Source organism: Larimichthys crocea, chromosome I (genome assembly GCF_000972845.2).
Source record: "Larimichthys crocea isolate SSNF chromosome I, L_crocea_2.0, whole genome shotgun sequence".
In the NCBI taxonomy this organism is placed as follows: Eukaryota; Metazoa; Chordata; class Actinopteri; family Sciaenidae; genus Larimichthys; species Larimichthys crocea.
Genome location: NC_040011.1, coordinates 23190502 through 23262590, shown reverse-complemented (window position 1 = coordinate 23262590; position 72089 = coordinate 23190502). Strand labels below are relative to the sequence as shown.

General features: G+C 39.7%; 3 protein-coding genes across 5 annotated transcripts; all 3 read right to left on the bottom strand.

The window, feature by feature from the left end:
* Window positions 1-4094: 4094 nt before the first annotated feature.
* fgf24 (fibroblast growth factor 24) lies at window positions 4095-17219 on the bottom strand. The gene is made up of 5 exons (XM_010731430.3): window positions 15635-17219; window positions 15411-15447; window positions 10476-10659; window positions 7282-7388; window positions 4095-5959 (listed from the first exon to the last, which is right to left on the bottom strand). The coding sequence occupies exons 1-5, from the start codon at window positions 15664-15666 to the stop codon at window positions 5681-5683; spliced, it is 639 nt and encodes a 212-aa protein (XP_010729732.1). The 5' UTR covers window positions 15667-17219; the 3' UTR covers window positions 4095-5680.
* Window positions 17220-34047: 16828 nt separating this feature from the next.
* npm1b (nucleophosmin 1b) lies at window positions 34048-49895 on the bottom strand. The gene is made up of 11 exons (XM_010731431.3): window positions 49807-49895; window positions 49439-49521; window positions 48629-48748; window positions 48418-48511; window positions 48181-48272; window positions 48041-48099; window positions 47785-47845; window positions 42724-42822; window positions 38460-38555; window positions 38294-38368; window positions 34048-37105 (listed from the first exon to the last, which is right to left on the bottom strand). Exons 1-11 carry the CDS (start codon window positions 49853-49855, stop codon window positions 37052-37054), a joined length of 882 nt encoding a protein of 293 aa, XP_010729733.2. The 5' UTR covers window positions 49856-49895; the 3' UTR covers window positions 34048-37051.
* A 6932-nt stretch (window positions 49896-56827) lies between these two features.
* tlx2 (T cell leukemia homeobox 2) lies at window positions 56828-69126 on the bottom strand. 3 transcript variants are annotated; one of them, XM_027282561.1, is made up of 5 exons: window positions 67899-69126; window positions 61725-61937; window positions 60777-61014; window positions 57694-57874; window positions 56828-57201 (listed from the first exon to the last, which is right to left on the bottom strand). In XM_027282561.1, exons 1-5 carry the CDS (start codon window positions 68401-68403, stop codon window positions 57190-57192), a joined length of 1149 nt encoding a protein of 382 aa, XP_027138362.1. In that variant the 5' UTR covers window positions 68404-69126; the 3' UTR covers window positions 56828-57189. The 3 variants fall into 3 exon arrangements, with proteins under 3 accessions (XP_027138362.1, XP_027138326.1, XP_010729734.1); XM_027282525.1 differs by having other exon boundaries at window positions 56828-57874; XM_010731432.3 differs by lacking the exon at window positions 61725-61937 and having other exon boundaries at window positions 56828-57874.
* Window positions 69127-72089: the final 2963 nt, after the last annotated feature.

Sequence of the window (72089 nt, the reverse complement as noted above, 5' to 3'; positions counted from 1 at the left end):
GTTGTAATTCCCTCAGTGGCTTTTAAATACACTTTTCATACAAAATGTGCTGGCAAAATCACTTGGTTGGTTAACTAATTGAAGTGGTATGCTTTATAATCTACAACTATCCACATCATCCTTATCTTTCTGTCTCTGTCTGTCTGTCTGTCTGTCTGTCTGTCTGTCTGTCTGTCTGTCTCTCTCTCTCTCTCTCCTTGTTTACTTACATACATACACACACTCAATACTTTGTGTATTCACTGTTCATCTGTTTGGTGCTATTTTACATAACAAAATCATTAAAAGTTCTGTTTTGAAAGAGTCGTGACAGCCCTGCGACGCTGATAATAACCAACTAAAGGTCGCGGATTTAAGAAGATAAACAACCTGATCATTAAAGAGGATGATGCAGTGTGAGATGAAGGGAAACATAATGAGAAAGCGGAGAGCATAAAACTATTTATCGACTAACAGAATCATAGCGTAAAGTCAAATAGTGCCATCAGTTTGATGTCAACAAAAAACCCTTAATTAGAAGACAAATCAAACTAAGCTCTTCATACGTCACTTACACATCTGAGCCAAGAAGCATTTACAAATACTTCTTAGTATTTGTGATGCTCCAGATGGGTGGAGCTTGCCAGATCAGGACTGCTCAGGTGTCAGGTAAGTTGCTGCTTGCTGAACTAATGTGATTTTTAAAAACATTTGCTACTCAAATTAAAAATCTGGCACTAACTTAGACTTCAAAAAATTGAAGTAGTTCCAAATAAATCTCTGACTTTACCTAAAAGGATTAAATAGTGGAATGCATCCAAATGTACCATCTGTTCTTAAGAATCATTGTTGCGTCCTGACATGTCCATTACTGGTAGAAGGCATCACAACTTGAAAATTTGGCCTTGATAGAATCAAGCGGCTTCTGCCCATTGGTGGGAAAGTGCTGATTAATTGTGTCATAGCCCTGTGAGAAAGTACGCCCCGCGCAAAGCACTAATTATGGGCCCTGCCTGGCCGAGAAAAAAGGGGGCAAAACTCTCAACAAAGGCTCATCTCATATCTCAAGACAATGAGGAGCCAAAAGAATAGGAGAAAGGAGAAGTTAATGAGCTGTGTCACCTGGCATCTGTTGATGCTGGGCAAGGCCTGACTGGAGTGTCTGTGTGTGTTTGTGTACATGTGAAAGAGAGATGAAGGTTTTATGTATGTTTACATGTGGTTTCTATGGTTCATCACTGTGTGCCCTCTTTTCCCCCTGCAGAATTACCCAACAGACCGGAAAGTCATAATTCAAAGGTGTGAATAAAAATGACTGGACGAAAACATATTTTATTGTGTCATCTTTGGTGTCCTGTGATCAGTGCATTTATGCAAATCTGTTAATTAATCAAACATCATGTGGTATGAAGCGTTCTCAATATTTCTGCTTGGCTTTTCTTTGTTTCTTCAGCCATATTGGCTGCCAATGCTCAGACTAAACACCCTATTTATTCAATTTATTTATTTATTAACTGGCAATATTTTAAAATTAGAAGCACACGGATAAACAGATGTGAATGTTCCTTTTAAGTTTTATTTTTGGTTTTATACAAGGCACAATGTGCGATCCAACTGTAAATGGGAGTCACCCCCAAAAAGCTGTAGATAATTCGATTAACACTGAAAAACTAAATTTGAAAAAAAATTTCTGATAATGTAAATACATTACATTAGGCTTTAACCATTAGATCCAGGTTGGATTTGAAAATATAAATATTTCACAGTGAGTTGGATGAAATAAGGCTGACACTTTACACCTACTGACCTTTATTTTGACCCTTATTCATAACACGCTCGCCACATGTTGTTATGGGGAGAACACAGAAGAGGTCTGGCTTTCCAGAAACTGTATGTACAGTAAGCACATTTGTAATCCTGTAAAAACATAACTCAGCCATGTGTTCAAAAATACTTTGAGAATCACAGTGTTTCCCCTGTGGATTTCACAGTCATAAAAGGCAACCAGTCGACTGTGGTTTTGCATTTAGCATGAGTTACAAGGGCGGCAGTCCTGTTTTGACAGTAAATGACGTGACGTGAAACTGCATTTAATGGCACAAGGTATATTATAGCTTGATTTCTATTTTGTTTGGCATTGGAGTTTTGTTTTTCACTGACCTTGAGGGACAATTTCAGTAATATTCAGAGAGACAAAACTTGTTTTATGTCTCAAACAGAACACATTTCTGTTGACAGGGCTAATTGTTAAGTGTGTGGTTGCTGATCTCGAGGCCAAAGAACCACTTTTGGTTGTTCCACTAAAATTTGTATAACTTATGCAGAACCACAAAGTTTTTCTCTCAATTGACACTGCTTTCTGGTCATACTGTATCCATTGTGCACAGTTTCAGTGTGCTGAGATTTTCTAATAATAGAATATAAACTACTTGGCAAGCAGGACTGTATTTAAAGATTCCACCTCCTTTGAAAAGGGGCTGGGCTTTGCAAAAGGGAATTCTATGTTTCATTTTGAAGTTATTGGTCCAGTTCCAAGACCATCTAGCCTCCAATGATCAAAGGTTGAGTCAGAGAAAAGCCTAGCGGGAGGCTTATGCAAAAATGTCGTCTCCTTATTGCAATTCGGCCCGACACGTTGGAAACCATCGGTGCTCGTTTAAATGTCAATATACCCAGATGCAGTTTGGCTGTGCTTGGTCAAGTTTGAAGTATGTGGATAGCAAAAAAAGCTTCTTGCTCGCATAAATAGAATTTGATGGGTTTCGAACATGTACAAGGTTAATTTTTACTCCCAAACCTTCAGGACACCTAATATCTGTACACAATGATGCACAGGACAATCTTTTGTCAATTTAGATGTAAAACACTGCCCTAATGTATTTATTTGTGCAATTTGTATCTTTTCAATGGCTTACCTTGTTGCTAGCACACATTTCTTACATATTCTTGCCTGTGGATGTTGTAGGAAATTGTTTTCTTCCTCTCAATAGTATCATCATTCTTGGACGGAGGAGATAATAAGCAGTTGAAAGAGATGATGACAAGATGTAGGGACGTAAAGCATTCCTTGAAATCCTGCAGTCATCTCAGCTACTTCTCCTACTGCTCCCCCTCCCCAGACAAGCAGGATCTTCAGCGCTGATCCATTATGTTAATGGTGAATTTCTGGGTCACACATCAAGTACTGAGTACTGAGTACCTTTAAAAGCAGACCAGACGTCCAAAATCCCATGACGGAACGGGGGACTTCTGGGTCCGTTGGAGGTAACTAGCAGAGTGGAGTAGGGGGTAGGGTGGTGGAGGGGGGCTGATAGCATCACTAGGAATTTAAACAAAAGTATTTTTTCTTCTTTAAAGCTGCCATCTTTCAGTCTGACGGTTACTGTAAACATCATTCCAGTGCACAGCATTATAAGACATGCTACTCCACATTCCTTCAGCATTTTAAAAAGACAAGAAAAAAAAATTGAAAATATATGTATGTTTACTGGTCTGGAGAATGAAGCATTTACATCAAAGTAAAGTTGTATTTTTGAAGTGCTTAAAGGTCAGCGAGGTACACGTCACACCGTCTTCTACACTCTCAACAAATAACATCAATTTATTTGGATTCTTTTTTTTTTTTACTTCTATGCCACTCACTCCAGCTGTGATGTTGGTAATGATGCAACATTTAATCCCATTTCATCAATACACTGAAAAAAGAACACATACAAAGATAAAATGTCACTTTCTTTGCCAAAAATACTTTTTATAATTATGTAATGATATCAGTTTTTTTTTTTTTAAACACCAACTGTAAACTCTCAGTGATATAAAAAGCCTTCAGAGATGTTGCAACAGACCTTTCTCAATTTAAAAAACACTGACCTTAAAAGCAGTCCTCACACTTTGGGTTTGTATATAAAAATGCATACCTTGGCAGTATGCAGAGAAGGGAATGTACTCTATGTCCAACCAATCGCTACCTGCAGCATTTCTCTTTTAGGCAGTATAATATTGAACATGCACATCATAAAATCCCAGTCTAAACCAGGATATAAAGGTGCTTTTAACTTTATCCACAGTGCAATAAAGACATAAAATAGATATTTTTTTAAAATATAGTCCTCATTTTATTAACAGAGGCCAAATAAAACTCATCACATTTTATTTACAAAGGGAGGCAATAAATATCTTAATAATAGTCATAAAATTATTTTTGCTTACATTTTGTTTAAAAAAATCATAAATGTGTCATGTTGTTAGTAGCAACTCATACAAAAACCTGCCAGCAGACAGGTGAATACACACTACTGGTGAAAAGGGGCTGGAGTTTGTCGTCAGTGAGAGAAGAGAGGACAGAAGCACAGACTTTTCCATTTCAGATTCACACACAAACTCTGAAAATGTTCCCAGAATCCTGGATGAGTTGGTCATCTGAGGAAAAGTCTTAATTGTCAAATGTGGATTTATGAAGTGATCAGGATTGGTCGGAGCTACAGTACTCCCGTCTGTGGATCACTGATCTAACAAACAAGCACGGGGATTAGCTTTTCCCAAAAGCATCTTTGAGACTTTCATTCAGTGCGAGTTAAAGGAGTGAAGATGAGCTCACAGTCAAAAGATGATTTTGGAAGGGGAAAAACTGAAGGTCTGAAAGGTTCTTGAGATTAACTGAACACAGACATCCAGACTAGGTAAGGATAAACAAAAAGAACAAGGAGGCAGAGGAAGTCTTCATCACCAACCCCCAAATATTAGCTAGCTCACACTGAAGGAATCAAGGCATCCTTTTCTGGAAAAACTTTAACACATGTAAGAAAGAGCTGTTAAAAAAACGAGTCCAAGAGGAGACGAAAGGGATTAACATCCATCTCCCAAATGGGATGAAGTTGGAAGACTTCGCGGAATTATGAATCACATCAACTGTAATATTTTTGTTTGTATTCTCTGTGTTTTTTAGTGTTTTAACAAGACTAAAGCCATGGCTGGTGCCTGACTAGTCAAAGCATGTCGTGTTTTAGCTGAATCACAGGCTGCATGGAAATGTCAAGGAAATCACACGTAGCACTCAGAGGTTCAGCGCATTCCAGGAGCCACGAGTGAAGCTGAGGTTGAGAGACGTATGGAAAAAAAAGAGGAAGAGAAAGAGAGAGACCTGTAAAATATTGCACTCAAAGCTACACAGTTATCCCGGCAGCACAGTGTCACCTGCGACTGCCACCTCTCTTCGTTTCATCTCCATGGTGTCTGATTCCAGTGGAAAGTATGGGATCCGCGTTGTCAGGGGAAACACAAACAAAAACTGACAGGTATTCCAATGAATCTCTAGTTGGCTGATTTTTATAACATTGCGTCAGCTCCTGCTTCAGACCCCATTGTCAAAAAAGAAAGCATGCCTTCAGCTTGCAGTTCAAAAGTAGCTGAGGACGACGGCGACAGGAATTCTCTCAGAGGTCCTTTAGTTTATCCAGTATAAATAACATGACAGACACGTTAGCACAATGACATCAACCCAGAAGAATCCAAGAGTTAGGAAATATTCAGTCATCCTGAAATACAAAAATAAAACATCTTTGACTTTTTTTTGTTCTTTTTGTCTCTTTCTTTTACAGAAGTGGCGTCTTTAAGGTGATTCTTTTAAGACAAGAAGCTTGAGATTTTCAGATACAGTTTTTTTTTTTCCCTGAGGAAAATTAGTGCTGTCCCATTGGTCCTATCAGTTCCTCTTGGAGTTGGGTTTTAATCGCCGAGCCCTTCGTGTCCGCTTAGTTACTGTGGTGAAACGAAACTCCTCCAGAGGGTCCAACCTGCCCTTTGGCGGGCGCTTCATGAAGTGGGCTTCCTGTTGCCTCTGCGTGGTCTTCGAGCCTTTCTTGGGCCGACCCTTACTGTTGAAGCCGAGGTACCATTCTTTGTACTTGGCCGACACAAGAGCCGTGTAATTGTTCTCTAGGAATTCCTCGACAAAGACGCACTCCTGCTTCCTTCCATCGGGCTGAAAAAAGGTAAAAAGGAATTCATTCATTATTAACATGGCAGCATGACCTCTTTTTCAACTCTGGCTTATTTCCATTGCATCTATGTTTTCAGGCTCAGAAAGCTTTTCTGTTGCGGTTTTATATTTTCCAGTTTCTTGAAAAGTAGCATAAAGTCTAAAATGCTGATTATTTGTTGAGACACTTTCTGGGCACAGACCACATTACAGTAGTTGTATTTAAAAGGAATAGTTTGACATAGTGTGTAATTCACCTCCTTGCTCAGTTAGAGAAATCCCATATCAATTCCATATCTGCAGGCTACATATTTAGTGAGAACCAAGAGACAGTTAGCTTAGCATAAAGACTTCAAAATTAATATTAATATAGTCATGAAAAGATCTGGCAAAAGTTGTTTATGATATATTAAAGTGGTTTAAATATACTGATTTGGATACTGCAGTGTAATGTATGGTAAGGATGTAGTGTTTCTAGAAAAAGACAGTGCTACTGACTTTTTAAAATTGAAGACTGAATTGAATTGCAGTAAAAAATCTCAGATATCTCAAAAGCCCAGCCCATAAAAGCAGAGCTATCAGCATATCTACATAGCAATGGCTATATTACTGTGATTCAAAGTATGACTTATTTTTTTAGCATTAAGCAAGCTGAAACCCAAACACAATCAATTATTTAAATGTAATTTTATCTGATCTTTAAAATAATCCAACAGTGGTTTAAAGAAGGAAGTCAAAGAACATTTTTTAAACAAAAGAGGCCCCAGCAACTACAACTGAAAATGCATGTTTCTAACAGATGACTATGATGAGAGAGTGAAAACTTGTGTGAATTACTGCAGCCCCACCGACGCTGACAGCATGAGTTATTAATGCAACAAAATCACACGTGTGCCTCTGCAGTGTACGTTTTCAAATATTAACTTCTTTTCCATATCGAAGTGGTCGTCCGCAGAGTCACAATGCAGTCATCCCGCACTTGTGGCCACCTGGTGTGACTAAGTGATATAATTGCAATGGCATTCCTCCTAAGTGACCATTAGTCTCTCAATGCATTGTGGTGATTGCAGTCCGTAATTGACTGATCGAGTGTCAAAGGAGTAGGCCGATTACGTAATGGAAGAAGGGCTGTGAGTTATCAAAGGGGTTTTGTTAGGGTGTACAAAAACAGCAGGAAAAAGTAGATCTGAGGCTGCGTTCAATTCAGCCTGGATTAAGAGCTCTCTTTAAAATATTCATTTTGATATTCCAAAGTATTGAGCGTTTGCTAAAAGATCAATCGTTTTTTATAATGTCCACAGGAAATAAAACAAAAAGATACTCACCCTTCCAACTATTTTGCCTTTCTCAGTCATACAAATGTAATGTTCGCTCTCTTTTCCTTTTATTCGAATGTGGCTCCCGAAGGTTTCTGTCTCGACGACAAGAAGAGCTGGGAAAGAAAAAAAAAATAGACTCTGTTAAGGGCAAGTCCTTCCACTCCCATCAACATGGTCAACAACACAGTTTAAACTCACTTAGATTCATATAAAAAAATTCTGCTATGTTTTTCTCACTGATGGTTGACAAGGTCTGAGCTTCTTTACTTTTTTTTTGTTTGTTTTTTGAAAAATAATGTATTAATGTATTAACATTTGTGGGGCTAACACAGAGATGTGTCAAGCACTCATAAAGAAAACTAAAGAAAAAGAAATGAGACATGCTCTACAGTATGTGCTAATTAGACTGTTTACAGTATTTTTGGCTGATGAATGTATTGTTATTTTTTCGCATATAAACCAATGAAATATATATAAATGTTAGTTATGTTCCCTCTAATCTCAATAGTTAAATCACAAACCAATCCACAACATATATGTCTGTGAATGTGGATGAATATGATTGTAAACAAAAAAAACAAAAAGTGTGGTTATGGGTTATTCAGAGCAAATCAATCAAGTTTCTTAAAGGTATATTAAGCGTATAGCTTATTTTGTACAACACCATATATGCACCAAAACAACAATGCCACCATCACTTCAACCTGACACTGCAGTAATCCACTGTCAAGACGCATCGCGGCAGTTCTTTTAACACCCACCCCCCACTCCCACTCCCCATCCTAAATGTTAACCCCTGCGAGGTCACCTTTGTCTCTGCTAGCCCATCGACCAGCAAACAGATCTGCCAAACATTTGTGGAGTGGTTATGTGCCCCTCAGGATTAGGTTTCAAGTTCCCTTTAGTCTGTGCTCACTCAATCAAAAAGTTAAGATGATCCATTTGTTTAACACACAGGGCCATTCAGTAGCGCTCAGGGGAGTAGAGGAAGAATAGGCGAAGGGGATGGGATGGGCTCGAAGGCAGAAGTAACCCCCCCCCCCCCAACCAAACCCAAACCCTTAAAACCCAACCTTGGAAAGAAAGTGGAAACAAGAAAACCTGTCTGAAAGGTACATCTAAAGAAAGGCTGAAGTTATTCTTTGTCTTGTTATGAAAATTTTCCATCTGTATGTCTTGTTTGGGAACTAAAGAGCTGAATTTCTGACTTTCTTTTATCACTGGAAAGATCAGTTTGGGCTGTACTGGGGTCCTTAGAAAAAAAAAATCCAACAAGATTGGTTTGTAATTGAAGTGTGGAGGTAAAAAGTCACAAGTAACATGTTGGCCTTCTCACTTTTAGTTGGTTTTGCATGGAGACCCAGAATTTTACCTCAAGTATGAAAATTCAACTCAGAACATCAGATAAATCAATCCCCTGCCTAAGATATCTGCTGAGGGTAATATGGAAAAAACGCGGTCTAAAATGGGTGATTTTATTTTATCAGAACAGCACCGACGATCAAATATCTCAGTGAGTCATTGAGTGGTCGCTGTGATGTTTTGTATATTATGTGTTCTGGGTACAGTATTCAGGCCTTTGGTGCCATAATTGGTATATAAAAGGGCAAAAATGAAAAATATGGGATTTATATTGTAACTTAAAACCCTGTGTCCAATGACTTCATGTTGTCTTCCTTGCTGCAATATGAACTTTGTGGGGCCACAGGCATTTATTGGCCTTAGTATGGGGTCACCTGTCAAAACAAGCTGAAAGCTCATGCTTCAAGGCTTTGTGGTAACCCACTATCTGCTCTGAGTGGACAATGAATCGTTCTGAACAAGGATCGTTCTAGGAGGATCTGCTACATTAATGCTAAATGCTGCATTTCAGCTGCACTGATATGTACTTGGTGGTTATAAAGCTCTACAGTGCAGCAATATATTTCCTCTGTGGTGGTTTGTGGCCCTCCGCTTGTTGCAGTTGCAGTGACTGAGAGTGGATTAGAGGAAGGAGAGTAGCTTCCTGAGCATTACTAGTAAGTGCAAAGGAGTTCACAGGTGCCAGGTACTGCAGCTGGATGGGGAGGAGGAGGAGGAAGAGGAGGAGGTAGGGGAGGGCGGGAGAAGGGGGAGGGGCGGGGGGGTAGAATTGGCAAGGCCTCATGGGAAAAATTGGATCTGCTTCCACTCAAGCTCTAACAAGCAGTGAGGAACCTTCGCCTCGGCGCATCTGTGACTGAACGCACTCACTGAGAGGCATTCAAGACCAACAATTTTCGAGCCATGAGTCAGCTGTTATGAGCAAAATATCTGCAGGAAGGCACAACACGAGTCATGTTGCCAGTCATGTTTATGCCACAGCATCAAAGAGTTCTTCACTGACCATCAATTTACTCATCCACCACGTTTGTTTTGTTTTGATTAGCGAACAAGTCCACACAGAGAGCAAAAGAATATAATTAGGTTGACAGAAGCATAAAATTGTTTCAGAAAAAATTCAAATTCAATCTGTCATTTGCTCTTTGTTTATTATATTTTAATGCTTCACTTTTTTAAGTTTGTGTGGAGTACTTTCACATTGCTGAACCAAATCACCCCGGTTGCCCATATCTAACATAAAATGTGACAATGTCAATAGAAAACTACTCTGTAGTGAAGGAAATTAAGGATTATACATTCAATTTTAACTTTCTCTTGCCCTTCCAAGTTCAAAGACAATACGATTTTAAGATTTGACCGATATGCAATTCCAAGGATGACCACTCATAGTCCCATTTTCAACCCACAATAAGGTTTAATAATGTCACATGATCACATCCTACATGACCATAAAAGCTCATAAAGCCTCAGCCTAAAACTCAAAGCCAACTATAATGTCAAACCTATAAGTCAGTTTTGGTCCATATTAGGCATTCTGGCATAAATTGGCATAATAAACTGAAAATGTATCAAGATAAAATAAACTTGCTCTGGATAGCCAAATGCTGCAGTAAATATCTATTGCAGGATCAGCAATTTCATAATGTTTCCATCCACTTAACCCAAGCCAACACAGGGCAAAGAAAACATCTCCAAACAGTGGACAGTAAACAGCCAAAGTGGCTGCAGGAGTGAGAAAAAAATTCAAGATGCACCCAGATTTGGCTGTTAAATGGTGGAGATTTGTTCTAACAAACTAGCGTAAGTGTTGGGTGAGATGCACAGGAGTTCTCTCATACCATTCTTGTCCCCATCATCTCCATTGGCGTTAATTTTCTTCCCCAAGATCTGTACATGTTTCCCTGTGGTTTTGCTGTAGAGCTGATAGATCCGGACCTGCTTCCGGCTCAGGTCGTCTGGGTTCCTTGTGTGGTTCTCGATGTAAAACCTGAAATCAGCAGAGCTCTGCTGGGACTCCACAGACTGCACAGAGGTGTGAGACAGGAGGAAACAGACAGACAGACAGAGAGAGAGACAGAAGATGAAGAAACATAGAAAGAGGGAAAGACAGTCAGTTGGGGATCGTCATGGCACAGGTGTTGATAGTAATGTGTACTGTTGCTTTTATGGGCCCGGTGTCAAAAAATTGTGCTTCAGGGGCTAAAAACTCAGATACGAACCAGGAAATTGCCACTGTGGCTTTTTAATGTTTCTCTTAATGTTTCAAACTGGCACATTTTAGACCACTGCATTTACAAGCTGATAACTATGCTACAAGATGTGTTGAATAAGTTGAGTAGAAATCACACAGAACAAGTGCAAAATGTATAGTGGAACCTTCTGTTGCTTTGTATTAAGACAGCGGTATACTATGTGCCCCAGGCAATATTGGGAAACCTGTACTCCATTTCCACAAGCAAGCAAGCCACTAGCAATTATACACCTGAAGCATCCAGACCTGTTGCACTATCATCAAACAAATATCTGCCTGCAGGCGAAGTAGGGTCCATAAATTAGGAAACGCAGCAGGCGGAAGACAAGGCTGAGAGACTGAAATATGGCAGGAGGCACCTTGAACCACAAAAATACTCTTGTAGGAGGATTTTTGAATCATATTGTCCAAATCCACCTTTTAGAATTCACTACCCTCCTGTTAACGAGTCACCTTAGACCTGACATAAATTCAAAAGAAATCGTTGACTTTGACAGCACGTCAGAAAAAGCAAATGTGTCACGCAGCATGTGGAAGAGTGAGAGGAAACGTATACTTTCAGAAGCCCTGGAATCTCAGTTCACGCCAAGATCCCATTTCCCCAGCTGTATGGTGTGGTAATTGCACTGTAATGGCTTTTTATGTGGCTGTTCTCAGGTGGCTAATTATATACACATTACATACCTCAAGTCCTTGTTATTCTAACTTCAGTAAATTAATGACATGTAGCAAACATGATGTGAAATTGTGGCCTCAGAAGAACAAATCCTTAAAATAAAGAATTTTTGCAAATCTTATCGAGGCACCGAACATGGCTTCTATGAACAAGGCTACAAACCCAATCCTAGCCCATTGCTCTTAGGTCACTCAGGTTGGACCTACATTGTCCACCAAAACGGAAAAAGTATTTGACAAGCACTCTGCCCCCAGTGGGTTGTAAGATATAGATTTCGACAGCATTTCTCTGCCACATTTGGAGAAGCTTTTCAAATAGGAAGGACTTGGCTCATTATGACGTATTCGGTCTAGAAATGTGGACCTCAGAGGATTCAGCCCCCGAACTGGGACACAGCTTCTGTATCTTGACATTTAGGAAACACGCCCAAAACATTACTTTTGGCATCTGGCAGTGTAGAAAATGAGAGGCTGGATATTTGAATGCATTACTGACTAATGCAACAAATTTGTGGTGTTAATATTGACTTCAAGGCATCAAAAACGTAAGATTGGGATTGGGAAATAGTGCTTGCAGCCAGTATCTCTGGGGAGCAGCAAATTATGCATTTTTCTCATGGAATATATTTTCATATGCTTTTTCAAAACAAAAAAATCAAAATTAGCTATTGACTCATTTTTCCTTCAAAGATTCCAGCTCAACTCTTTTTTCCGAGATACATTTTGCAACATGCAACACAACCTCCATGAAACAACTCCACAGCCAGGACAACCATGTTACACAAAGTGCTTGATATATATACGTATTTAGTACAGTCAACACAATATTGTAACAAAATGAATCAAGACCAGTAACTTTTGGAGTCTGGAAAAGATAAAACTAACCCTTATAGTGATTCTCAGCTAGTTCCTTCCTCAGACAGGAGATTTACACTTTCAGATCAGATAACCGAATGCAACATTATTCAATTCCAGACATGGATTTATCATTTTCAACACATCTGTGTGACACCTTTTAGTGCACACCTCACCTTCCTCATGTTTGATAAAAGTATACAGTCAAATGATGTAAAACAACATGTACTGTACACTGGATGCTGAATGAGCAATGTTATTGGAAACCAAGGAGCAACAACAATGGAGCTTTTTTATTTTTGCTCTCAACAGAGAGTAGTACTCTACTGATGTCAGGAACATTTGATGTCTAGTCAGGTTCCTAAAGGGAAACTCCAAACATCAAAAATGATACATTTAAGAGCTAAGCAGTTAGCATGAGCAGCCATAGCCACAACAGCTGAACAAACAAAGAAAAAAGCATCATTTACAGGACTTTTCATCCAAGGAACAAGACGTCATAGTAGCACCCAAACTGCACGACTGTCAAAGCGTTCTCTGCACTTCACAAAACACTAATAAAGTCTGGAACCAAAGATGTTTCTAAAAAAAAAAAAGGAAAGAAAAAAAGAAAGGGGAACCTGGATAACCACCAAATCCATGCTGATTTAAGTCATTTATGCAATCCTGAACTGCACACAAAAATGTTGAATATGTTGCATCCATTTCACAAGTCAAACATCAGCATCATTTGTTGTCTATTCTCTCTCAAAATTAACCTCAAAGCTGACGGGCAAGAAAAAAACAAAAGACAAACACACCAAATGTGGCCTAACTGGCTGCTACGGGATTTATCCCAAATCTCCCCATCTCTAAACAAACATAAAGGTGTGTTTGGTAGACAGTTGCATTTTGCGTCAAGGGATAGGCAAGCCTAAGCACATGGCTGAGGCGAACATCAGCGACAACAGTTTTTATCACGCTGTCTCCTTTCTTCAAAGACACAGCATGAAAACGGATATGGTTGAAACTTCAAAAGTCTGGCGCTCATCTTCCAGGAAGCTTAGTTGTCGCATCCATCTAAGATACACCTTGCTATCTAGCTCGACACACACACTGACGGGGTCATAGACACGAATGTAGGGAAATACACACTCTCACATGTTGGCAGTGCATTCACAGTTTACTTCCAAATGTGGTTGCTTCTGTTGTTTTTCCTCATGGAATCACAACCGCAGCATGACATGTAAGAGCCATTAGCTGCTCGCAGCAGCGATGAGGAGCAGAAAGGGCCAAAAACATGGAGAAGCAAAGTGACAGGAGGGCATTACAGGGCTATTCCTACATTCTTTTCATCCAGCCTTAAAGAGCCACAATGCATTTCCTCTGTTTAATAAATGTCTTTATCTTATCTGACTTTTTCTAAACCACAACAAACATGCCGGTCACATATTGAAACAGCAAAGAACATAAAATATCATTCATTAATCCACCTCATTCGCGTTTGGCCACAAAATTCATCCTGTCTTACATGTGAGGAGTGGTCATTTGGGACTAGTTTTGTTTCTGACAGCTCTGTTGAAATAATCAGAGCACATGTGCTTACATAACATTGCCAATTCTAGTTTTTGGAGTTTGGAGTTCTAGATTTTATCTGTGGGAAATTTCACTAAAAAGTCCTGGATGAGAAAATTTACTCCTGGAGTTAGATCTGTTATTTAGTCCCTGAGAGCCGATGGATCCCCGACTGGGACAAGGTGATGCTAGCAGCACGAAATGAAAAAATATAAAACAATAAAATGTATTTTAAATAGTTTACAAACCAGCTTTGTCTCCTGCAGGGCTTGATTAGTCCTAAAAGGTCAAAGTTAACTGTCCTTGGTTTGATTTCTGACAGATATATGTTTGTTTTTTAATTTGTTTTCTGTCAAAGATATAATTACATAAAAAACTACATTTAAAATGTTGCCTGCTGTGAGATGCTTATGTGGAAGAAAATGCATCCCAGAAGTGGATGATAGATAAAAGCTGCTCTTTTTTTTTAACCAATCTATCCTGTTTTAATATTAAACATCATAACAACACAGAGAAATTAATTTAAAACAACAGCACGTGGAATATTATGACAAAACACGTCATACCAATAAACTGATCAGATAGCTTTATGAGGGAAGGAGCGTGCTCTCTGCATCTTATCTGAATCACAGCGCGCAATTAGGTGAGTGGATGCCTGCAAATCATTACTGTTCAAAGTGAGACGCAACTAATAAAAACTGAGGCAACAAGCGCCAAACGAGCCCATCTGTTCAGAGAACCACTTTTAACCTCAGGGATCAAAATATTTATTACACAATTCTGTTGTAAAATACTGAAACTGCTACTTGAACTCCAGATTAAAAGCAACAGGTTTTTATTTTTTTAATTATTTTGTCAGATTGTTAATATTGATTTGATATTTGTCCGAGTATAAAGCAGATGATCCGGATTAGAGTTTAAGTAATGTCGAATTGCTTACAATATTTCTTTATCACTACAGGGATTTGTAGTCTTTTCGCATTGGTCATTTTAGGGACTACAGTGCAATAACTGCATTATTATCGGATGTAGCGTATCTCAATAATGCTTCTATAATATTAAAGCAGAGAACTAGTTTCTTTGCAATGCTCCAGGTTGACTTTTTCTTGCATTTTCAAACATTTATGGTGCTTTCCCTCCATTATAATATTGTTCTAATCTGCTATCGTCTGTACATTTATTGCACTTATTTCCCTCGTTTAAAAAAATATATTTTACAATATGCTTGTTTGATTTTAACACATACTTTCTTCACAAAACCATCCACCTATTTTTTTTTTAACTTCAGGACCCTAATTATTATGAAAAGTTTACAATATTAAAGCCTGCATTTATTAGGGACCACCCTGAAAATACCCTATACCAATCATCGGCATTACTCACATTAAAATTTGCACAGTGACATGCAAACACAAGTTGAACGTGGGTGTAAACATACCTGTAGCTGGAAATAGAGTACCAGAAAATGTAAACACCTACGTGGAGAGAGAGAGAGGGAGAGAGAAGAGAGGAGGGGAGTGAATCACACAGGCAATTACATGAAGAATAAACGCAGCCTACCTGGATGAAAGCATTGCGCAAATATGAAGCTTTTGGCGACTTCTATTGGTAAGAATGCATGTTTTTATGTGCAAAAGGCAAACGGAAATGTGGAACACTTACACGTATATGAACCTCGAAGGCAGCAGAGACATCTTGACTTGCAGAAATACACCTGAAATACACCTGCTTCCACAGATTTAGAGCCCCAGGAAAGGTTGGCGAAATCGCCCCCCTCTCTCTCGCTTTCGCTTCCCTGTGCGTCCTTTACGCACACAACTCCGGGGGTAAGTAGGAGATTGAATCACAGTGTAAGGATGGATCACTGGAGAGCAGCAGCAGAGTCACAGGGTGCAACATTAGGTGCTTCCTTGTTGAGGGGGAATTATCCAGAAGATTGTTTTCTTTTTTTTCTCGGATCAGTCTCCTCCGCTCCCCGAAATCCCACAACGTCTCCGTAAATCGGTTCCAAGCGTGGAAAGCATTCAGAATTCAACCTCTCCAAAAAAAAAAAAAAAAAAAAGAAAATACAAAAAAAATCCCCTCCCTCAAAAAGTTATCCTCCGAGTTTTGCGCACCTTTAAAGTTTCTCCACAATCCCAGTCCTGCTGCTCCAGAGATCACAAGCTCCTCAAATCCGTCCGTACCTGCGGGGGATTTCTACACCTTGCATGGGTCATTTTATTCTACCTAAGTGCTGCAGTGGGGAAAAAGGGGAAAGCGATGGATAATCTAACGCCCTAAAAGTGGCCAAACAAACTCATCCAGACATACAACAAGAAAGTTATGTTTTCTCAAAAAGAAAGTAGTGTGGAAATCGCAGCAGCAGCAGCAGCAACGGCGGATCCCTGGAGAGGTTTGGGGGCTGATGATGGCGCAGCAGTGCCTGTCAGTGGTGTTTGTGCGTCTGCGGCTTGAGATTTGGGCACAGAGAGGCTTTTTTGTTGTTGGTGGGAGGAAACATGTCAGCGGTTTGCACCTGATAGGGTAATCTTGGAGAGACCATCAGCTTGGAGAGGGTTTTTCCTCTCGGTGGGCAAAGCGCTGCGCAGAGGAGAACACGAGCAGAGAGATGAAGCGCGTTTTGGTTTGTTTTTTTAATTTGTCCTGAAGTAAATGTGGGAACAGATTTAATTGTTATTCAGATGTGGACAAGACCTGATTCAATAGATCTACGTCTAATTGGAGGCTCTGGATTATGTGATTTTTTCTTTTTCTTTTCTTTTTTTTTAATTTAATTTAACTTTAACGTTAAACAATATTTTTACTTTGAGATTTGATTTCTCTTAGGCCTTTGTGATAAATATGATAATACTAATAATAACTGCCACTGTTAGGTCCGTGAAAATAAACAGAGTTGCTGTGTTCTAACAGCTTCAGAAACTGCCCTCTCTCTCTCTCTCTCTCTTTTATTTGTGCTTTTTAAACCTCTGCTGGTTTGTGGATTGGCCTCGGCTCTGCCAGACAGCATTCAAATGCAGGTTGTTGTCGACTGGATTTTTTTTTTTTTTCAATAATGTGCTATAACTTATCCCGCATTTAAATGAAAGAGAGGTGTGAATGTGTTTACGAGCTGGCAGCAGTAAAGCGAGCCCACATCCCTGCCGCCATTAAAAAAAAAAAAAAAACCTTTGTGGTTCGCATTTATTGTCCCATTAATACTGGATCCTCGGCATTCCTCTGCCATTGATATTCAAAATGATAACATACATAACTTCCCATGTTGAGGATTTCAAAGGGCCTCCTGTTGTGAGTTTAGTGGGAAATGAAAAGGAGTGTTTGATTAAGAGATCCAGCTGCTGATCAACACAAGGCAAACAGCAAAATAAACACAACGACATTTATTTATCATATGTAAAAATATGAATTTAATTAACATTTAAGATTTTCAGGATTTTTAATTACAAATTTAATCAAAAAATCATTTGGTTGTATGTGAGTACAAATGTGGATAAAGTGGGTTTACCCTGTGATTCATGGCTGTCTGCTTAACAATAAGGTTTGATCCTGTCAACCACAGTGCACTTTAATAATCCCTGTAACACAACTGATGTGTAATGTCATTTAAGGCATTACTAATTTAGTCTTGTCTGCCTAAGGGAGGGAAATCACAGCAAAAATAGGCAAATAGTAATTATGGAGACGGATAGTTTGATGATTTCTTTACAAATACAAGGCTTTGGGTTCTGTTTGATCAAATAAGGCTTACATTAGCTGTTGCTCACTGCCGATAAGGATTTCTCTGGAAGTTGAAAATAAAGGCACCTGACAAGTGATTTAAAGAAGGGAGGATGATAAACAGCAATTACCACATTGAGTGTGATAGAGCCAGCATTGTGGAGTCACTCATCGCCTCTTAAGCACATGTTTGTGACAAACTTCTCGGAGCATGACTGTAAATCCACAACTGAGAAAAGAGAGCACAGCAGCAGGCTTGGATGTGGCCACCTGTGAGTTTCAAGGAGGAGGAAACGTATCTCTGCCCATGACCAAAGGGAGGATCACAGTTTTTTTAAAGGACCTTTTTAAAAAAACTTTTTATCAGTCTTAAGAGTATGGGAAATAAGTAATGGCCACAATCCAAATCGGGGATGGTTCTGCCATGCACTTGTCTGGACTAAAAGTCACTTTGGCAGCCGGCCAGTCAGGAGCCAGAGGGACAGACTTATTCTAGAAATGTAAACTAATATGTGGCCAAAAAGAAATCAAAGTGGACACATTTGACAAAAAAGGAATTCATGATGGCCTAAGTTATCTGTTGAAATTGAAGGAATGTATTAGTATGTCTTGCACCGTCCCCCTTTGAAGACCCACTTGTCAATGTTCCATGTTAATCCTGTTTGCTTTGTAAGGTGTTAAACTTTCTGCATCAAATCCACAGAGAAAACAACCTGTGCAACTTTTGCATGTGAAGAATAAAGTGTAGGTCAAATATAAGACAAACAGTTAAAATATCTGTCACTGGTTTGATAGGTTGGTTCACACAACTTAGTTCTAGTAGCATGTTCTGTGGATTATCCAGAATCAGTGGGACACTGTTTTTGCTGTTGAATGTTTTTAATGTAATCTTTTTTCAGTGCTTAAGGTGCTGATTGTGTGGTGGCAAAAATGTCAAACCATTTCAAATCAAAACAATCTGCTTGGTGAGATATTAGTGAAAGTATATTTAGGTGAACTGACCCTTTAAAAAAAAGGACTCTCAATGTGCAAAAGGAAGTTTCACACCATCAATTAAAAGAGTTGGTGCTCCTACAATTTTACTGTTGACACTATTCGGAAAAAGTAAAAAAAAATGATAACAGCAAGAATCAATCAAATGAAGTATGCTGCTGGTCGAGCATAACAAGAGTGAGCTTTATGAATGGGGAGAGCTGTTTCACAGCCACTCAGGAGGGATAAGGTTACCCACAGAGATTAGCTGACAAGAGTGAGGGAGTGAGAAAAACAAGCAAGCAAGTTAAAGGTCTTAGTTTACCTGGCTTGCTGTGCTTGGCAGCCAATGAAAGTGCTTTTAAACCACAGATTCAAACTGGGCCTGAAATGATCCTCTGCAGCCACATTTGCCAATTCTATTTCAATTTTGATGAAAACAAATTTAACTTTTAAGTCGAGACCTGCAAAGTGGCGAGTAATGTTATTTACAAGACTCTCAGACTCCTTTCAAGCCTTTGAATTTGAACCTCGCCGCGTCCGTGCAGCTATGCGTGTCTGTCCGCAGCGACAGGACTGTGGGAATGTCACCGAGGATATCTCATTGAAGCTAAAGGAGGAGGCATCTGAGGGCGGGCAGGCGCTCAGCGGTTCAAAGAGTCCTAGCAGGCATTTAGGACTTGACAAAAGAACTTGGCAGATCAGTAAGTGAAGCCCAATGTACTACATTAGTGTCAGGACCCCCTCCGCATCCCTCCCACTTTGCACTTTCATCTCTGACACGGACATATTGACTTAAAGGAAAGGAGGGGTGCCAGGGCCGCGAAAGGAGGGGTGGGTAGTTGTGGTGTGTGTTGGGGGGGGGGTTGTATATGCCCCATTCAATTCTCAAGGTGAGGCGATTGATTCAGAGGGGTGACCACTGACTCATATAAGCCACCCAGAAGCTTTTTTTTTTAACAAGAAGTCACAGGCCGACAAGCATGTGAGACCTAAACGGGACGGCCCTCTTCCTCTCATCTCACTGAAATCACCCTCACCCCATTAGTATATGCTGACCCCACCCCCGCCTCTCCAAACACACACTCACATCCCTTTTCACACCGTCTGCCATGCCCTTCTGCAAGCTACTGAAGTCCAACGGCTAACGTGGGTTTGGGTCGTAACGGGGTCGCGACACCCTGACAGAGAGAGGAGCCAGAGGAGGGAGGGTGCAGCTAGCCTGCTACCTTTGAGACCTTTCAAGTATCACCTGAAGGAGAGGGAGGAGAAAAAAAAGCGGGAAGCGTTTTAGTAATTTGTCCCCCGTCACACGTTGTTTGCATGGAGTCATTAAGGGCCATTTAGGTTTTGCCTTGAAGGGAAGAGGCCAGAGTATTTGGGTGTGGGCACTCTTTGGGGGAGAGGCAGTGGGAGTGAAGGGTGAAAATTAAAGCGTCGCTCTTCAACAAATCATCTCTGAGCACCACGGTACATGCAGAACATATTAATGTTTCCACTGACTTCAGTCGCCTGTTTGACATTAATGATGATTTGCTCCATCTCATCCAGCAGGGAGTCGAGAGTTGTCCAAAAACATAAGCAAAATTATGGGCTGTCTTGCTGCTAACACGTGGAATAACTTTATGTGACTACATGCATTTTGAATACATCACTAAAATATTCTTGCTTGGATGGATTCTTTGGCAATTGCTCAGTCAGGAGAAACTGCCAAAATGTGTCACCGTGTTACAATTGAATAACAATCAGCCGACAGACCCCATGTGTTCTACGATTTTGGCCCATGTTTGACAGATAAATGTCAAATTCCTTGGACGAGCAGAGGTAATGAAAAAGTCTTGTTTCTGTTCTCAGACTTTTGCTGAACAATATGAGTGCCTTAATGACATAATAAGCCGTCAGAGTTGGGTGGACTGGTGGTGAAAGTTTGGGAAGTAAAATGATGTAAGTGTTTTTTTGTCAGCTCTTTAATATTTTTTTCCTCCTTGAATTGAACGACCCCATAATTGTTTTCTTGGTTTGCCATAATTACCAAATTAAGGGGTTGGTTGTTTGTAATGTAGCATACAATTGTTGTAAGACTCACAAACTGGCCAGAATGTTTGACTCATTAACACAAAATGTGTGATTATTTGACAAATATTAAAAACACGTAGCTTTCCTGCTGTGTTTTAAATACATCTCCAACCCTTGAAGAAATAGCAGTTTATAGATCTTAATGACACAAAGGCCCAAAGTAAATTAAAAATCAGCTCAAAAGCAGCTTTGGAAAGGTGATGCTTTAGAATCAAAAGGATGTTGGCGCCCACCAAGAGTGTGACCCGGACTCACCCTCATAATTTGATGAGGACTTTGATTTTAGGTCATTACCTTCATGTTAGGGGTGAGAAGTACTAAGTGAGTGTTCAAAGGCGAAACCTGTCAGGCTAATGTTTATCTGATTACTGTGCTGTCTGAAAAGCACTTCCTCAGGTAGAATTGGACTGTTGTGCCCTTGTTGTGGCAACACAGGAGATTGGTCTCATCTTGTGTAACTCTTAAAGTTAAGGAAGATTTTAATGATAAATGAGATCGTTCTGTCTATTAATTACAACCATTTGGAATGAAACCACATGTTTTCGAGATAGAATCAGTAACTTTGTGTATTCCTGGCCCCAAATCTGCAACATGAGCCTTTTTTGACAAACGATAATGGGGACAAGTCCAATTCCCTCTGCAAGCTGCTTTGATTTTGGCCTCGGTTTCAATTCATCGCTTCCAGTTGACTAAAAAGTGTCCAAACCTGAAAAGCAGCCTGATAAATAGATGTCATCTCATTTACTTCTTGTTTAAGGGTAACTTGTTGCTTTATTGTTCCTATATAATGAACATTTTACATGGGATTAAAGATCTTAATCCTAAAACCAGATTTCAGCATTTTCAAACCAAAGTTATCACTAATCCAAAACAATACACAAGGGGTCAGTACAACCCCTGATGCTCCCTCCTTTTACAATTTAAGTTCAACAATAAGTTGCACTGGAGTGCAGCTGTTGCACTCAAGTCCACTTTTCCCAGTCACGAAAGATCCCACAGCAGTTTGAGTGGAGTCCCTCCTTGAGCTGCTTCTCCTCTGGTAAGCTAGCCTGAACCTGCAGTTCCACTCATCCTAATCGCTGAGCCCAATCCATTCCCCTGTCTAGCACCTCTTCAGAGGCCGCTTGCCCCTTTGTTCTGACAATACACAAACGACCATTCAAATGGAGGGACTCTGTAATCAGTGAAATACTAGCCTCTGGGCTTTGTAGAATAGAAAAAAAGGGAGGGAGAGAGAGAGAGCAACATAGAGAGAGAAAATCCATCCATGACCAATCAGCTCTAACTACCTGTCTGGCTTTTTAGCTGCAGATGTTATTTGGAAAAGAGGGGGAAAAAATGTGCCCGTTCCAGATGTAAGATGTACAAAGGGAAGGCAGGCTGGCACCTCCACCCACCAAGAAAAAGGCTGGACCCTTCCACACCCATCCAACTTTGATATGGCTGATGTTGTTTTTTGCTCTTGCCTACGCCATTTCCTTCAAAGAAATATGTGATGCATTGCATCACCTTACACTAAATTTAGACAGCATGAAAGATAAAATTAAACATGATTGATGCAGTCTCACCGTCAAAGCACACTGAGATTTTACTGGATCATTTGTTGCTGAACTCCACCTGGGAATACTTCTGGATCATTTATGCAGGTAAAAAAGTATATAAATATTCATATAAACGTGTTTGTAATGAGTATAAGCCATCCGTTGATGTCTTATAAGTTTTAAATCCCTATACATTATGTCCTATTTGGATCAGAAGTCTTTAGAAGTGGATACAGGTTTGCTGCTGACTTGTAGTCTAAAAATAACAAAGAAAAACATGCAAACAGGTTTGCTCTGTATTGTTTGCTTTACCACTTGAGCTGCTGCAACAGTAGAACAAACCTGAAGTCTTGCACCACAATGCAATAGTAGAAAAAGAAGTAAGATAGGCATTGCCTCAAAATGCATCTTGCAGCATCTTTAATGCATGTATTTGTGAAGTTTAAAAAGTCTGTTGCTCTGAACTAGGGTGAAATGCTTTGCTTTAAATCTTTTGTACTTGTGTATCTGGTTCATTGAGTTTCTTCCTGCATGATAAACAAGCCAGTGCTTGTAAACAAACGCACTCAGTCATGTAGGTTGTTTATTGTATAGAGGTTTGGTTAGGTAATAGGGTGCAGTCATCTGCATCATAGCAGATTTTTATGTTAAATCAAAGTGCAGTAATTTCACGTAGTATAACGTAGTGTTGGGTGATGAATATGATATCAGTGTTATCAATTATCTTCCTCTTATTATTAAGACCACATGTCAATTAACTTGTTCAGTTTTGTGGAGTTACTGTGCTAAGCAGATGGCAGTTTGGTCAATATGTCAATATTACTGATTATTAGATAAAATTAATTTATGTAAGAATTTATAATAAGAATGTAGCTATGCTGTTATGTTATGTATCTAAAGCCTATAAAATACTGTACATGAGCACTTATTTTGCGATGTTGTGACACAAGATACCTGAAAATAACCTAACTGGACTACCCAGTCTGGATTTGATCATGTTTATTGTATTTTATTACGGCAATTAGTGTCTCTGTGTCATAACTGGTGGAAAAAGGAGTAGCTAGGCTAAACCAGAAGCAGTTAAACCAGTAAATCAGGTTACCCCAGTGCACCATTGGTAAAAGTGTGTTACAGATCAAATAATGCATCAACTCAACCCAAATCAACATGTGAGAAGTTTTTATTGTCATTTGTGAAAATGTGAATCATAATGGTCGGTAGCCCTGCATCTTTGTCTACCTGTGCAGGGGCGGAACATATAGGTAAGTTAGTGTGTGTAATGTGTTGGATTTCCAAGTTAGAGGCACTTAGGTCATAGGTTTAATGACTTTTAATGTGGTAACATTTTCTCCTAGTTTTGCAGGGAAGGAAATTGCCATTGTATGTGATGGATAGTTAAAAAAAATTTAATTTACCATTTTCTCCTCTTATCTGCCACCTCTAATTCTTAACTATATGGGTGAAATAAAGTAAAAGTTTGACTTAGCATTTAAGTGTATTCCTTTCAATTCCGTGAGACAGTGAAAACCAAAATTTCACTGGCATAGGGAGAAAGCCAACGAATTATAGTGGTTGGTGTGTTTTGCTTTAATTATAAACTGGAAGCCTTCACCTTGTTAAAACCTTGTAGAGAATATGCTAGGGAAGCTGGAAAAGATGTCAAGTGAGACAACATGCAAGGTACATAATAGCCTCACAGAGCTCCAGGGCTAAAGTCATTACAGATATCAGGTTTTTGAAGTTTGGGGACTGACAAATTACCTTGTTGAACCACACTGGTTTGAGTGAGGCATGTCTGTCAAATATATGATAAAAGTGCTGCCTAAGGCTGCTACTGATCATGGGCAGATAAGTGTGAAATATGAAGATGAACGTACAGTAAAGTAAACAGGTGTTGTAGTGATGAATTAAAATGTTCAATGTAAACTCCTACCTGTGGTCACCACATGGCAACATTCTCCAGAATAAAGAATAAAAAAATCACATGAAAACATATCACAAAATATTTGTTATCTTCATAGTTTTGCCATTGTACCTTTCAAGCAGGTAACATGTTACTCACCGTTTCACTGCTGGCATCTTGTGATGTGGTCACATCCATTTGAATTAAGTTCTTTATGGCAGCAATGCAAGTGCTTGATGATCAAACAGGTTATAGATCTGCACATCAACTGTGTCTGTTACATATCAACATGATCACATCATCAATAATTTATCAAATGAAACTTCTTCTTGTCTCTATTTTGCAGTGTAAATTGCAAGCAAGACATAGAATTAGAAGCTGGGTACACGAAATAGATAAAACCAGAACACAACAGGTATAGTATCAGAGTATAGTCCATGAATCCACCTGGATAGCCTGAGTTTCAGTGCCATTTCCAGCTGATTGTAGAGGGGTTTGATCAGTCTGATTGTTTGACTGGTGGCCTTAGCATGACATCAGACTGCTTTTTTCCAAAAGTTAGATCTGGCTCAAGCCAAACAGCACTACCCCCACTCAAATGAATGGAAAAACCTGCATTTTCGCCAAAGTGCCGAATCCTGATTAAATGCAGCCTTAGTGGGCATTCAGACAGGATCAGGGAAACCGTCTTTCAATTCATTTCGGTGGGAGTCATGTGTTTCTGCACCGGCAATCGCAGGGTTTGCCGCAAAAAAAAGCACCAGTGTCCGGGAGAGAAGATGAGCCAGATTCAACTTTTGGGAAACCCCACGTAACGTTCTGCAAACCAATCAAAAAACGTCAGTCAAACCCGAAGTGGTCCACTGGAAGATGGGAAGAAAAACCTTGTTTACCATGGAATGTAAACATTTTGCATTCGAGTAGCAATCGCAAGAAGCTTCTTCACATTGGGATCCATCTGTTTTGGTTCGAGATAGGAAATGAAGGAAAAGCTCTGGGTCAAAGTTCTTAAGGGCGTCTTCTTCTCTTTTTCTTCTTCAGGAAAACAGATTTGGGCTCACTACTGCCACATTCTGGTTTGGGGCAGTAATTCCACCAAAATGACGTCACACGCCAATCCAAATAGTGACACTCCCCTCCCTCTACCACACTCCCCCACCACTGGTTGCCAGTTTCCCTGATCCTGTCTGAATGCGTGTCTAGACTTCCTCAATTACTTCTGCCAGAGACATAGGCAAAGCCTGCCCCAAGTTTTATAATTCTGCCCCTCCAGAGAAGCCTTCCTGTGTGGTATTGCTCTGATGATATCAGTAGTCAGTAGTTCTCCTGTACTGGAACTATTACGAGCCCTATCTCCTAAACCTGACTCATTTTATAGTTTGGCAGAACTCCAGTGAGGCCAACCAAAACTCTTTCTTTGAGACTTCTTCAAACATCTCTTCTCCTCACAGTTTCTTTTTACTTGCATGTCACTATAGACATGGCAATGTCACTCCATGCACATACAATGTTCTGTTCCTAACTTCACCCACCTGTGCAATAGAGGGCTTGAACTTGGATGGCATGATCCCAAACTTTCCAATGATACAGATGAAAACCTTGGAAGCAGGGAGTTCTGCCATGGACAGTGCCTGCCTCAAAAGTAGAGAAGCCATCCTGTTAACCAGGAGTTTTGTTCCAGAACCTGTGGTCTGAAAGTATTTCTTAAGGATAAGGAGTAGGTATGACTAGTTTGACTTGAACTTTAGACAGTGATCAATAAAAATCTTTACATTTCTCATAGATTGTATCCTTAAGTGGGACCAATTTGCCTTGGGAAATCCTGCCATGCACTGTTGCCCTTAACAAGACAGCTCATGGCAGCATACAGTATATGATATGATATATGAAAACAGGACTAATCCAATAATTGAGCCCTGTGGTACTCCACAAGTAAAACTCAATGTGGATTAAAAATTCTGAGGCAGATGAAGTTCATTCAAATGATCACCCTGACCAAATCTGTTTTTTGTCAGTTGTAAGTTTGACAAAACTTGCTCACCTCCATTTTAACCAGACAGCTCTTCACAAATGGCTTATTAACAGCTTTAGTTTCTTAGGACAATGGGATTGGGGTTAATTTTTTTAAGGGGCTTAATAATGGCATTCTTGAAAAAGGTGGGGACATAAACAGTAATAACAAAATTGAACAAGCTAGAGGCAACATCTAATATAACGTCGGTATATAAAGACGTAAAAGAAAATACAGTTTGAGTGACTGGAAGAGGATTGGGTGAGAAAATATAGGATGCAATATGGCTGAGTGACATTAAGTTTTGGATTGGAGGATTAAATCAAAGATTTTTATGTCATCAATATTTTACAAGAAAGTTGGCAAAAGGGGGAGGATTTACAAGATGGATCACTGGAATCACCACAGAATTGAATGGGCTCTCAAATCTTTAACTTTTTGGTTTCATAAAAATGCAATTGATAAATAATGATATAGTGATTGACATATGATTTAAAATGAATGTACAACAAAATAAATACAAAGAAATATATAACAAAAAACAAACAAGCAGACATCAACAGACCACAGTTTGTAATCATGGTTTTAAATTTACCCATAGGCTGCAAGTGCACTAACATTTTATGAGTGTTGCATTATGCTGCAAGCCAGTCACTTTAATGAGTCAAATAATGACTATAAGACCAGTTTAATAAGTAAGTAATAAACTAGTGCCTGTCACAACCAACCTTTTTATGCAAGATGCAGAGGTATTTCTATAGACATAATTGTCATAATCCAGAGCTGAAAAAACAATGGCTACAATTATCCACTTCCAACTGAATGTATGGAAATTAGCTCTGTTTCTGTACAAATTTCCTTTAAAAATAATTAAAATAAATCATACATGCAGATAAGTCTGTCAATGTAATTTGTTAAAGGCTTGCTGGGGGATTTCAGTGTAAATACAAAACTATGTCTTAAGAAACAATGTAATACTGTTACTATCAGTTGTAAATAAGGTAGAACCCAATACTGAACCTTGTGGAACCCCATTTGACAGTGGTAAAAACAAAGAATGATCATTTCCCAAAATCTATCTATTTAGCACAGCATGATCAATAGTGGAAAATGTTAAATCAACAAAGAGGGCACATTTCCCTTTATCAACAGCAGGTTTGCATTCTTTATAACAGGAATTATAGCAGTGACAGTGCAATGTTTAGCACTGAAATCAGATTGATTTGAACTTACCCTTGAATGAATGGGATGATTTTAGCGGATTATCAACTAACAGTGGAATGACTCCAACAGATATGGAGAGATTAAAACAATGTTATATGTTCAGCAATAAATGGGGCACATAACTTAAAAAATATATGTTTTTTGTTCCTCCTAGATGCTTTCCTGCAATCCATAGTTATCAACTATTAATATGTTTTAGCCTAAGTCAGGTTTTTCAGAGTATTTTAAAGAAGTGTATCAAGTAATTGTGATGGTTACCACACCAAACATAACACTGAATCATATAGAATTTGGCATGTCAATGGATTTTTTTGGAATATCTGAAAAAAGTTGAGCTGCATAAAGTGTCTATTACTCTAAGTCATGCCCTAGTTCAACCTTTGCTGAACAGGTAACAAACATTTTAACATATTGATTCATTATGTATCCAGACAGCTCTTGTCTCAGTCACTATTTAGTCATACAGCAACCAAAAAAACGAAAAAGTACTTTTACAAATTCATCATGTGTGTTTAATCTTAGAAAGACAAAAACATGTGAGGTGAGGCCACAGAACAATGTCTAGGTGAGTCTTCTTTAGCATTTCCTGAACCCTCAAACTCCCCCAGATCTCAATCCTGACTCTCAGAAGCCTCTCCTCTGTGTTAAGGGAAAAAAAAGCTTTGAGTTTGTGGGCAGAGGAATGCAGCTCACATCTTTGCCATAGCAGCCGTAGAGGTAATGCACTCGCGTGTTGGCGCTTGTCGAGGTAAGCGCACCTCCCTCTTCTGTATTAATAACCGCATGTCCTATTGCTGTACCAACTGGGCTGTGTTTTACTGGGCCAGGGTTTGCTTACGGGAAGATAGATAATGAACTCCCCCACCTCTTCCTCTAATTTATACAATTACTTCCCCTGATGTCTGTTTCGCTGAAGTTTTCCCATTCTCTGAATGAAAAACCCACACACATCCCCACTCCATGTCATTCCCCACATATTCCCAATGCCAAGAAGAGACTTTTGCAAACAATGAAGTGCATATGGTTGAAGATAAATGCACAGCACGGTGCAAGGAGTTAATTTATTACTCTAATCAATAAAAATAACCCTGCGTAGTATTCAGACTCTTCATGATAATGCCACAGAGTTCACAAATCCTGAGGTTGCCTGCTTTTCTTGTGTAAAGAAAAATGTTTACATAAGCGCATCATCCGTGACAATTGACTTATACATAGATGGAATTGTTATTAAGATACAGTCAACTGTCAAAATCTTGCTGTGAAAGAGAAAATCACTGGTGATGACAATGATGGCTTCCTTTCCCGTCTAATATAAACATACCAGCGTGATCACTTTTTCCCCCAGGGGAAAGTCATTGTTCCATTTTGAAAGCTCTCTGTGAATGCTTGAAATGTTCCCTTGATATTTCCCTCTGCTCGTTTATTTGCTTGTATCCAGGTGATGTGCCAACCTGTCACATCAAGCACAGACGGCCTTATTTCCTCAGAGCAAAGGTCAAAACAATTGTCATGGGAGGGATGGGCGTGTGTGTGTGTGTGTGTGTGGGGCGGGGGGGTTGATAGACCACACTCAGTACTTTTTGTTTGACAAACTACCCGAGGAAACAGATATTGTTCACAACACATTCAGTCAAACGTGCCTGTGAGGTTTGGAGATTTTGCCAGATATTTTCTGATCAGTGATTTTTGTCTGAAAATACATTTTTGTAGGTATAAATCACAAACTGCAGCTGCACAGAAAATAATTTGATCCCTTTAACAGAGACTGTGTTTTGCCATATTACATTCAGCTGCTTTGTTTCAATACACCAAGAGGCTAATCACAGTCTAGAAAAAAATAATTTACATCTGTCCAAATCGCATTATGTCACCCTAGGTGCCTGATGAAGGGTAATTTAGTCCACAAAAGCCAAACATCAAAGTTGTCTTTTACTGCCACTCGGGGCCGCCAAAGAGCAAATCTGACAGTGCAGCTTTAAAAAGAATTCTTCTTTTTGCAACACATTTGTTCATCCTATTTTGGAGGACAAATACTATATACCTCGTATACTGAACTTCACTCTTTCTTAATAACAACAATTATCACCAGTTTCAGTACTGACCACGTTCTAAACCACAGAATTATTATATAGTATTAACATGTGTTAACAACACCTGTTGTCGTGAAGTGAGCCTTTTCAAACTAGACGCACAGATGTGTTTGAAATCACACATCCCTTTGGGTCGTGAGAAAAAAGAGGGCGGAAATGTACATGCCTGCAGAGACATGACCTTACATTTCTTTCCACCAGAGATGAGCATGAAAATATTGTCCTCAATTAGATGTCCTGCACGTAAAGCCTAGAAAGACATTTTAAATGATAATGCATGATTTCACTTTTGCAGAATGTCTCATGTAGTAAAAAGAACAAACATTTGGAGTTCACACTTAGATATATAACAGTACCCCCAAGGTGACTCTACTTTAAAGAGCCTAACAACTAGAGTAGGTTTAGTTGCCATCCACCACTGCTTTCAGCGACCAAAACAAGAGTTGTAAAAATGCAGACTGAAGTGTTGGTGAGTGGAGTGATATAGTCAGTCTGACAGCAGTGTTAGCATTCTCTGAAGGCAGTTTCAAAGAACAATGTAGGTTGAGGTTGCATAATCTGTGACTCAGATTCAAGGAAAAGAGTGCATGGTCTTAGAAAGATATATTGACACTTCCAAGACGTCTGGAGAGAAGTGTGTGGAGCAACACTCTTGGCAGCAACACAGATGATTGTATCAAATGGAAATTTGTAGCTTAATTGATACTAGTTGCTACAAGCCGTACTAACAAAAGAGGTGGTGACAACACACCACGTGAATTTGAGTTTGTTGCTTCAATCTTATGTAAACAGATTTTTGACCTTTTCATAAATGACTGAACCACAATGGGCTTCAAGTTTTGACCCGGATATAAGCTTAATTTGACTATCTGTTATTTAATTCACAAATGAGCTTACAGGTATCCTGCAGAGTTTTTGTACACTTGTAGCACGATAGAGAAATGTTTTTTTAATGAGAGTCTGCATTTTGTTGGACAAACAGTTACTGGCTGTAACATGCAAAGCAATGTAGCAACAAAGGCAAATGATTTATGGGGAAGAAAATGCATTCAACAAGAGCTCAAGAAAACAATGCATTTTCATAGAAAAGACTTCCAGTGCATTGTGGAGTTCAAAGCATTACTGTATTAACATATTGGAGTTCCACCAGGATCCCTTGTTATCACACAAGCCCCAGACATATCCTAGTAGATACAGAGTACATAGATTTCTGGATTTCGTCTGTCAGAAGTCAGTACCTTTTGCAGAATTTACATTCATGCATAAGTATTCAGGGTTTTGCAATTGTTATGCCGTCACATTTCATTGACCAAGTAAATCCAGGTGAAAGTTGTAACATGTTATTGCTTTCATTAATTAAGCCCACTGCAACCACTGTGCATAAGATACTGGAAACAGAGGAAGAGTGTAAGAGAATGAACAGGATGGGAGAAACAGATGGTGTAAAACAGGATGCAAATGAATTTTTGTTTGAAATTAGGGTTTTATTATGCACGTGAATGCAGATTTTGTAGGCAAGGGAAGATTTTGTCATGGGAAGCAATCTGGTTTCAATTTGTAGTCTCAGTATAATTGGCCAATCGCAACTGGACAAGCTTCGCATTCAGGTAAACAGTCCATGTGGAGCACTTGTACAACATGACACGCTGGGTTACATTACATGTTTATTGCATGCTTTCACAAATGTTTTAAGAACTATAAAATTGATCTTCAAGTGTTTTTTGCTGCTCTTTCAACAGATTTTATAAATGTACAAGACCAGCCTGTCTGTTTTGGAGTTCTTTGTGTCTTCAAAGTTGCAATGGACACAACAGCTGGAAGTTTTCATATTTTAAGTGAAAAAAGTCACAAGCAAATTATGCTTTGTTTGTGCTAAAGTGGTTCACTGTGGATGAAAGATTATTTAATCCATCCCTCCTACACACACACGCACACACACACACACACACACTTCAGGCTTTTAATAAGACAGATGGCTGAACAAGCTGGTTTTATGCAGCACAAACTCACAAACAAAACACACCTGTTCTCCTAAGAGCACAAACACACACGCAGGTTGCAGAGTTGGTCCTCAGATGGAGGCATTTATGGCTGAGAACAGACCGTCATGTCTGCCCTGTGCCATATCGTGTGACTGCTGGATTAGAGAAAAGGGCGATATTTCCCTAATGGCCTAATGTTGTGCTTGGCTGCCACACGTAGGGAAGTGATACCTACAGACTGACCTGTAGAGCACACCTGCCTTGTCCCTGTGTGGTTTAACTGTTATAGTAACGCACTAACACTAACAGAATAAGGAGTACCATTTAAGGGTCAGTTCACCCAAATTACAAAGGAAACATACATTCTCACTTACTTCTAGTGCTATCTGGCCATGCAGACAGTTTTATTGTCCAGGTTTTAAGATGCCGGTCTCTAGTTTCTACTTCTATCCAAAAACAACAACAATAATTAAAAAGGATTTTTTTTCCCTGTGGAACTATACGTAAGAAATAGTCCCACTGACACTTTTGAAAGTTTTTAATTTAATGGCAGAAGCAAGATGCCAGTAAGGGAGAAAGTTTGTTGGATTTTTTTATTTATTTATGAATTGAGTGACGTCATCGATTTTGAGTGTTGTACTAAAGTTAAGAACCAGTGCAAATGTAGCCTTTATTGCATTTTGTTTTCAAGATTGCAAGTTCACACTTTCCAAGGATAGATGGAGGACTTGTAGACAAGATATATAACTATGTATGTGACTATTTTTCTTTTTAGGTTTTCTTTTCCTTTTTACTGTTTAAAAATATAGAAATATTGTAAAATTGCATAAAAAACAATGTACATTATCAAAAAGCCCAAAAAGGATCAATTGGAAGACATGTCCGATGTCCAGAGCTCTAGTGGGAACTGCCCATAAATACTGTCAAAGTATAACAATGCTCAGTCCACAGAGAAACACACAGCCTGTGTTCAGAAACCGTGCCTTTTAATGAGCCATCAGGACTTCCATAAGGTTGTGATGTCACAGCCCTCCCATGTTACCAGCACGTTCCACACTGACCCACCATCCAGTTAGGCTGCGTAACACAACTCCAGAGAGAAGTGTGATGGTCATTTCAGACGTGGAGTGATTAACTCACTTTGTACTTAATTTTTAATGAGAGGCGCGTGTGATCCTGTGAAACTGTTACAGTGGTGGTCTGTGAGTTTCATGAAATATGTAACTGCTGTTTAAACAGTTATCAGGCCATAAACAGGAGGGCATTCAAATGGCAGAGCATCAGCACAAGACTGAATGTATTAGATAAACTTGTTTGTAGTAACAGTCTTTAGTTGGCATCAAACACACATACTTAACACTAGTCTAAATTCGTATCTGTAACATTTCTATGGTTACCACACAGAGTGCCTGGTGTTTACTCACGAGTGCTTGTCTGCTGGTCAAAGACAACAATGGTGCACCTTTAGACCTCGATCAATAATTCCATCCTCACCCCAATCTCCAGCTGCTGCCACAGTCAAGAAGGGCCGACAGCAGTGTATCAATCAGTTTGCTGGGAAGGGGATTGGCTGCAATCTTTCATCTCTTCAAGGGCTGTGCTCTACTACAGGGCCCTGAGGCATGCAGGTAAGATTGTGGCCGAACCCTGCCACCCCAGACACAAACTTTTTGAGACACTCTCCTCCAGCAGGCGTCTGTGGTCCATCAGGACCAAAACCTCACACTATAAGAACACTTTGTCCTGACTGAATCTAGCCTCATCGACAAGGCCCGGAGCCCCCACTGACACTGACTTTCATCCACCCTCAGACCCTACACGTTACATTAACGTAAGGTCTGCTGACTCAGTTTGTTACACCCTTTAATAATATATTTACGATTACTACGAAAAATATATCTTGCACACAAATAATTTGCATACATTGAACCTAATGTATAGATCAAAATGGATATTTAAACAGCAGAAAAAATAAATATGGAACCTTTAAATAAACTTACTTTAGATTTTCTATCAAGGTTTTTGATTCCTCTTAGGAATTTTTGGATATATATAAAGTATGTGTGTGTCTGTACTTTGGCATTTTGGTGTGTGTGTGTGTGTGTGTGTGTGTGTCAATACCTCCAGGCTGGTTCAGTCAAACCCTGGACTGGAATTCAAGTCAACCACAAAGGGGGGATTTCCACGTGCCTCTCAGTTGTCTTGTTTGGAACATAAAATTGTGCGTCATCCCGTGGCTGCATCCGCTAGTGCGCCTCACTTCCTCGTGGCTACAGGGCAAAAAGTGTTCAGCTGGCAGTGAAGTAATGCCTGACTCACACTTCAGGTAAACGCTTAATCAATTTATATCATTATGAAGGTTCGCTTTGAAGTTAACGCCTGGACTTCAGTGCCACCCAGTGGTGACAGCAAAGATGGGTGGTTATTACAGTTAAAAGAAAGTTTAACATTTAATTGTTAATGTTGAATTCATAAGTGATATATTCCTCTAGAGGAAAGCTACATTATTCAGAGGTCTAAGATTTAGTCTACAGATAAAAATCAAAATGTGATTCGAAACCAGCTGGGATTCACTTTATTCAGGTAAATATTACAGGTAGGAAATAATAAAAAAAAAGGATGGATATGTTCATCTCAACAAACTATGAATGAATCCACCATCACCAATCATGCATGAACTAATCAATAAAGTTTGACTAAATAGACAAAATGCATTTTCTTTCAGCACATGTTGAGTCAGCTCAGCCGTCATCTACTCATATCTATTCAGATTTGACAATATTACAGTGTGTTACAATTTAATTCTCATTGACATATGCAGCAAATATGATAAGATGCCCCTCACCACATACTGTTGTTTCACAGTAGGTATTTCAGGTTGGACGCAAGGCAATATTATATGCAGTATCAATCATACATCAGAACTACTTCAGTCTGATGCAATGGTAGATTGCTACTACTAAAAATCCAGAAAACCTTGATGCTTAATGCCATTCTAAACTCAATATTTTACCATGCAGGAGCTCTATACGGAGCAGTATTTGCTGCAAATTGAATTCAGGTTTCAACAACATTTCAGTTATTACAAAAAAAAATACAATTATGACAAAAATCTCCTTTTTTTTCAGTTGGACATATTTAGGTACTGTATGACTCCATACAGAATCAAAAGATGACAAAACTAAAATGACATGGTAACAAAAGCAGGGCGGCATTTTAACATTTAAAAAGGGGAATCATACTCAACATAAAAACACCAAACAACTATACCAAACTAGAACACAACATTTCAAATAAAGATCATGACAACAGATGCAAGCTGAAAAACCAGCTATTAGCAAAGGGCGGATTAAGCGTACACTTAAAACTACAATTGTTCAGCTGCCGTACTTGTAAATAAAAGCAAGAGGTTTAATTACAGAAAAAAAGGTTGATATGAGGGAAATGGGAAATGGATGAAGGACTCCATCATTAAGTCAAGTCACAAAGACTTACAGATATTTCAAATCTAATATTTAGGTCAAATTATCAGGACCGTAGTTAGTTGAAGTAGTACAGTTTACAGGTTGGACCAAGCAATTTGATTGGTTAAAGATGGTATCCAACTGCCAACATTTGGCTCATAAAAGGCATTATACAGGATCATAAACACATAAGCACAGAGCGGGTATATGCTTATTGTCACCAGAACACTGATATACAAGAGTGCAAACAATTATGGGGTCGAGTTCTTTATGGGGTTTCTGTAAATGATGCCATGTTACTCTGATGTAATTTTCTGATATATACCTTATGATTATGTTGTAATAAATAAGATAATCCATGTTAATCATAGGTTTGTAATCTGTTTTAGAGTGCATTGAAAGACACTGAAAACTGTTAGTGCCATGTAAATATACTCCTGGACCTAGACAATCTTTTTACTTTGTTTTTTTGTTTTTAATTTTCTGTATGTGATGTATATTACTTAAAGAAAAACATTTTAGCCGGGGCATCTGTTGCTGGTTTTATAGAGCTCATAATACTCTTGACAATGTTTTGTGTATTGCTCTTTTTCTATAGATGACTTTGGCTGTAATCAGTATAATGAAAACCCCTCGAATAATAACAGATGTTAATAGCTTGATATGAATTCACACTCCAAGACAGCAACAACAAAATTAAGAATGACACTGCTCTTGTCCAGAAATGTCAGGTGTGTTCATGGTAACAACACAGGATGAGACATTTCTTGTTTACTCAACAGAGATATGTAACAGTAGCAAGTTTAAAACTGCACACATCCATGTAGATATGTGTTTTTTACTGTTTCAAAGCTGCACTCCTGTTTTATACAAGAAATGGTTTATGAACAGAATTTTTTTGCTTCATCACTGCAGGAAATAAAAAGTAACCCTTGGTGTATTAAAAAAGTACAGTTACTGCTGCATGTTCTGCTGCAGGAGTTACTATGACCAAACTGAGTGACCCAATTAAAAAAAACTGGTATCTCAACATACGCTGACATTTTTCTGTACAATGTGTATAGAGCAGACAAATTCATAATACAATCTGTAAGCATGTTTCACAAGCTGATAATGCTTCATAAAGCCAGACAGAACCTAAAATAACAAAACCTTGCAGGAAAAATATACTGTCACTGTCCCCCCGCCCCGTATCAGCTCTTAATCAACCTTGTTCAAATTCACACAAATTGGGACTCTGATTGATCTCAGTTTACAGTTGAGATATTTAAAGGCACATTCTGCAATATCTCCTATTGCACTGCTGACTTAACAAGGACACACAGTGTCATGGATACGAAGCATATGAAACCAGCTCAGCCAACATCATCAAATTGCAGAGCAGTATCACACCTGCAGCTCCAATGTAACATGTGGCTACTGTAAGTGAAGAAAGTGAGATGTATGCACGCTGATCTCACCTTCTACAGGAAAGGAAAGGAATAGCTTCTGTAATTTTACAGTTACACCACCTGCAGTTGCTGTCACTTTTATAGCCGCTGTTTGTTGATTTATGATTTACATCTATGAGCTCTTATGTGTTGAATTCAAACAAAAGTCTGTGGTCAGGTTTGGTGATAATTACCTCTAAGCCAATTCTTCACTCATCTGTTCAGAATTGGCTTAGGTAAGTAGCAGGTACTATCCACAACTCAGTGGAGTAAAGCCAAGCTGTACCATGCAGTGTTAACACAACAATATACATCTGCAGGTCCTAATTGGGGGTGCCATTACTTTCCTTCCCTATAGACGGTGCAGATTGGCATGTGATGAAGTACACAGCCCCCTCCTCCCCCCATTAAGAAAAATATGCAGTCTGCTACACGTGAATGAGTGAGTTTGAGAGTGAATTATGAATTAGCTCCAGGAGGTGCTTCAAATTTAAATTACAATGACATCTGAATCATTAATAGCTTTACCCATTTTCAGCACTCAGTCCTTCTGGTCACTCCAAGTCAGAGTTACCAACGATGACACAGTAAGGCCAAGTAGGAAATCTCGCTGACTGTGCCTTTAAATGTCTTTCAGGATGCAAAACATAGAAATGCTTCAAAGGTTTGTTACTTCTTCTCGATCTTCAGTGTTTGTACAAAACTCCAAAGGTCCTTGACCACCTGAGAAAGGTACAGAGAGGAATAACAACAGATATTATAAACGATCCAAATGAAGTGCTATACAGCATTAGACATATGACTCACTTTTACTACAACATGCTTTTGTGCGTCTCGCCTGTGGGAACGCTGATTTTAGATGTTGGGGAGCGACGAGGGGTTGGGTGGGGGCAACAGTACATACCAGAGTATATGACTAGGTGCTCCAGGTCTGACAGATCTCAGCCTTGGCTGATGAAACCAAAGCACTTCCACAGATGTTTCTACACACTGGGATGAACAAGCTCCCCCCGACCCAACTCCACCCCCGCTCTTTTCGTTGTCCAACCGGCCCTTGTGTCGGTCTAAAGAGCTTTCACCTGCTCTCATAGCAGTACAGTTAACATTTTAATACTGCAATGTAATCACAAATGAATGTTCAAATAGCCCTTTTCCAGTTATGCTTTGATACAAAAAAGGCAGCTTTGCTGTCTGACACACTGCCTAAAATAATTTAGTCTGTGGTGATAATCTAAAGGTATTTGGGTGATTAATTCATGCTCTGCAAAACTGTTTTTCTTCTGAAATGACAAGCCGCATTAGAAAAGATTTAGGTCCTGCATTTAGAAAACCCCTTTTTCTGGGTTGGTCAAAGGCCTTGAATGTGAAAGAGACTGGTACCATCCACATACCACCAGTCCCCTTCATTAAGGCTACAAAAGACACACAATCCAGTAAATCACTGAAAAAAGAGTTTGCCTTGGCAGGTATACTCCCATTCCATCTCGAAAGAGCCCGCTGACACAAAATGAATATAATTCAAAGAGAACACACTGTGCTGGAAAGACATTTGAGGCATAATGGACAGTGTGAAGTATGAGGACAGTGTGAGAAACAATAATGCATTCCTGCCTATCTGTCATGGTGCAAAGCTCTTAAAACTGGAATGAAGGTTGATGTACATGTGCACCCAGCAACTGGAATATTTCTAGAAAACAAACAACTCCCCACGGCTAAGTGTTTCGGAGACTTAAATGCATAGATTGCAAAATAAATGGGGAAACTGATATAAATTGCATGTGATGTAAGAGCTGAAAATGTAAAAGCTAATAAACAAAGACCAATCTCAGATGCCTCGCAATCAGGGCTCTAAAAACCATGTGCTATCAATAAATATATACATAATACATCAAATGACTCATTTTTACTTACTTTTTTGTCCGAGATTTTAAAAGAACTCTTCACGAAATTCTCAAACTTCTGCTCCGTCTTCGGCAGTGGTTTTCCCTGATGAAAAAGGCCATTAAATCATCAGCTTAACCATGCGTCAGACATTCAATTAAGAGTGGTAATTTGCAAAAGAGGATGACAGCCGTACCTCCCTGGCTGCCGTTGACAACTTGTTCTTAATCTCAGTCAGAGAGGGAGACTTAGACGAGCCAGCCTGGGGTTTGTCTTTTCCTGGGCCAGGTGTCTAGAAAGAAAATTTATCAGCTAGATAAGAAACACTGATTGATATGTCAAATAGAGAGAGATTTAAAGCGTTGTAGATAAAACGATAACTTCATATTATGCCACAATATTTCTTCTTTTACTCAGGTTCAGCTCTTGCTATTACTTTTTATTTTTCCCATGTTCTCATTTGAACTGAACGCAGAATTGCGAGGTCTAACTTACTGGTGATGAATCCATTTGCTGACCAACAGGCTATTCTGGCCTACAGCCCTATCGTGACCCATTTTGACTGGGTCTAGCTTTATAGGCTTGGCATGGGTAACCAGCTGGAAGAAGATTAAAGCATCAGAAAGGACAACAAATTCTAGCCTAATTACACCATCTTTAACAAATACATCAGGTACAAATTATCTTTTTATTGTTTGCAAGCAGGAGAGGGCAAGCCCCGACTCTCCAATGAGTAATAGAGGTTGCCAAATGTGTTTTTCCCTTGATGGTAAATCCCAACTAAAGAAAAAAAGGTTGAAGTGCAACTTATGTTCCTCATGTTCAATGTTTATGAATGGTCATGTCTAAAACAGGCACATGCAACCCTTCTTCACAATTTTTTGATGCCATGCCATGACCCTAAGAGTCCCCTGTGTTTGTTAAGAGGAGGACAGCACGAGCACTGAACTAGTGAACCCACAGGTGTGTCCAGAACGGGGCAGTCGAGGCCCCAGAGGTCCTAAATTAGAAGCGTATGACTGTGACACAACAACAACACACACACACACACACACACACACACACACACACACACACACACACACACACACACACACACACACACACACACACACCACACACACAAACACACACACCACACACCACAGAACACGCCGTGACTGCATGTTACACAAGCCACAGAGCTTGTCCCTACATGCAAAGACGATGTGGAATCCAGTGAAATTGCAGGGTTTCATTGATAGGCAGAGACACATTTGAAAGAAAAGGGAGGCCATCTATAAAGCAACTCTTTACCCTTTGAGTCAAACAACAGCAAAAACATGAGCAAATGGACTGTTTGGTTCCATGTAGGTTTGAGTATCTTCAGTATCAATTTGATTCATATTTCTACATGTTGGTCATATTACTTGAGTCAGAAAGTAACCCAAAATATGTTGCCAGAAAAAACTTATATTTCCAGCAGACTGGCCATAAACACTGATTTGTCATAGATCTGTCATATTTGTTTTGATTCAGATGAAAAACAGATATGCTATAATCTTGTCATACACAAGCTGGATGTTAGCTTATGTTGAATGTGCAGTTTAACCACACTTATAAACAGAAGCTCCAGTCAATACACCACACTGTAGACATACAGTATACCTCAGACCGCTGTACGTGGACTCAAGCCTGGGTAACCAAGATGGAGGTGGGTCAATATTTTCATTCAGGGTTGGATAAGTGGGATCAAAAGGCAGGTTTCTTATACAACTGGGACTAGTTGAAATTCAGAGCCAACTCTCCACACCCAACCCTAATGTTTAAGGTGCTTTGGATTAAAGCAATCAGCAAATGCCATTGTGTTACTACCTGATACTTTTAACAACTGCAGGCTTTGAAAAGCGGGGGTAAGACTTGAAATGGTTAAAAACAGGTGGAATGGAATGATCTTGACAAAATAAATTCTCTCGTTTAAAAAAAATGCAATTACTTGTCCCTGTCCCCAAGAGATCTGCATTTTATAGCACAGATCAAAAGGTGGAAAATGAAGAAAACCTTGACGCACACATACCAGACTACAAAAACACACACACATATGCTGCTGGCTCCTGGCCAGACAAATGCACTACGTATTTATTATTTATGGGCAGCTCTCTACTTCCAAAGGACAGCTGTGGACCTGAAACAGCTGATAAACACACAAAGCCTTGCTTTTTCATCTGGGCCAGACGCTGATTACAGATGCCACGAGACATGGAACTTAATCACAAGCACACTATCATTTGATGCGATCACTTGTCTTGTGCAAACACATGGTTGCGACACCTTTGCTCATCAGGTCTGCCCACGGATGGTAATTGTCATTTTGTCGGAATGAGAGCCTTGGGGGACCATGTCTGGGAAAAACGTCAGGCCAATGGGAACCTGTGACTTGAATCTTATGACTTGTATATGTATATGTCAATAAAGGGGTTGGTCTTTTGTGCATTTTTCATGAACAACGGGGCCATCCCATAGTATTATATCCATGGCAACAGCCTTACATTCACAGGAAAAGCAAATAAGCACTAACAAGACAGGCACCTGCTACAACATGTGTCAATCAGTCACTAAAACAATGACTCACAACCTTTTGGGATAAGCCTGAGTGGAGTTTTTAACAACTTTACGACTGTGACGTGTGCTTGAAAGCATCAATGTCTCCAAACTCATCAATCGAAAGAGACCAGCTGCAAGATAAAGTTACTTCAGATCAGCACATCTCGAGTTAGCTAGTTCTCGTGTTGAGCCTGTTACGCAAGAAGGTGCGGCAACATGCTGGGCTGTGAGAGGTGAGAACTGCGGTACTGGCAACAGATCTGACAAGCCAATCTAATGACCAGTCACCTGCATTTAGTAAAGCAAAAACAGACATCCACACCCGCTTCCTCGCTCCTCAGGGGCATCTGGAAGCGCAAGCTGCACCAGACATCAAACGCTGGTAATGAGAGCAATTGGGAGAAGGTGTGTCCAGGAAGTGAGGGGTGTGAAGAGGTTGTAGAGAGGGAACAGTTGTTGTGTATAAGTGGAGAGGGGATGGGGCAGTTGAAGCTCCACGGGCCAGAAAGTTAAACTGACGGGACGGTTCGGCAGTTCAGCTGCCCGTCGGCTAATCCCCCAGAGCTTTTCGAGAGCCACCGTGTTATGTCTGGACAACGGCCACTACAGAATTAGCTGCACTCTCCCACACACCAAGAACGCTAGCCCTGGGGGTGGGGGGCTTTCTCGCCTCAGGAATTTAGCAATCCTGTGGCTCAGTGTTTAACATGATAAGAATTACACAGCTTTCTTTCAAGACGTCAGACAAGAAGCGACAATGTGCACAGGGTGTGCGGCTGGGTGAGACGGTGCGCCATGTTTTATCATACGAGCATTTGCATGCCAACACATAATGCCTTATCTGGTCATTTTTATCACAGTAACATGCTTTGTGAAATGTGTAAACTTGCAGAGAAGCTTGCCAATTTGTATTCCCTGATGTGGATGTGTGCTACAGGGAGTTGGGGGGGGCATCAAAGGTGGCTGCGACACAAGGCGGCAGGGTCAGGGCAAGGGGTCACGGGTTTAAACCTTGCCCCAGGAAACCCGTTTAGAGGTCAGGTGTGTTTGCTTAAAGAGAGGCAGAGTTCAAGCTTTAGGTTTTGAGAGGCGGCCGTCCAAGACATTCCATCCAAGAAATTAACTATCAGGTTGAGCTAATTGCAATGTGCATTTATCACATTCCTTGGCGGTGGAATGAGACAGCTCTCCAAGTTTTTTTTGGCATGTTTTCATTGTGACTGCCAATAATGGCAAACAATTACCCTTGGTCATAGACACCTTGTGTCTTCTCTGCTCAGGTATGAGCAAATATAATTGAACACAAAAAGTTGTTTGTACAGATTTTGTTTTAATGCACTTCATTGTGTAATGCATCCGCTTGCAGGCGTTATCGGGTTTTGACTTCAGACTTAATGTAAGCAGTGAAAGATCTATGTCTGTTTGCAAAGAAGACTGAGGTTTTACATCTGTTGCTCTTCACTGCTTTATTCTGTGGAATCTATTTTCTGTATATATTTTGACAAATCATATCATGTTCTTAAAGATGCAGTAGATAAATGTATACACCCATTTTCATTATCCATTATTCTTTTGCAAACCTTTGAGAGCGACATGAAGCCTTAAATTAGAAATAGAGTTTCTGGCTTACAGTCTGGTGTAACTGCATATTTTATTAATCAGTTCAAACAGATCATGTTTCAGCCTTCTACATGAATCCAGATATTTCAACATAAACAGATTTTAAAATAATATATACAAACAAAGAGAAACAGGTCTAGGGGTCTATGGAAGAGGGCAACACAGTTCTCTCAATTTTTAGTTTCTCTGCATTTATGGTTCACAGTTATGATGGCTGTAAAAATCGAACAAATGGTAGGTGATGAAGCCTGTCCTACCTTAATCTGTGGTTTGACTGCTGATCCTGATGGTTTTCCTGCAGGGCCGTTTTGTTTCACCGGAGTCTTGTTGGGCTTCTTTGCTGAAGACTCTAGGCCCTGAGAAAGAAACGCAACCACAATTGATAAAAAAGAAGGAAAACGTCGGCTTTCATCAGCTCAATTTAGCCCGAAATGCTCAAAATATGTGAAAAAACAAATGAATTATAGATCACATATGATCACAGTAAATAACAAAAAAAAAAGTTGACAGCAGGGGGCACCAACCAGCTAACTACAAGCAGCAAAAAAGTTTGTAACTGAATGAAAAAGTTCGCTGACTAACTTTGAAGTAACTGAATAACAACAGCAACAACTGTTATAAAGATGGCTCAGTTTAGACGTTTATCTATACATCTTATACAGCATATGTATTCATGATATTTCCAAACTTTGAACAGTGGTTCCTTTTGTCAATGTGTAACTTAAAGCTTGTTCTTATTTTGCTGTTATTTTCATGGTACCTGTGTCATGCTGTTTTGAAACTCCCATATCAAAGCGCTAATTACCAAGCCTCTTTTATGGCTGACAAATTATAATTGGCATGTAACATAATGTGAACCAGATTTGTAGAAGTGCTTACAATTGTGGTTATTTTTATTCAGAGTCTTCTGCCATGCTGCGTTTACCTCATTACCCCTCAACCCATTCTTAAATTAGACAAAGTATTTTAACACAAGAAGTAACAACAACAAACAATATGGACAAGAACATGTCATTCTAAAATTTAAGGAGTAGTTGATGTCTTAATACTTAATTTAAAGTACCTCAGTAAACAGGTTTGTTCTTCTACAGGCTGTACTAAAAACATAACTAAAACCAAATCAGATATGACATGTAACCAAAACTGAAATTATCTCCAGCGTTACATGAAATTACAGAGGAAGCACCAGACATACTCGGTAATTTGTCACTGATCAGATACTTAGTACCCCAATAACCTGTCATTGTTCCTCTCCACACTGGAGGCCTTCCCGTCAGGTTTCCATCACCTGTGTAATTACCTTGTAATAGCTGAGGCAAGTACCTGCATTTCCTGAGCACCAACCCTTTCCTTGCAATCACTGGTATTCACCTTGGAATGGGCTAGAAGTGTAATTGCCCATGTTGACATAACTGCTACAAGGCAATTACACATGTTATTTCCTCAAGGAATGCCTGGCAATACAAGATGCTGGAAGGATGTTCCAGTGTTGATTTTCTTATATTTTTCTTCCAAATCAGAAGATAGTAAGACACGACAGAACTGTCAGGTAGAGAAACACTGTTGTTTCTGTAAGGCCTTTATACATGCAGCTGATTTGATTTTATTCTCTCTTATTTTTTGTGTTTATTATAATAGTTTATCACCAGTGAGTTTAAATCACTTTGCTTCTACCACACCAATAACAATAAATGGGCTTTAATCTTTTAGTGGTGAATAACACCACTAAAAGATTAAAGCACAGGCTTTGTTTGTAACAGTTTTTGCATGTGACAAGATAAGGACGCAGTCATCGTGTTGTTAATGTGATGTCTGAATGGAGATATTAAATTGAGGAAGTGGAAAGATCGGCTAAAAAAGGTCAGTCACATGCCTCTGTCGCAGGGAAGATCTGCTTATTTGACTCCAGATATCCACACTGAAGCAATTAGCAAATAAAGTGCTTCAATCAGTCTCTCATTACCCAACCATTTCCAACTAGTTATTTTTTTTATGCTAGTTGGGAAGTCAGCTACATGCAGTCACAAGGCTCGTGTTGGAGCAGTCTGACATGTTCAGCATAGGTTCTTAGATTATCTGAAAGTTCTACTTTGAGGACAAAGACTTTTTGGGGCATGAAGTGTAGCCCAGGAGCCAAAAGTGGTGCATTTGATTGAAAAGCAGGTAAAGTTAAGATAAAGACATGGTTACTGTGTTTGTCTGACAAACATAATACATGTATTTTTCCAGTTTTTGACTGAAGAAAGGAATCTTCTTAAATACAATTCAAGCCAATTATGTCCTGTTTCTTAACATTTTGTTCTCATCACCAACACCAGCACTGCCAGTAATTGGTCAAGCATTGACGCAAGATTCACTAGTTATGCAATGTTGTTAAATTGTAATTCAAACTAAATCTAAATAGAAGTCATGGAATTCAAGTTTGGTACTTAAAACAGCAACGAGGTACGACACCACAAAAAGAAAAAAGAAAAAAAGATCAACATATTGCTGAATTAGCAGACAAAAATAATAATAATAGCTCCCAGAGTGATTTTCTGGAGTTTTGTGCTTTAATTATTAATGAATGAGACATGGAGTTAAAGAACAGAAAGGTGAAGAAAAGGATTAAGGTCATGGAGGGGAGGGTGTGGTGCGCAGGAGTTGGAGGAATTGGAGGAGAAGACAACAGAATAAATCAACAGGTGACAGAAATGCTCAGCTGTCATCTGACCCTGAGGCGAGGATCGGCGCTCACGTCGCAGGTATGCGCATCTGCCCCGCTTTGATCTTTTTGCCTGGCACAGTTTGCTCTAAGATAGCGTGTTTAAAAAAAAAAAAAAAAAAAAAAAAAAAAAAAAAAAAAAAAAAAAAAAAAAAAAAAAAAAAGGAAAACGAAAGAAATCACAAACAGACACCGAAGTAAAAAAATGAGGCAGATACACACATGCACCCACACACTTGCAAATGATTGTGGTAACACGCAAAACAAGTGTTCAAAGGCAAAGGCCAGGTGCAAAGCTGAAATGGCATGAGAGACGATAAAAAGGAGCAATCATATTAACAGTGGGATGACAGAGGGACAAAGATATGCAGTGCTACAGAAAAATGGGGGAAGATGTTTCCCATAACTGGTTCGAGCGTGTGCGCGCTTCTTTGCATGTGTACTGTAGATATAAAGTATATTGTTAATGTATGCACACTGTGCATTTTCTGTAAGTTTGCATGCATACATACACATGTAAGTGTGCATGCCTGTACAAATTGTGTATAGACCTTTGAGTGTGCGTGTGCACGTATAGGATAACATAGTGCCGTCTTGTTGGTGAGACAGTGAGAATTCAAGTAGATTACAGAGGAGAAATCCAATCATTACGCCACTCAGACCCTGTGTTTTACTCATGGAAAACAGGTGGGTACATGAGCGAACAGGATGAAAAAGTTCCATGTTTTGTCTCATACAAAAAGGTGGACGGTCAGTGAGTGCAAGAATGGGAAGAACCTGCTGAAATGAAATGCTACTATAGGATACAGACTGTGGGAGTTTAAATGATGTGGTAGAAACGAGAGGGGAGCGGGCAGAATGCAGCAACACAGAGAGAAATTCCTTTTACACACAGAAAAAAATAAAAATACTGCGGTTAAGCCCTTGGCTACCCTGACACCTGGTGGACAACAGGGGATTGGAAACAATCCAAACTAATTTAATGTACCGTACAAATTAAAGTTAGTTGTCCTTCAAGGATATCTAATTTGGTTTCAACAGTGATGGAAGTGATGCAACAGGACAAATGCAAAATTAACCTCATTACAGTTATTCATTAACTTTATTCAGACATAATCTAATAAAATTAATGCTCTTTAAAATGATTTGGTGTTTGTAACCCAAAAGACCAGACAAATAAGTAAATAGTGAAAAGGACCTCAGTTCAGACTTTAGACTTTCAGACTTTATCACTAGAAGCTTTCAAAACATGTGGTACCTTTCAAATGTTAACAGCCATCCTCTTGTACTTTTAATTATGGGATTATTATTTGGTGCCACACAAGTTCAAATAACATTGTTTCACCTGTCTCTGTCTCTTCTGGCTCCACAGAAGGCATGTTGTATTTTCAATAAACGTTGATTTTAATGGTAACTTTGATAAGTTCAACCTCAACCATATTTTCTATTTGTGCCTGAATGACTGATGTCTACTACACACTTGAAACTGGTCACATAGCGAGCGAGAGTGCTGCAGCCGGCACCTGAGAACCTAGCTGCAGTAATCCTTCAGCTAACTGCACAGCATCAATATGAATCCCTGAAAATGCTGTTTTTGATGCGGACAGCCTCTGAATGTTTTTATAAATGTCTGACAACACCATGGAAAGGATCCAGAACAGTAGTTATATCACTGTGTCAAAGGCATCCGCACTCCATTGATATGTTACCTTCTAAGACGGGACTCACACGGGAGGCGTTACAGCAGCGTGACGGCTGCGCCACGGTTTAGCTGCGTCCTTTGCCCTGCGTCAACTCACACCGGACGTGTGTCAGCCGCGTTACGGCAGCGGAGCGAGCCGGCCATATTCATGCGAGATCACGCAAGAATCTTGGATGTACGCAAGACCCTGTGATAAACTGTGTCTAAAGAAAACAACAACAACAACAAACAGCTGACTTTGCTTCTCCGACATAGAGGAGATTATAAAAAGCATCTGTTGTGTCATAAATGATTGTGTGATGTTCTACTTCAACAATTACTCTCTCATCGTTCATGTTGAGACCCTTTGATCGATCTTTGATCACCTGCTGCCACCGGTCATGACGTAACGTTGATGTGAAGTTATAAAAAGCTACGTGAACTGCGTATTGTGTTTTATTTTGAAAGGGGGCGGAAGTTTATTACGTTGATTCTGTGTCGGATTTCCTGTCTGGTGCGCAGTGCTCTGTTGAGTTTTACGAGGTTTAGCAGCGGCTCGCGTCAAAAATAGAAATGCTACGGAATGCTCGTGCCGTGGCGCAGAGAGACGCTTCTGAGACGCGCCCTGTGTGAGTGCTCTCATTGACTAGCCTGGCGGCTATCTGCTACGGTGACCGCGGTGCAGCCGCAACGCCTCCGGTGTGAGTGGGCCTTTAGACACTAACTTGACACAAAATAAAACTCAGTTTAAATTTCAGTTTGTCTGTTCCAACAATCACAAACTCTGCTTCTCCCAGTTATGTAAGTCATAGTAGTGATATTACAAGTGCTTTATAATGAGTATATTTCTGCATGTGATGATGTAAATAAAAAAAAACATTTATATTTCCATATCCACCTCATTATTACATACAAAAAGAAAACCACTCTTACTTTTCCAACATTCTTCTGAGGTTTGACATCATTTTCATCGCTGTCGTCATCTTCATCATCACTACACAAAAAAAGGAAGGAGGAACAATTGTTAACTCCAGGTAAAAGTCACATGACAGCGTTCTCTCTGCATAAATGCTAGAAAAGACATTTTTTGAATAAAATGAATCCTGTGTAAACATTTTGCATGCGACAGGTATTTTTGAAGCATACACGGTGACTAATAATATCTCAATTTAAAAAAATAAAAACATACTCGTCATCATCCTCATCGCTGTCGTCTTCATCGTCATCAGAATCCATCTTTAGTTTTTTCTACGAGGAAAAATGATATTATGATTTAACTGAGGCAGCTCGGTTGATGCGCTCATTTAAAGATCACAGTAAGGCAGATACCAGTGGAGGCTTCTTCCCCGACATCAGGCTTGCAGGCCGCTTCACTGGTGATGTGTTGTTCTCCTCTTCTTCATCCTCAGAATCCTTCACACCTACAAAGCAAACACTGGTTACTGCAACTGCACAGGGACACAATCTGTTTAAATCAGATGTGTGATTTATATTTAGACATCTGACATATGTCTATCATCAATAAATCAGTGAAATGAAAAGGAAAACTGCTGCCTTAACACTCACTAACAAAATGCTGCCCGCTGATGTGAACTGGTCCAGAGCCAGACTGGAGACGGAAGGTAACAGGAGGAGTGATCTCAAATCCACCTAAACTCATCTGGACAAGAGAAAGATGACAATTACAATAACAATACATGTACGCCTTTACTTACACAGCACTGAGTGGCTCTTTAAATACTTCACAAAGTGCTGTCATGCAATGGTGTTCACTCACAGAGGGCAGGACAGACGGTTTCAGGACGACCAGTGGCACTTTGGTCCTTTTTCCATCGTAAGTGAGGCCCTCAACTTCCACCATGTGGAACTTATCCTCAGCATCGGCCCCCAGACACACCTGGAAAAAGCAGCACAGCTGACTCTTTACAACACCACCTCCAAGTCTTAGGATCACCGGGCTGACTTTGCTCCTGAAGCGCTTCATCTGTCCATGTTTCCACTGACAGACTTTGGGTTTCTTTTGTTTTCCTGGAAGACTTTTGCCTCCGGGAAAATGTCCTGGTAATGCCACTTGAATATTACAGTTGCAGTTTGACTGATTAATGATAATCTCAAAGCTACGGTACAAGTCTTAAAACGACTAGTCGTGTAATTAATTAGACGGGACCTATGAGCTGTTCATTTTCCCAGTAAGGCACCAAAACCTTTTAGGATACAGCTGTTAAAATAAAACAAAAATAAAATTAATGCCCCAGCTTAATCATTCAGGATCTAATTTCCCCAAGTTTCACAATGAAATACACCAAAAAATTTAATTATTGTCACAACAGGATATACAGTGAATTAATTTAATGGTTAGAGTTGACAGTTTTTCTCTTCTGCCATGCTTTGACAATACAGATGTGTTCATGCGATGCCACACACACACACGCAAACACACACAGACACACACAAACACACACACACATGCAGCATAACACATGCTTCATCCTTCTTCACACACAGACAGACAGACAGACAGGAAGATGGTCAACATAAACATGTGTGTGTGTATTTTCTACGTGCAAACACAAAGCGTCTTCCTTACTGCTTTGAGTGACAGCTGGTGCTCCGTATCATCGTCGTCTACGTCAACTTTGAACTCCCGTTTGTCCGACTTCAGGGTACAACCTAAGGGAGAGGGGTGAAGTGTAACACCGTGTAAGTGACCGTGTGTCTGCACTCATCCTGAACAGAATGCACACGCGCTGCGTGTCTGTGTAATGAATCCTCACGCGCTGCTCGGCTCGCTAACAAAAGAGCTGAATTGGCGCGAGCAGTCAGGACAGGGCTGCAGATAGCCGCGTGGCTAGCTGCAGCTAAAAATGTTAAATTGCTATTTGTGCACAATAACATGACGGTGAAACTAACTGTGCCGCCAGAACATGTTGGTTTCGTCAAAACAAGCGAGCTCACCAAACAAATACATCTGTGGTCTGCTCAAATCTGAGATGTCGTCCTCCATCTTTGTGGTGGGTGGTTACACTTCCGTCAACTAGTGTGACGGACACGTCACCGAGCCAATGGCCAAAGCAGGACGTGCCCGACGGCAAAGCATGTATAAACCAATGGGATTGGAGACTGGGCGGGACAAATAAGACTGAATATTCTAATAGATGAACGCTAGATGGCGCTGTCGCAACATAGATCGACCCTACAAGTAGCCAGCACACTGGAAGAATAAAAACGATAATAAAAATGAAAAAAGTAAAAATAAAAAAGTTTGAGGTTATGAATCATCGTTAGTGTTATTATAATTATTATACGTGCATCGATACCATCAATTAGCAGTATGCAATATATATGAAAAAGTACATTTAAAAAATGTGCAAGGAGGAAAAGCACAAGACTCATCAAGATGGCAGAAGAGAAGGTAAATGATGTTCACAGGTTTGATATAATTATGTTTGTAATAAGTGTGTTTTGCATTACCACCAATTTTCTGATGATCTGCAAGCTCTTTGCAAGCTGTTTGTGTCTTCCTAATCCGCAAATGCTTCCTCAAATAAGCATTACAGCTTTTATATTAAGTTTGGGATATTCTCCCTTATGTCAATCGCTTAATGTGCTGTTTGGACTAAATAAAAGAGGCCTTTGGCCAGTGATATTAAAAGTCCAGCCCAGGGGGCAGTTGTAGCCCTCGAAGAGTCTTCTGTGGTTGTTGAAAATATTGATAATAAAATGGAGAGCCATTGCAGTCTCAGATATTACAGACATTACGTTAAGAAATATTATCCTATGAAACTTTCTAAACTGCACACAAAATGATTTTTATCAGAGGCGGAATTTGTTTAGGGAAATAGCTTAGGACCATTTTAAGTGTATTCACACATTCACTCCTCTGGTTTGTTGATTTGAATTATGACCATGTATCAAGTTCAGTATGAGATTCCCAGAGACCATTTCTACCCCTCTATTATTTTATATTAATTACTGTATTTTTTGTATTTTGACACACTGGATAGTTTGTCTTGCTCTCAGTGTCAGAGCAGTTGTGAGGATTCGCTGTTTTCCTCAGAAGCGCTGCAGGCAGGTTCTTATAGTCATATGATTATGAATCAAAGCCATTCAGTAGTTGTCTTACTTACAAATGTTGTGCTGCAGGCTATTGACCTCTAAGTTCAGCATCAACAGATTTTTTTGTGCTGGGGGGGCGGGGGAGAAGAAAATAGCCTTTAACCTTGACTCACTGACAACTTGACTTCTGTTCATTTTTGTTGTAAGAGAAAACATATCAGGGCACGTAGGTATCCAAAACAATTGTTTGAGATCTAATTGTGAAATATCTTTCTCTCGTTCTCTTAATATGTGTCTCATTCAGAGTCAGTGGCTCGCCCGTACTGAGCAGGTGTTGAGTCACTGAGCCGCTGTACCAGTATTAACCCAAAAGGAATGAGTCGTCTTCATGCATGCCTGAAAGCTTTAATGTGTCATAAACTGCCAGGACACGTCTGCAAGTCCATTCTCATGACATTCTATGCTGTTATTGCCCATGGACTTACTCAACACATTTTCTTTGCACTTTTACACAGATTCCTGAAGGTGTAGAGCCTTACTAAACTATGTCTAATCTTTTTTTTTTTTTTTTTTTTACCACAGGACCTGTTTGAAAAGTAAGTATACAGTTTTATATTCTTTAACATTTTAAATAGTTGTTCCTGTGTATAATTAAACTAGATTGTCTGACTTTTATGGCCAAATGTATCATAAAATAGTTTAATCAGAGCAAAGTGAGTCATTATCATTGCCTCAGCACATATTAACTTTCTACTTAGCAGTGAAATTAAAAGGAAAATGTTTATAGTTGTATGTGCATGCTTTTTGTCCTTGCATGTACTCTTCTATGCAAACATGTACAACCGTTCTGGTGAGTGCAGGCATGTGTGTGTGCAGATAGTAAATGAGAGAGATTCGTGAAAGCGTGTCATGTCAGCAGCTTGAGTTAGTGCTGAAGTCTTTGTCACGCTGTCAGACTGCAGAAAGAGTTCTTCATTCTTCACATGACTCAGCTGGAAGTGACTGGATGCTGCTGGATTTCCCTGCTACAGCAGTCAACACTTATTTAATAATCATCAATCCAAAATATAAGGACTAAAAAAAAAAGCATTTTCAACTTTGTTCCCCTCCACTTCTAATTCATGTAGGTTCAGTGTCAATTTAAATCCTCTTGTGTATATATGTGGACATTTGCTCTTTTGAGAAGTTTAATTTAAAGTTAAGGTATTAAAAGAAAAACATTTACAGGCTAACTCCAGCCACATTTGTTCCTTTGCACTCTTCATTCAAAAACAAAAAATTTAATCTGTCAAGCTAAACTGGTAAACATAATTTTGAACAGGTTTACCTAATTTGAATTAAAGGTACCGTACTGTAGAAGTGTTTTCCATTTTTGTTTATTTCACATTTCTAGGCTTTATAAAATATTGTCAAAGTAGTATTATGCCTTTAAGCGAGCCATCAGGACTTTGGTAAGATTATGATGTCACAACGGCCCACTGGTCCTACTGTTGCGGTTGGCTATAATCTGTTACCTGTGGTTGGCCAGTGAGCCAATCATAAGAGAGGTTTGTTAATATGAATGAGACAAAATGGAACACAAAACGCCTTGTTGTTTCAGAGAGAAGCGTGAGAGAGCAAATGTAGCTCTCTACTGACATTTTTTATGTTAAAACCACAAATATATATTTTTATGGATATAAAAAAAACAGAAAAGTGTCAAATATGGGATCTTCAAAGAAAGCCACATAATAATTATAATAGTAATAATACATTTGAAGACAAAATAACAAAATGTAATAATGTGGGACCATTACATCTATCACCAGAGTGTTGTGGTCACTGATTCTGAGTCATGTCTAATGTTGATTCAGTGAATAGCATAAAAAATGAATGGTTCTGGGAAAATCAGTTGTGAAATACCCGTGATGTAAAATGTTTTCATTTTGCAGATACACTGCTGGCTTTTCAAACTTTCCACCAGAGCTGAAACTAGTTCAGAAAGTAAACATCTTTAGTTTTCACATCTAGTGGAGCAAAACTAGTTTCTAGATTTTCGTTTGTGCCTACGGCAAGATTTTCCAAACTCTGGTTTCACCCACGTGTTAAAAAAACGGTTTATGAATGATTATTGCAAGAATTGTACTTGACCAAACATTTGAGGGAAGATGTGCAGATCATTATGCATCATAATGTATGCCTGTTATTGTAGAATTATTGATTTAGAACTAACAACCTTTCTCTCTGCAAAATGCAATTATTATTTTCCAAGTAAATCAAACTAACAGATCATGGCCAGAACCATGAAAGCCTTTTGTCAACAAAGCCTCACATGTCAACATATTAGCAGCAATCTAATAGAGTTGGCAGTCATTGCTTTCCTACAAAATCTTGTGGCAACAGCAGCTGTCATGGCCTGAAAATGGCCGTTTGGATTTGTGACAGATTTTATTATATCTGGGTTCAAGTAAGGAATAAAACAAACAAAAACACATTTTTGATATCATGCTAAGGCTCATATTAGCCATGTGTTTGTGTTGTACTGTAATAATTGTAATTGTGGTTAATTGTGGAGACCAGCTCAAGCTATATCTCACACAAGGGTGTGAGGTAATATCAGCACGGCTGTGATTTCATCAAAGTCACAGCGTGCTGATATTCAGTATAACATCACAACCTCGAATGTGATATTGCTTTTATACAACAGTTCTACAAGCCGCATTTATTATTTAACAGTAATAAGTGATAACGGATTGTGATCTGTGATTTTGGTGTGTGTGTATATATATATAGTTCCACAACTGTACTGGGACTACACGGCTGCAACACTAGCTTGTTAGCTTTGTGTAGCTCCACCATGTACACCACCATCACCACCTTTGACAATATAAAGAAAATAAAGGTTATCACAGGCCAGCTGCTTTGCGCATGTATGCAATAGAATAAGAGTCTGTTGACAGTCGCTTTGGTGGAAATATCTGTCTTTCACATAAGGAATTGTTGAAATGTCATATTTCTTATTTAACATTTTAAACATTAGGTAACTGATTAATGGTTGTGTATTGATTACTGATGATGGCTGATCAGATTTATCAGTTCATCAAGTTTCTAACAGCAGTATGCAGTAACATTGCAGCGCTGTGTGTGCCTTTAAACTACTAGTGGAAAGCCAAGTGACTAAAACAGATGATTACTGTTAATGTAACATAAATGTAGTGGTTGTAAAGCACCTGTAAAGCAGAGTGATACGTGCAGTTAAAGAGTCCAGTGCTGTTGTGCTGCATAACGCTTCTTGTCCAATCAAAGTACTTGGTCCGAACTATCTGTTGTATATAATAAAATAAACATAGACTCTTCCATTTAATCAGCTACAAATAATCTTTATTCTAACGTGCTCTTTGCCTTTGTCCGTTACATATGTTATGGGAATGAAATCGTAACACTGCTTTGTGCCAAGTATGCTCGAGTGTAGGCCTTTTCTTCTGGTTTGGCTTCCTTATCACATATAAATAATCTTTTCTATAGAAGTCTCCATAACTTAATTAGCATATCTGAACTGAAGGAAAGGACCATATAAAAAAGAAGGTTATGGTTGTTGTTCAGTCTATGTAATGGAATGCAGCAAATTACAAATGACCTAACACATGTTGTTGTTGTTACCTGATTAAACTGCATGCTGAAAAGCGACCATTTAATATACAACTTTCTGGAAGTCTGCAGCCTCTCTTTAAAAATCAAACCTCCAAACCAGAAAGTGGTCAACTCACTGGATCACATAAGCTACAACCGCTACCTGAGAATGACTGAAATATTTATTGCATTTCTCAAGGATGGAAACAGCTGATGGGAGCAGACGAAGCGTGACACAGACCACAACACAGCTAATGTGATGAATAGTTGTTTTGTTTTTTGTTTTTGGAGCCCCTGTTCAAAACAGAGTTCTTGATAGGAAGTCTGATATACTCTGAGCCTTTTGCTCTTGTTCATCTTGTGTGGTGACATTTTATTGGATAAGGACAGGGCTGACAGAGACGGGAGGGGGGGGGGTGAGAAAGAAAAACAGAGCCATGACAAGAGAAGAGAAAATCTTTAAGCACCTGTAGTAAAACACAATGCACGGTTTTGAAAACAGTAAAGGGAGGAATTTTTCTAGAATGGGCCAAGTCACGTCTTCAAGGCATCTGAGACAGAGAGATGAAAGCTCCAGGGAGCGGAGGAAATGGGGGTTGAGGAGGTGTCACCTGGAAAACTGCCTGCTACTGACAAGATCCCAACCAGGCAAGACGCCCTAAAAACTGTCTAAACATAAGCGCTGTGTTTCAGAAAAAGTGCTGGGTTGTTTGGGGTGGCTGCAGTTGCAGACAGCTGTTTCGAACCAGATCGTCAACCTGCTCTGAGCAACAACTCAAGAGCAGCCAGATGCTGCTGACATCCCAACAAAAGCCACGAGATGTTTACACTGGAATTCATCATAAACGTTTGTGATAGGTATTTGTCAGCAGTAGGCGCAGCCAAGGTTTATGATTCCCGATCATAACCCTTACCCTCACAATAAAATGGAGTGTGCAGCGAGGCCCATTTCCGTTGACGCTCATAGTGGTGCAGGCTCATTTCCAAGCAAGGAACCTGAATGATGTGTTTACTGTGCTTGCAGATCGGTCGTCTTTGTTATGACTTGCGTGATATGCATTTGCATGATAGGGTGGATGTGGTGATAACAAATGTTTATGACTGTCTGGTGTCTGTGGCTAGACGACAATGGAAGCCAATACCAAAAAACAAGGTGCCTGCATCCAAAACAGATAATGCATGCGTCATTTATGATTCTAGCCTACGTGTACACTTAGATGACATTTTCCACAGCATCGTATCATGTCTTTATATTTTTAAAAAGTCGCTGAACAAAGGTCAAAAGGAACTCCTGTCTCAACTAAAAAAAAAACATGAACGAGAATGAAGGAAATATAGATGTGATGATACAGCCTGTCAGGTGACAGGTGTCTGAGAGATTGTTATTTCCATTCCTCCTTTAGGTGTCAGCTGATTGACTGGAAGCAGAGCGTAACGCAATGGTGAGCTGATACAGAAAACAAAATAATGAACTTTGGCAAAATCAGACCATGGCTTTTGTTTACTATGGCTGATGGTTGCACTCTTGCAAAAGTTGTTTTTCATACTGTGCAAAGACAAGTGTGCAAACTCCGCAGCAGAAAACCAGAAAGGCGGGAGACACGTGACCCAAACCTAGAACACAACATCACTATTACATGTCTCATCCTGAGGTTTCTTCCATTCGTTCTTAGTTAAAGGTTCCTTTGGGGGCGAGTTTTTTTCTTTCCCTAATTGGTCTAAGGACTAAAGGTGTACGCTTTTGCCAGGCAATATTTGTGAAGTTCAGCTATATCAATAAAAATGTCCTTAGCTTGATGATCTTTTCTCGTTTGTAGTTGTTTATTTCCTTTCAAACTGAAATCACTGAAATGAAACAAAAACAAACAAAAACCAGACGGCTGCATTTCAAATGTTCACTCGGCGGCAGCACAACTTGTACTTTCTTCTGTACTCTCATTCTAATTTGAGCTGGCATCAGTTTTCAAACCTTTATTTATCCAGGGAGGGTTTTGCTGAGCACGCTGGCTGTTTTTTTTTTTTTTTCGGCAACGCCCTCCTTCACATTCACACCTGGGAGCTGTAGTCATCAGTTTTTATGGATAAAAAAAGGTATTGCGCTGTCCTTCTGATACAGTTCGATGGTATCTTACCTTTGGGTGGTTTGAAACTTTAATGTGTAATCATAGCCGAATCCCATGAGGCTAACTAGCTCTCTAAAATCATAAAGTATTATTGCATGGTTTTCATAATGGTGACAAACAATAAACAGGCAGTGAGTGAAAGAACCCAATGAGACAAAGAGAGGGAAGAAAAACAGAGAGGTCTGTCATCTTTTCAAAAAGTCACAATATCATTTAATATAAAACACCTTTAAATTGAACATAATGAGGAATTCGTCATCAGGAGTTCCACCAATCCACTACCACTTGAACACTGCAGTCCACCTCGACAGCAGCTGACTTCAATGGTATTTCCGAGTGCACACAGAAAAGGGTTGAAACATGCATTTACTACATTGTACAAAGTCAAAAGCGAAAAACAGGAGGTCTTTTTTTGCCATTATTGGCAGAGAGTCTCTGCTGCCTCGTGAGGGATCCAGAGGCAAAAGGGGGGGACAGTCTTGATAGTTGGGCATGTACAGAGGTGTCCATTTGTTTCCTGGCACTTATGGATAAAGTGCCCTCCTCTCTTTTAGACCGTCAGCTGAAGGGAAAGTGGAAACTTGGTGTAAGGCAGGAAAATGACTCAACACACTTCAGATATTTAAGATAACACTTGCTTAATTTTGACAAACAGCAATGTCAGTGCAGCTCCTGTGCTGTGAAGTCCGCATGCAGTGTTTTCGTAGGTCTTGGCAGTAACAGAGAGCTTTCTCTCTCTACACACGCTCCCCCACCATGTTGCTGGTAACGATCAATGAGTGAGGAAGCACAATGTCCATTCTTTCTTTTTTTTTTTTTTGTATTTTCATTCTCCCGTTACCTATTACAATTCCATAATGGTGCTGCGTTTTTGAACGTCAGACACGTCAGAAATAAACTGAAGAGATTCCTTCCTTTTGTCCATTCTGACGACACTTTGATAAACACATTTCATTCCCAGCTCTGTCCCTCCCTTCCTCTCTTCTACGTACACACACACACACACATACTCATACGCTCACACTACAGATGCCACGGAGGTGACGGAGGTCACCTTATTGTCTTCTGCCCAGGGCTGCAGGTTCTGCAGGGCGTAGAGGGAGGAGTTGTGCAGGCAGAGCGGGTCCGGCTGCAGAGGCTGGCTCAACGTCTTCTGGAAAGCTTCCTGCTGAAGCTGCAGCATCAGCCGGTTGGCCTGCTGCCTCTCGGCCTCTCTCTCCTCTGCGGTCTGTCTCCTGGGTGAATGGAGGAGACACACAGGGAACAGAGGAAGATTTATTTATTGTAATGTTTAATTAGACTATTTCTTTGGCTTTTTTATTTTGATAGAGACAGCTGAAGAGTGACAGGAATGTGGGGAGAGAGAGATGGGGAATGTCATGCAGGAAAGAGTCACATTTGAACCCTGGGCTTCCGCAGCGAGGACTGAGCCTTTGCACACGGGGCGGCTGCTCTACAAGCTGAGCTAAACGCCACCCCCGTAATGTTTAATTTATATATAAGCATACCACAGCAGTGTTGGACGATGAATTGTCCCATATCCTCATAAAGAAACAATATAAGTAGATTTTTCAAATACACAGGATTATATGTGAGCATTAGTGCCCACCTGAGGGTCACTACACACCACAAGGGGTTGCAAGTTAAATGTAAGAGATCATAAGATAATAAATATTTCAGGAAAGAAGAAAAAATCTGCTACAAAATAAAAAAAATTTAAAAAAATAATTGTTTTACCTCCTCAAACCTCTAAAAATGTTTTATACAAGAAGGAAAAGGATCACTTTTTGGTCGAACTGGTCAAAACAGTAACCGTATATAACTATTGACGAGGGTAACATATAGAGATTGCTTCTTTTTGCCTGCTTCTCTGCGCTGTTGTTCCCCTTAAAGAACATAAACTAAAATGATCACACTATAGTAAAAGCTGCAACATGCAAAAAACTATAAAAGTATCTAAATAAAAATAGACAGAATATCAGCATGAAACCACATATTCAGTGTTGCCATTTGTCCTGACTATCTATGTAGGCAGTCAAAAGTCACAGAAATAAAGAGACCAAGAAGATAAAATAATTAAAGTGGTGAAAAGAAAGGCAGCACAGTTGTACGTGTCAAAAATTTCCAAATAAAACCTGTTCATTTGCTAATGGGCTGTTCTCACTGTATGTTTATTCAACACCTGTGCCAGTAACTCCAGCCTCAGGCCAAATGACAGCTGATCAGAATGAATGACAGGTGCTGGATAGGGGACGTGACTAACGCAGGGGGAGGAGGTACAGTACACTTCCTGCTTCAAGGTGAAACATTACATCTGTGTTCTGTTCTGTTCAGAACAGCATATGTTAACAGTAACATGCGTTTTTTATATATTGTGTCGGCAGGTGCTTATGTTAACCTTTTGCTGTGTTGAAAAGTGTCACAGATCTGTGCTTTCCTGAAAAACGATACGTGCTTTTCATAAATGTGCAAAAAGTTGCAATGTTTGTGTTGGAAAGTGTCCAGAGTTAACACTGAGAGATCAGCATACTTTGAGTCTGCAGGGTTATAAAAAGAGAAGTGAGCTAAAGTGAGATAAATGAGGTGAAACGTGCAAATTCATGTTTGTGAGTTGGTCCTAAATTATCTTCCCATCGTGATTCAGAGTCGATAAAATGCTACCGTTCATCAGTTCTTCATCTGAGCTGAAGTTTCTTTCATATTCAAACCAATTCTCTAGACAGATTTTTACATTTTAATTAGGACATTTTCTCCTCTGTGTGTATACTCATTTTAGACAAGTAATGCTCCGAACAGTCCTTATCAGCAACGCAGATTAATGCGCAATGAAGAATTTTCCGAGCTCCTTAAAAATGATGGAGGTGTTACTAATAACACAAACCATAATAAACAAATGATTGCCGTCAAATTCAACAATAAAATGCAAATGGTGGAAATCGCAGGCGGAAGCACACCTCTGAAACACTCTTTCATGCACACCAACCTCCATCCATTAGCCACACATTATTGTTAACAGCATTATCATAATCTGATTCCCCGGCTGTTGATTTGATCATCCTCTTGTTACTAGCGTAGTCGTCACGCAAAGACATCCCTCATGCTCATCCTATCAGGTGCACACTACAGGGAAATGGCATAAATCTCAGCAAAACTAGGAAATCAGAAAAACAAGTTAAGCCATTTCCCTTGTTATTTGTGACATGCCGTTCAGTCTTTAGTTTGGTGCGTGTGGATTTTTTTTTTTAAAGCAAATTAATTTTTATTACAGCTAATAGTGAAGAATGGGTCTTGTTTTTTCACTGCTACTGAATGTGATTGTTGTAAACAAAGGGAACATGAAACCAAATATCAATATCACATTTTTCCTGAAGACAAACAGCTGGAAAACAGACGTTTTCAAGTGTTTTACATGTATATTAAATTCCAAACTCATTCTAAAAAGCTTTAGGAACATTTAAACATTAATGGTCATTTAGCTGTTTGTAATATGCTTTTGAAATATGTGTCCTGTCCCTTTAACTACGGGCAGGGCTTCATAATTTGATTTCCTACTCATTTACCTCCAAATGGCTATAAACAACAGTTAGAATGAAGTGAAAGAGTGTGTGTGTGTGCGTATGTGTGTGTTTTTTTTTCTGTCTATGGACTTGGCAGTCAATTCCTCCTGTGAGTGTTTCAGTATTGCTTTGGACAGCAGGTTTCTAAAAGGCCTTTCAGGAGGCTCAGGAGTAATTGTGCTTGGTCAAGTGAACTGGCCTCGACTGGCAGCTAGGCTAAGCAAAATAGGTGTTGTGTTGTACGACGCCTCAAATGCTTCAGCTGCGGGCCATTTTACTTGTGTCTGAAGTGAAACATTGGTACGCATTTTAGATCCAGGCACATTTGCTGCTGTCAATTTATTGCACAAGGAAATATCGTAAGGGTGTGGCTCCTCTGAGTGAACATCCTGCCTTCATAAAGACAAACAGCTCCTGGGATATCCACCACGGCCACTTTGTTTTGCTCAAGCAGATCATGAGGGAGAATAAATATGGCACATGGAAGAGAGAGTTATGATGCTTCACTTCACACCAGCAAGGGGCATTGAACTGCACCAGATAACACTTTAAGTGAAAGAACACCCGGCTGTTATCTTACCGCCATTTTGTCCGTCGGTTCTGAAACCAAGTTTTGACTTGTGCGTCTGTCATCTTCAGAGCCTTGGCCAACGTGGCCCGTTCGGCCGATGCCAAGTACTTCTGCCGATGAAAACGTTTCTCCAGCTCACAGATCTGCACCCGGCTGAAGGACGTGCGAGGCTTTTTCCTCTTGGGAGGCGTCCGGTTCTGGTATGGGTGGCCGATACGACGGGTCACGGAGAAGGGTGAGAGGGCAGCTGCAAAGGGCAAAAAAAAACAAGAGGATTTATTTGGATTAGTCTGTGGATTGTAGAGTGCATGTTCGTGTTAGCAGTAGCAATAAGGTTATTAGAAGGGTTCAAGATTAATATCTGTTAGTAAGAGCGGTTTCCATTTCTAAACTAGAATGATCTGTGCTTCTGAAATTAAAATTTAAACTTATTTCCCTTGAGGTTTTGCTTTTGTATACGCTCATGTTTTAAAGACAATTTTGTCTTCCAGTCCTCGAGTAGATAAAATTATTATCCATTTTGTCTTAACTCTGGAAAAGCCAGTGTGTTTGGGGAGTCAGAGAAGGCCCAGAAGCTGCCAATTGAAGAAGATAAATGTAATTACAACTAATATTCCCCTGCCAGATTCGTAAAACCAAACAGCACACTGTTTTGTTTTGTTTTGTTTTCATGAAGAAAGGAAAAGTCATAGAGAAACATTTAAAATCTTAGAAATGCAGCATCAGTTCCAACAAATAATTCAAGAAAAGATATGGCTTGCAGCTGGCTTTAAATTAGCCGAAAGGTTCAGAACAGATCAAGATTTTAACTTCAGCTACTTAAGCAATATTTTTTTTTTACATTTTCACAAAGGCAAAGAAAAAATGTCAATATTAAAGTCGCACACAAGAGGGATGCACGAGGTAGGGAAAGGTTAGGGAAGGTAGTGGTTGATGTGGGGGAATTGGGTGACTCACCTGGGCAAGCCCCCTTTGGGAAAGGATAGTCTGCTAGAAGGCCATTGCCGTCTCGCAGGTGAGCGAGCTCGGGGTAATAGCATTTAGCTAATGTCTCCACAGTGCTCCAGACGGGGACCCTGCCGATGTCTCCCTTGGGGAGAGGACAGAGGGACTCGGCAGGCCCCGGCACCCCTGTGGCCTCTCCGACTCGGCTCTCCTCTGCCTGCTCCCCTAAAGGAAAGGGACACACAGTAAGGTCCCACATCTGGAGCACAGCAGCAGCAGCAGGAGCCGCTGTGCAGGCGCCGACGCATAGCAGCTAATCACATGAAGGAAGCCTGAATGATGAGCAGGGTCTGCTTTAACGTTATTTACTGCTAGTTTCTTAAGTTAGCATTTGGAAAAGGTTTTACTCCAAAATGAGATATCTGCCATTTAGAGAAATAAGTGACAACAAGCAGATTCACAAAGATAAATCAAAGACGTACTGATCAGAATCAATCAGGGTTACTCGCTGACAATGTGAAGGTCACTGTTAGTACAGTTACAGACTATCAACCTAGCACAGCACCTTTTTTTTTTTTTTGTAATTTGAGGATTTTTGTTGTCAGACAAATCAAATTCACAGATATAAAATTTTGGCACAAATTGTCTTCCATACAAACATCAAGCATTTGTCATTCAAACTGCTAGTATTAATATTTCATGGTTGATCATGCACAAATACACAACTTTTTTATCATTTCTGCAGAAAAGACCACCTATATATGACAGATATTGATGTTGAATTTAAACAAAAGATACATAAAGTTATTGACCGGACTGTTATGTGTCTCCTGAAAGAAATATAAATTGCACACTGCCACTGTATGAGCCTACATTGTATAGTTCTTCCATCTGTGCCTCACTGCCCGGTGGTTCACTTTCACATATCACTGTATCTGGGTATTAATAACAACTTATCTTCTGCATCATAAAATATCTATGAATCCTGTCTATTTTGTCAGCCAATGGGTAAACAGAAGATCGATAAATGTAATGAGATCGGTTTTGGCCATAGATCCACTCCCCAGCCACATTCTCATTTTGAGGCAGAATGGAAATCAGCAACAGGAAAGAAGAAAAAAAACAGTTTCTGTCTCTTTCTCTGTATCTTTGTGTCATTCCTCCCCAGCAAGCTGTTTTGCCTCCTGTCTTACAGGGTGTTTATTTGTTTTTGTTTTGTCAGGAAAGCTCACCAGAAGCCAAAATGAATATGAAAACATCTGCATAGGTGTCCCCCAAGGGCCACGTGCTACTGCTGCTGCTTCTGCTGCTGCCGCTGCTCGCAGAGTTTCAGCGTCCTGAAAATTCATTTGCCACAGCAGATGATGACAATTTGGATGGAAAATGGAACATGAAGCTATTATGCGCTCTGCAGTCGTTTCCAGGGAGCTGGCGACGTCCCCTGATGGTGCTGAACACGAGTGGCAAATTGAGGCGTACACGAACAAATGATTTGTAAAATAAAGATGAATCGCTGTAATGTGCTGTTACAGTAGGTCACATAAAGTTAACATTACCTGGGTGTAAATTAGCAATACAGATTTAGTGCCTCAAATGAAAACTCACTGCCTTTTTTTTATTGTGTTTCATACTGAATGTATAGTGACCATTATTAGTTTTAATCTCCTATGGTGATATTCCTATAATATTATTATCAGGTTTCACATTATGTGTAGCTCTGATGCTCAATAGTAGTATAAATGGTAATTGTATCCCTCTAATATTCCTTTTGGGACATAGACAGGCATCTATGGTATTTAATCATGAGTTTATAGTGACAAATTTCCCATGATATTTCTGATATTTCTATAAGGTACTCACAATAGACTGTAGCACCCCTGTGTCCCTTAATAGTGAGTTTAAAGTGACATTATTGCATTAATCCTGTGCTTTTAAATCTTACATGATTCCCAGTCTTATTCTTTTTTTTGATTTTCTATGACGTTCTAACATTTAAACATTGTAATTGGTGCTTTTTGTTTGCCGTCTCTTTGCCCAAAACTATGTGAAGCCTTACAGGTCACATGCTGAAAGCGTGCAGGCCTGTTGTTGCTCCCAGCGGCAGGTCTGGCTAAATAATACTGCATTAGATGGCTATTTCAGGCCATCTGTGGGTTAACTAATGGACCAGGCACATACAAGCACGTTCAGAGGCAACCCAAGTGGAACAGTGGAGCAGCCGGAGCCTTTGGACCTGCTAACTGCAGAAAAGCTTTGCACAGTCCACAGTCCAAAATGCTGAGAAATACACGAGACAGTGGTGTTACTGATACTGCATCAGACATGGTTAATGTTTTGACTGAAGATGTAAAGCTTCAGGAATAAGATACGCTTTCAGATTCATCCAGTGCTATTATTATCTGGGCTGTGAGGCATAAATGCTGTAGTCTTGAGCTTGTGTGCTCCTAAAAGTACAAGATCGTCAGGATTTGTATCATTCACAGTGAAATTACATGAATGAAAATAAGCCACGATATTCTTTTATTTATTCTGGTATCTTGGACATTCAAATATGTTCAGTGTGACTTAAACTTAAACTGACCATAGACTACATAATTATAAAGGTCCACTTACATAAAAGATTTTTCTTTTTTTAAATAAAACATTTAGATTTTTTTTTAATCCTCACAATTCTGATACTAATGTCAGAATTACACATTTAAAAAAAATCCACATATAAATATTAAAGGTAACTAATTGTAGTTCATGTTCGTTCATATAAATAATCTTTTATTAACTCTCCCGTTTTTTTTACGTTAAAGTTTTAATTATTTCGACTATGAAAAGAATAATCAGGCAATAACATTAAACTGAACAACGTGGGAAAAATACACTTAAACTGTTATTGCAGCATCTGTGTGGATAATGTGTTAAATGATTTTTCTTTTTATAAAAGAGAGATAATCTAGCGGCAAAAAAAGAAAAAAGGAAAGAATAGTGATAAAACAAAAATGAATCTGACTCTCTCCTCCCCTTTCATCGCAAGAAAAAGAAAATGTTGGAGAAGACTAAATCTGCTGCCTGGGTAATATAATTTAGCATAAGCATATCAAAAAATAAAATGCTACCATAGAGAATATGTTTCCCATAATAAAACCATCTATACTTAATAACACTTCTCGGTGACAGCGCCTCCCTTCCCCACTGCGGATATTACCTTTGTAGCAATCTAATAAATATATCCGTGAAGGATTCTAAAGGGGGATATTGAAATATAACATGAACATATATTGCTATTTATTACAGTATGCGGGACAAAAGGCAGGGACACTGTCTTCTGTCACGACGAGAATCAGGGCAGCGTGAAAAACACGAGGACAGGAGCGAGCAAATAAAATCAGATTTTTCTGCTCTGCTGCCACTAACACCCAGACAGAGATTTACTGCAGAGGAGGAAAAAATGCTTTAATTATGTTTTTTTATTGCTGCTACGTGGCAGATAGAGCTACACATGCTGCATTATGTCTCTGTTTATTATCAAGATGCCCAAAAGATTCAGTATTATTAATATCAGTGTGGTTATTATGGCAGTGCTAGTTTAAATCAACAACGATTAGTATTTATTAGCTCTCTTGAAACGCGTTGTGTTTGTTTAAATGTATCAACCAACAATTATTATTCATTAAATAATTATCATATCATCCAGGCTACTACTTTTTTTGTTTTTATTTTGTCATGTTTGTTCTTTTTTTTTATGTAATCAAAATCTTTACCGAGCTTCCAGAAGATTTCAAATATAAACAAAGCTCAAATAAAGTGACGTTCATGGAGCAGAATGACGCACAGAAATAATGCTGCTGTCTCCGAAATACTGCTACTAATGATAGTAATAATGATGATGTACATCCTTAATAATACTAATAATAATAATAAGAGAATAATAATAATAGTAATAATAATAATAATAATAAGGTCAAGCCAACAAATCAATAGGTTTCTGTCCGTATAAGCTCAGAGCTGGTGAACAGCGTGTAAACAAGACAGTCTGGCACAACTTCTCGTGATTTATAACGTGAATTTAGGGAGGACGTGCGCCGGGATGAAAAATGCGAGAAGTTTATTGCGCAATTTAACAGGTTTCGTTTACATGCTTGGAAATAGTCCCACAGCTACCAGAGCTGGAAGCCTTTTGGCAACATGTTTAGCTGTTTAAATCTGCTACCAATCCTCCGGTTTCAACTTGAAAAGAGAAGAGAGAGAGAGGAGGGAGAAAAAAAACCGAGAGAAACATTTCAAATGCTGTGCTCTGCCCATCAGGATAGATGATAGTCCATTTGATTTACGGCCTTTTATAGGAAACAGAGCAGGCTAAATCTGGATCGTGTGTGTGTGTGTGTGTGTGTGTGTGTGTGTGTGTGCTGCTGCTGCTGCTGATCTTAGCCTGATCAATACAGTGGAAAGATATAAGCTGCGAAATAATTACAGCGACACAAAGCTGAGAGAAATTAAACGAGAGGCCCTCGGTGACTATGAGTAGAATTGATAAGCCTATTTACACTGTATCTTTTTGCAGTTGACATATCGTCCCCCAGTATTTAATAATTAATCAGGTAGAAAGAACGGAATAGTGAATATTTAATGCGTGGAGAGTTGGAGAGAGAGAGAGAGAGAGAGAGAGAGAGAGAGAGAGAGAGAGAGAGAGGAGGGGGGTGAGGGTGACATCCATGATGTTCTTCATTTTCATCTTCATAACGATGAGGTCATGAGAAAAAAGAGAGAGAGAGAGAGAGAGAGAGAGAGAGAGGAGTGGAGCCACCCCCTCCGAAAACTAAATGAAGAATACAAAAATTAAATACAGAACAAAGTCTGTTCACGAGAGCAGAAATAATCCTTCAGGTTCAGATTTTCACTAAAGAACTCGGGGAATATTTTGATATGTAAATTTATTCTAACACCTTTCTGTTTGAAGTGACTGACACAAAGACAAAGGGAATGGCTAATTCAACATCTGGCTAACATCATCAGTATGTTTTGTTCATAAAAAAATAAATAAGTCCATTAAAAATGTTTTTTTTGTTGTTGTTGTTTTTTTGCTTCTCTTTTATTTTTTATGTGTTTAAACCACACATAATAAGAATGCATTGAATGTTGTTTTGTGAGCGAGTAAAGCGGGATTATGTAAAGCAGATCATTTGCATTATTATTTGCAAATGGTTGGATTTGTTTATGGAAAGTACAGGATAGAGTTTCTGTCATGTATTTATGTTTATTATAAAGAGTCAGAGTTATTAAATCAGAAATAAACTAAATCTATCTGGTGACGTTACTACTCTGTTATAAAGTAAACTAAATCTATCTGGTGACGTTACTACTCTGTTATAAAGGAGTTATTGCTGCGTCATGGAATTTTAGTATGAAGCAGGGTTGATTTTTTACATTTCATTCAAATTCATAATCGGAGGAAACGGAACATTTTAATGGATGTCAGACGTTTGTCTCAGCTCAGACTGGTGTGAGTGAATTAATTTAGGTAGTTTAAGTTAATTTTTAAATTAGAAAAAAAAATTCGGCTAACTTTTAATAATAATAATATATAATAATAATATACTAATAATAATAATAACAATAATAATATCCACTGTTCTAATAGATTTTTACCTGACATATGTTATAACTATTATGACTCATCTTCCTGTTTTCTCAATTGGCTCACAGACGAAAAAAAAAATCATTCATCCTCATGAAAAGATGGGGAACGTCGTTATCCGTCATCTGCCGTAAATGGAGAGTGATGGTCCAATACTGATTCATCAGCATGTCCGTGTCAATTTCTCCCCTCGTTCATCAGACTGCCCTTCCAGCACACTAAAACTGTGTGTGTGTGTTTGTGTGTGTGCGTGTGTGTGTGTGCATATACGATTCGTTATAGATTACAACCTAAAGATGAAATCAGCTCCTCTTTGTCGAGCTATTAGAGGCCCCAAAATTCAGCCTGAACACTTCACCATCCCGGGGTGTGTTGGTGTTTGTACACAAATGTCAAGAAATTCACAACTCACACCTTTAAGGCCACGAGGAGGAAACACAGTAACACTCTAGGCTCAGTTAACAGGGCGTGCAGCTGCATCAGAGTATACAATCATCTGGCCTACGTGTGTTTTGATGAGACTACAGGTGTTGCAGAATCATGAAGAAACTCTTTTTTACCTGTTAATCTGTCCTTGGCAAACCTCCTGCTGCTTTCCATCCACGGGAAGGTGAAATTTGCCGCATTCCCCATCCCCATACCGGGCACCGAGGGGATGCTGGGTCCGATGCCCGGCGGATGCGTCGAAGGGGGCGGATGTGGCGCGGCAGCGGCGGGCGGAGGTGGCATGGGTCTGTGCGCTGGCACCCGGATGACCCCACCAGCGCCGCCCGAGTTCACGTTAACGTTCATGTTCATACTGACGTTCATGTTCATGTTGACGTTGTAGGAGCCGGCTAGACCCGCCGCCGCCGCCGCCATGGAGCAGGCCGGGTTATAGACGCTGTTGTACCCGTTGCTGTAGACGTTGGAGGCCAGCGCGTAATCCGGGTCGCCGGTCCGGTTGGGCAGCATGCAGCCGCTGGACTGGTCCGAGCTGTTGAGGATCTGATCGATCCCGAAGCTGATGGGTTCATGCTGCTGCTGGTGAGTCTGGTTCACCTCCTCGATCCCGGTGTGCTCCATAGTTTGTTTTTGTTTTGTTTTGTTATATATATAGGTGATGTTTGTCAGCGTGTTCTGTCAGTGCTCGGATGTGTTCTTGTCATACAGTAGTAGTTCACGCCTTGGGAAATGAAATGTTTGTATGTGTGCTGCAGTACTGGGCTGTTTTTTGCTTTCAAGCATCGACACAGGCCTGTTCTACTCCCAGGAAACCAAGAACGTGTCCAGCGCTATCCCAAATCTTGCCATTATTTTTGTCCAGCAGTGAGATCGGATGTTCCCTAAATTAAACGCCTATCCAACGGGCTAAGGAAAATCGTATCCATCTTTAACAGCGTACTCTTTCCCAGTGAACTAGACACAAGGCAGCCCTAACGACAGGCAAAACAACCGAAGATGCCAAATGGCTATCCTGAGTACTTACAGAGCAAAATCCTTGATATTTCGGGGGGGAGGCAGTTCTCTGGAGAGGCTTGATGCGCTTTGTTCGCCTACTCTGGAAAAGACGATCCATACGCAGAACACATAGTCGGGTACCCAAGCTCGTCGTGTCAAAATAGAGCAACAGACAAAACAAAACAAACCCAAAGAGGCGAAAACGAAGCGCTGACCTCGCACGCGTGGATATTAATTGGAGGTGAGAGCGAAAGATGGCTCTGTTGTGCTGAATGGTGAAGCGCGTTTCGGCAGGTGAGACAACCCTCTGCGTAAAAGCTGCCATTCGGTCATCCAGCCAAACCTCCCTCGCTTCCTCCCTCCCCTCCCTCTCCCTCTCTCTCTCTCTCTCTCTCTCCCTCCCACCCTTCCTCCTCCTCCTCCTCCTCCTCGGTATAGGGCAGTTGTTTTGCTCGGATGTCTTAAAGAAACCGCAGCTTTCTTTATTTCCTGCAGCTTTTTCTGGGATTTCATGGGAGGTTTTGTGCCTTTTAGCGGCGCCCAGGGCTCGGGTCAAGCGGTTTCCAAACAGCTTAGCGTCAGCGCTCGTCAACATGTTAGAAATATTAATGTAATCATTTGATTCATTCATTCAAGCATCAAGCATTGCGGTTAGAAAAAAGAAAAACGACTCTCATCATGTCAGGAAAAATAGATTTCAACTTTAAAAAACGAACATTTAGATTGTTTCCTTTTTGTTTATTAATTGTTGAATTTTTATAGTGAGCATTCATGACACCGTCACTGTACATGCTCAGTTCATTTGAATATTTTAGAGTCCCTGAGACTCTTCATTTGCTTTGTTGTGGATGTTTGACCAAAAATCTTGAAATACAAGTGCAATGTGATGCATTGTGTGAAGGCCTTCAAGGCCCCTGGAGGGTCCTCACCCCATGATAAGATTTTTCTTTGGGAACTCTCTGCCACCTGAGAGGTCTCCTGTTGTTGGACATGATTTGGTACAGAAGCTGACAGCAGCTCTACAGCACTTTGTTTTCAGGGAAGCAATTAAATCATGACTTTCTTCTTGTGTGTGTGTGTGTGTTTGTGCGTGCGTGTGTCTGCTCACTTTCTGCTGTGTGTGTGTGTTTGTGCGTGCGTGTGTCTGCTCACTTTCTGCGCAATTAAACCAACCCTACATTTTACCCATAGAACCCATCCAAGCACCCCCAGAGTGTAGGGGTCACGAAAACTCGCGAATATAAGACAATATTGCACCTTGCAGATCATGCCTGGCTCTTATTTTTCCAGAACACTACGTCTTACAAGGGGGGCACCAAATACTGGACCAGATTTATGTGAGTGTGTGTGTGTGTGAGCCGCTGAAGCAATAATCTGTTGCACTGTTGCACACAATGAAGCCATAAATCCTCTGATATTGACGGGAAGTGTGCAGAGTATAGGCCTGATTTAAAGGCAGTGATAGGCCCATTCCAACGTGCATTATGACAAAGTAATGAAATGTAAACCAGGAGACAAATAAAAGATAGATAGATAGATAGATAGATAGATAGATAGATAGATAGATAATTAAACAAATAAATGGAGTCACACCATGAAACCAAATGTGGAAACGCGGTGTTGCTGATTTGCACAAATTATTTAACCTTTCTCCGCCCGAAGCGACGACGCGGATCGCCGGGGTCTCAATTCAATAAAAATGAAAAATGGCTCATAATAAAACCGCGACACGGGGAAAAACGAATTTAATATATCACCGTTTTATTACGCACTTATTTCACTTTCCGCGCGAATAAAGATATCTCTCAACTGCACAAGGTGGCTAGAGGGAAGCATAAAAATCAATTGTGTGAATTCAAGGCCATATCAATAACGGCGAGAGGACGAGAGCAGTGCGAGTGTAAGCTGCTATTAGGCCTGTTTATATTTGCGCGTTACAATAAAATGAATAGGGACGAGAGGATGCAGTGCGCCTCAGATCAGCTTACTGACAAGGTAATTGGCTGTTTATGCAAAAACCAGGAAGATCTATGGTGCGGAAGGAGGAAAATAATGTCTGAGAAGCCTCGTTGGGGTAACACGTCTCTCTCCTTGTTGGTGATGTCAGCAGCAGGGATGTGTGATGTGATGATGAGTTGTTTTATGCTCACAGATTGTAAGGGTTCCCAAACGTTGACATGTAGAGACGCGTCATGAGCAGAAAAAAGGTTTAAAACTCCAAATGTGTCGTTTGAAAACTGTCACCTAACCCTAACCCATTATTACATTTTAAATTTGTGTTATAGCTCAGGTGGAACTGTTATAATATGCCACATTTGTTGTATGTAAAAGTATTTATATATGTCTAAGTATATATTCTGAATAAATGAATGACTTTAGGTGCTGTTCATTTGAACACTTTACCTGCCTAATCTGGCTCTTGTGATCATTTTTAACTTAACTTCCCAAACCTTTTATCATAACAAAGAACCACAAAGTGTTTATATGTTAGGTTTTTGTCTCGCAAACTTCAAAAACTACAAAATGATTCTCTATTAATGTTTGGTTTGGTGAGGCAACACTTTCTTTAACCCAAAAACTGACTCAGTGAGAACACTGGAATAAAATTCAACCACTGGAAGATGTGTTGTGTTGGTTTATTATACTAATGTGTAACTGTAAAAGCAGTAAAAGTAATATATCTTACCTGTAGGTCGGGTTTGGATTGTTTTATTCATTTGTTGTTTTGCTGTGGGTTATTTGTTACATTTGAACAAAATAAAACACTTTTAAAGACCAAGAGAAAAAAGACAATGCTTGATGCACTGATTTATTTTTTGCCATTTTTTGTTTGTCATTAAACCCGATATTAAGTTAAAATCCCAAAGCATTCCAAAAAGCATATGTCCCAGATTTGTGGAAACCTTTATTGAATCACATTGGTGGTAGGAAATTCCAATCCTACAGCTGTAACCTTCAGTACGTGTCCTGTTCACATGAGGCAAGGCCCTGCATGTGCATGAATGAGGCTCTTTGCCAACATGTTGAACACAATGGTAAAACTGTAAACCTCTAATCATCAGGAGCAATATCAGAGTTCTCTTTATTGAGCCTGACAACCAGAGCTTACTCAACAAGACACCAAGTGTCCTGTTTCATTATTCTCAACAATTTAGGCCATTAGCTCCCATGAGCTGCAGTTATAATGAAGCATAAGGAAATTAAAAAAGATTTTAAAGGGGTATCTGATTTGTAATGTGCAGTTTGGGACTCGTCAGACTAATGTGTCACCTTTAACCCTGTGAAGTGTCTCATCATATGATCTGTTTTCA

What these genes read in the sequence shown, in the direction of transcription:
- fgf24 (XM_010731430.3), bottom strand. Translation starts at nt 15,666, where the DNA reads ATGTCTCTGCTGCCTTCGAGGTTCATATACGT. An exon ending in CCTTCGAGGTTCATATACGT is followed by an intron (nt 15,448 to 15,634) that starts GTAAGTGTTCCA and finishes CTCTCCACGTAG; the next exon opens with GTGTTTACATTTTCTGGTAC. An exon ending in AAGGCAAAATAGTTGGAAGG is followed by an intron (nt 5,960 to 7,281) that starts GTGAGTATCTTT and finishes ACCTTTTTTCAG; the next exon opens with CCCGATGGAAGGAAGCAGGA.
- tlx2 (XM_027282525.1), bottom strand. Translation starts at nt 68,403, where the DNA reads ATGGAGCACACCGGGATCGAGGAGGTGAACCAGACTCACCAGCAGCAG. An exon ending in TGCCAAGGACAGATTAACAG is followed by an intron (nt 61,938 to 67,898) that starts GTAAAAAAGAGT and finishes CCTTTCCTTTAG; the next exon opens with GGGAGCAGGCAGAGGAGAGC. An exon ending in AACCGACGGACAAAATGGCG is followed by an intron (nt 57,875 to 60,776) that starts GTAAGATAACAG and finishes CCATTCACCCAG; the next exon opens with GAGACAGACCGCAGAGGAGA.
- npm1b (XM_010731431.3), bottom strand. Translation starts at nt 49,855, where the DNA reads ATGGAGGACGACATCTCAGATTTGAGCAGACCACAGATGTATTTGTTT. An exon ending in ACCACAGATGTATTTGTTTG is followed by an intron (nt 49,522 to 49,806) that starts GTGAGCTCGCTT and finishes CCTCTCCCTTAG; the next exon opens with GTTGTACCCTGAAGTCGGAC. An exon ending in CAGTCAAACCACAGATTAAG is followed by an intron (nt 38,556 to 42,723) that starts GTAGGACAGGCT and finishes TTTTCTTTCTAG; the next exon opens with ACACCTGGCCCAGGAAAAGA.